The sequence below is a fragment of the Chanodichthys erythropterus genome, chromosome 3 (assembly GCF_024489055.1).
Source record: "Chanodichthys erythropterus isolate Z2021 chromosome 3, ASM2448905v1, whole genome shotgun sequence".
NCBI lineage: Eukaryota > Metazoa > Chordata > Actinopteri > Cypriniformes > Xenocyprididae > Chanodichthys > Chanodichthys erythropterus.
The window spans coordinates 69,412,763-69,484,851 of NC_090223.1; the positions used below are offsets into that span (position 1 = coordinate 69,412,763).

Sequence of the window (72,089 nt, forward strand, 5' to 3'; positions counted from 1 at the left end):
CTGGTTTGATCCATGTCTCAGTCAGAGCCATGAGATGGAGATCTGAATAAGTAGCAATAGCTGTGATGAACTCTGCTTTGTTGACAGCAGACTGACAATTCCAGAGCCCAATCGAAATAGAAAACAATGTACTAGGTGACATGGGTAAAGAACGCAGGTTGTTATGGTTTGCGCTGGTTACAGCGTGTAGCATGCGATTTACGAGGGTTAGTAATAGTGGGAATTTGGAAGCACATATCTAGAACAAGTCAAAAGACAGACAAGAACACACGGTATAAAGAGGAAAGAAAGAAAAGAGCAATACTCAAGTGCCTTGTCGGTGTCGTTGCTCGGTGGAGTCGCACAGGTAGAGTCGCTGGTCTTTACACTCTTCGGTCTTCACACGAGGAGGGCTTCACATGAGGGCTGCCGCGTCCGCTGCCGCGGTACACTGTGCACTTATACCAGCTTATTACAACGTTAGTTCAGCAGACCACGCCTTACTGACTCAGAGCAAACGAAACCAAACGCGATTTGCCACGTGACCTCAGTAAACAAGCAGTAAAGCAACTATACAGCACTAAAATCAACTAGAAACGACAGCAAAACACTTACAGTATGCAGATCCTCTTGTAGCTTCAATGATTCTCTCTAATGAATGCTAAATAACAACTGTTTATATACTAAGCTGGCTTTGACCACGCCTTACTGACTCAGAGCAAACGAAACCAAACGCGATTTGCCACGTGACCTCAGTAAACAAGCAGTAAAGCAACTATACAGCACTAAAATCAACTAGAAACGACAGCAAAACACTTACAGTATGCAGATCCTCTTGTAGCTTCAATGATTCTCTCTAATGAATGCTAAATAACAACTGTTTATATACTAAGCTGGCTTTGACCACGCCTTACTGACTCAGAGCAAACGAAACCAAACGCGATTTGCCACGTGACCTCAGTAAACAAGCAGTAAAGCAACTATACAGCACTAAAATCAACTAGAAACGACAGCAAAACACTTACAGTATGCAGATCCTCTTGTAGCTTCAATGATTCTCTCTGGTTAGTAAAGATAAGCCTCTATTGCAGGCCTATTTGAACCACAGTGAGTGGGTGATTTTAAAGTCAAATTTCATAAAAGAAATAAAGACATAATGATTGTTTTCAGAGACTGATTTGAGTAGGTGTAACAGTTTAGCCAAAGTGAAAATTAAGGGGAAAATAAACTCAAACTCCAAAAACAAAGGCACAATGTGAAACACATTTGTATTCATCTTCTGTGAATGGACTGCCCACACATTTTAAGTAGAACCACTGCCTATAGTAATCACAGGTGATCTGTATAAGAGTAACAATAAAAACTGTTTTAAAGAAATGGTACATTCATTATTACTTTATGTATGCTACACAAACCGAAAAATGCTCCGCCATAGCTACCCAAAGAACATCTTCAGAGTCAAATGTTTCTGCCTCTCCTTCAGTGTCTTTTACTGTTTCTGCATCTCCTCCAGTGCCTTTCAATGTTTCTGCATCTTTTCCAGTGTCTTTTACTCTTTTTGCCTCTCCACAAAAGTGGCTCAGTTCACTTAGGTCATCTATAAGGTAACAGTACAACACTAGTGAAAGTGATGCACACCAAAAAGCACATCAATAGCATTCATGAGTTTAAAGCCATACCAAATTGGCGTAGCAACATTAAAGCAATCTCCATTCCGAACTGTGTTACGTCTTGTGGCTCACTGGAGAAGTCAATTGTAGAAATTTGCAGAATGTGTTCTGCAAACTGAAGTAGTAACAAGACACATTAACTGTAAAGGACCTTCTGGCCTACAAAAACTGGTGCTTGATTTGCCACCCTCTGTCTCCTTTCCCGTTTCTTTTTTTATATTTTTTTTAGAATGTTGTCCATTTTCTTCTTCAGAGAAATGGCATTTGATATAGCGTCCTCTGCTAACACAGATTCCACAGTGATGTTGACCTTTTCAGAAACAACATTGAAGATTGAAACTAGATTAAAAAGTTTGTTGAGACAAACTTTAAGTTGGCTTGAAAAAGCCTAGCCTGAAAGTTTAAAGTAGTTTATAAAGTTTAAAGTTTGAAAGTTTTCAGTTTGAAAGTTTCAGTTTTAGTTTAGTAGTTTTGATAGATAGATAGTCAGGGAAAGGTGGTTGCTAGGATTTTACTATGCGGTTGCTAAGGTACTTAGGATGGTTGCTAGGCTGTTGCTATGTGGTTGCTAGGGTACTCGGGGTGGTTGCTAAGGTGTTGCTATATGGTTGCTAGGGTACTCGGGTGGTTGCTAGGGTGTTGCTATATGGTTGCTAGGGTACACAGAGTAGTTGCTAAGGTGTTGCTATGCGGTTGCTAGGGTACTCTGGGTGGTTGCTAGGGAGTTGCTATGGTAACCTGGGTGGTTGCTAAGGTGTTGCTAGGCAGTTGCTAGGGTGTTCTGGGTGGTTTTTAGGTGGTTGCTATGGTAACCTGGGTGGTTGCTATGATGTTACTAGGTGGTTGGTAGTTGTCACAGATGGTTACTATGGAGTTTTTATAGTTATTAGCATGTTTTTAGCCCACTTTAGCACTTAGCTAATCACTATTAGCATGCAGTTATTCACTGCTAGCATGTGTAGCATTTTGGAAGTCCAGATTGCTAGCATGAGTCAAAAGAGCCAACAGCCATGTCTCTACGATGTTCTGATGCAGAGATATGGATTTTGCAAAACGGTTGCTAGGGTACTCTGTTTGGTTGCTAGGGAGTGGCTTGGCAGCTACCAATGATGATATTCCAAAGGCTGCTTGACAATATAAACCAACCTCCATGTCTGTACGATGTCCTGATGCAGAGATATAGATTTTGCAAAACGGTTGCTAGGGTACTCTGTTTGGTTGCTAGGGAGTTGGTTGCTAAGAAGTGATAGATAGATAGATTTAGTTTGATAGATAGATAGATAGATAGATAGATAGATAGATAGATAGATGAGAAGTGATAGATAGATAGATTGATAGATTTAGTTTGATAGATAGATAGATGAGAAGTGATAGATAGATATATATATAGATGAGAAGTGATAGATTTAGTTTGATAGATAGATAGATAGATAGATTTAGTTTAATAGATAGATAGATAGATAGATAAATGAGTTTGAATGAGTTTCAATGGATTAGAAATAGTACATAGAATGGCACTTGAGTCTAATTGAGTTTTTGAGTCTAATAGGCTTCCGTAGTTTAAATTTGAATTTTGACAGTTGGAATTTGAAAGTCTTGGCTCATTTGAACATTCCGTCAATGAAAGTCAATGGGATTTTTCCGAGCTTTAATAGTCATTTTTAGGAAAACCGTAAGTCGGATCACTTAGAAAAGATATAGCACACTTGGTCAGAACAGTCTTAAGGTTTGAGCCGAATTTAGTAGTTCTAGCTTTAAAGCTCTAGGACGAGTTAGTGTTAGAAATTTTAGTCTCAGAAGAAGAATAATAACTAGATAAAAAAGTTTGAGGACAAACTTTAAGTTGGCTTGAAAAAGCATAGCCAGAAAGTTTGAAGAAGTTTTAAAAGTTTGAAGTTTGAAAGTTTAAGTTTTATTAGATAGATAGATAGATAGATAGATTGGTAATTGTCACAGATGGATACTATGGAGTTTTTATAGAGTTATTAGCATGTTCTTAGCCCACTCTAGCACTTAGCTAATCACTATTAGCATGTAGCTATTCACTGCTAGCATTTTGAAGTCCAGATTGCTAGCATGAGTCAAAAGAGCCAACCGCCATGTCTCTACGATGTACTGATGCAGAGATATAGATTTTGCAAAACGGTTGCTAGAGTACTCTGTTTGGTTGCTAGGGAGTGGCTTGGCAGCTACCAGTGATGATACTCCAAAGGCTGCTTGACAATATAAACCAACCCCCATGTCTGGAAGATGTTCTGATGCAGAGATACAGATTTTGCAAAATGGTTACTAGGGTACTGTTTGGTTGCTAGGGAGTGACTTGGCAGCTACCAGTGATGATACTCCAAAGGCTGCTTGACAATATAAACCAATCCCCATGTCTGTACGATGTTCTGATGCAGAGATATAGATTTTGCAAATTGGTTGCTAGGGCACTCTGTTTGGTTGCTATGGTGTTGCTATGCAGTTGCTAGGGTACTCGGGGTGGTTGCTAAGGTGTTGCTATGCGGTTGCTAGGGTGTTGCTATGCGGTTGCTATGGTACTCGGGGTGGTTGCTAAGGTGTTGCTATGCGGTTGCTATGGTACTCGGGTGGTTGCTAGGGTGTTGCTATGCGGTTGCTAGGGTACTCGGGGTGGTTGCTAAGGTGTTGCTAGGGTACTCGGGGTGGTTTCTAAGGTGTTGCTATGCGGTTGCTAGGGTACTCGGGGTGGTTGCTAGGGTACTCGGGTGGTTGCTAGGGTGTTGCTATGCGGTTGTTAGGGTACTCGGGGTGGTTGTTAGGGTGTTGCTAGGGTACTCGGGGTGGTTGCTAAGGTGTTGCTAGGGTACTCGGGGTGGTTGTTAAGGTGTTGCTATGCTGTTGCTAGGGTACTCGGGGTGGTTGCTAGTGTGTTGCTATGCGGTTGCTAGGGTACTCGGGGTGGTTGCTAGGGTGTTGCTATGCGGTTGCTAGGGTACTCGGGGTGGTTGCCATGGTGTTGCTATGTGGTTGCTATTGTATCCAGGCTGGTTGCTAGGATGATGCCAGGGTGATTTGTGTGGTTGCTATGCAGTTGCCATGGTGTTCTGGGTGGTTGCTAGGTTGGTTTGGGTGGTTGCTATGAGAGTTGATAGTAGATAGATAGATAGATAGAGAGATAGATGAGAAGTGATAGATGAGAAGAGAGATAGATGAGAAGTGATAGATGAGAAGAGAGATAGATGAGAAGTGATAGATGAGAAGAAAGATAGATGAGAAGGGATAGATAGATAGATAGATAGATAGATAGATTAGAAAGAGAAATAGATAGATAGATAGATAGATAGATAGATAGATTTAGTTTGATAGATAGATAGATAGATAGATTAGAAAGAGAAATAGATAGATAGATAGATAGAGAGATAGATAGATAGATAGATGAGAAGTGATAGATGAGAAGAGAGATAGATGAGAAGTGATAGATGAGAAGAGAGATAGATGAGAAGTGATAGATAGATAGATGAAAAGTGATAGATGAGAAGAAAGATAGATTGATAGATAGATGAGAAGGGATAGATAGATAGATAGATAGATAGATTTAGTTTGATAGATAGATAGAGATAGATAGATTAAAAAGAGAAATAGATAGATAGATAGATTTAGTTTGATAGATAGATAGATAGATAGATAGATAGATAGATAGATAGATAGATAGATAGATAGATAGATGGATAGATTAGAAAGAGAAATAGATAGATAGATAGACAGATTAGAAAGAGAAATAGATAGATAGATAGATAGATAGATAGATAGATAGATAGATTAGAAAGAGAAATAGATAGATAGATAGATAGATAGATTAGAAAGAGAAATAGATAGATAGATAGATAGATAGATAGATAGATAGATAGATAGATAGATTAGAAAGAGAAATAGATAGATAGATAGATAGATAGATAGATAGATAGATAGATAGATAAAGACATATTAGATAGAATGGAAATTTGAATGAGTCTCAATGGATTAGAAATAGTACATAGAATGGCACCTAATAGAGTCTGATGGGCCTCTCCAACTGTCAAAATTTGAATTTTGACAGTTGGAGTTTGAATAGTCTTGGCTCATTTGAACATTCCGTCAATGAAAGTCAATGGGATTTTTCCAAGTTTTAGTCAGCTTTTTTAGGAAAACCGTAAGTCTGATCAGTCTGAAAAGATATAGCACACTAAGTCAGAATAGTCTGAAGGTCTAGTCCGAGTTTGGTGGTTGTAGCTTGAACAGTCTAGGAGGAGATGCATTTAGAAATTTAGTCTAAGAATAATAATAATAATAATAAGCTTAAGTAGTAGATCAGTAAGTTGGCTTTTTCAAGCCAACTTAACTAGATAAAAAAGTTTGAGGACAAACTTTAAGTTGGCTTGAAAAAGCATAGCCAGAAAGTTTGAAGAAGTTTTAAAAGTTTGAAGTTTGAAAGTTTAAGTTTTATTAGATAGATAGATAGATAGATTGGTAATTGTCACAGATGGATACTATGGAGTTTTTATAGAGTTATTAGCATGTTCTTAGCCCACTCTAGCACTTAGCTAATCACTATTAGCATGTAGCTATTCACTGCTAGCATTTTGAAGTCCAGATTGCTAGCATGAGTCAAAAGAGCCAACCGCCATGTCTCTACGATGTACTGATGCAGAGATATAGATTTTGCAAAACGGTTGCTAGGGTACTCTGTTTGGTTGCTAGGGAGTGGCTTGGCAGCTACCAGTGATGATACTCCAAAGGCTGCTTGACAATATAAACCAACCCCCATGTCTGGAAGATGTTCTGATGCAGAGATACAGATTTTGCAAAATGGTTACTAGGGTACTGTTTGGTTGCTAGGGAGTGACTTGGCAGCTACCAGTGATGATACTCCAAAGGCTGCTTGACAATATAAACCAATCCCCATGTCTGTACGATGTTCTGATGCAGAGATATAGATTTTGCAAATTGGTTGCTAGGGCACTCTGTTTGGTTGCTATGGTGTTGCTATGCAGTTGCTAGGGTACTCGGGGTGGTTGCTAAGGTGTTGCTATGCGGTTGCTAGGGTGTTGCTATGCGGTTGCTATGGTACTCAGGGTGGTTGCTAAGGTGTTGCTATGCGGTTGCTATGGTACTCGGGTGGTTGCTAGGGTGTTGCTATGCGGTTGCTAGGGTACTCGGGGTGGTTGCTAAGGTGTTGCTAGGGTACTCGGGGTGGTTTCTAAGGTGTTGCTATGCGGTTGCTAGGGTACTCGGGGTGGTTGCTAGGGTACTCGGGTGGTTGCTAGGGTGTTGCTATGCGGTTGTTAGGGTACTCGGGGTGGTTGTTAGGGTGTTGCTAGGGTACTCGGGGTGGTTGCTAAGGTGTTGCTAGGGTACTCAGGGTGGTTGCTAAGGTGTTGCTATGCTGTTGCTAGGGTACTCGGGGTGGTTGCTAGGGTGTTGCTATGCGGTTGCTAGGGTACTCGGGTGGTTGCTAGGGTGTTGCTATGCGGTTGCTAGGGTACTCGGGGTGGTTGCCATGGTGTTGCTATGTGGTTGCTATTGTATCCAGGCTGGTTGCTAGGATGATGCCAGGGTGATTTGTGTGGTTGCTATGCAGTTGCCATGGTGTTCTGGGTGGTTGCTATGAGAGTTGATAGTAGATAGATAGATAGATAGAGAGATAGATGAGAAGTGATAGATGAGAAGAGAGATAGATGAGAAGTGATAGATGAGAAGAAAGATAGATGAGAAGGGATAGATAGATAGATAGATAGATTAGAAAGAGAAATAGATAGATAGATAGATAGATAGATAGATAGATAGATAGATAGATAGATAGATAGATTTAGTTTGATAGATAGATAGATAGATAGATAGATTAGAAAGAGAAATAGATAGATAGATAGATAGATAGATAGATAGATAGATAGATAGATTTAGTTTGATAGATAGATAGATAGATAGATAGAGAGATAGATAGATAGATGAGAAGTGATAGATGAGAAGTGATAGATGAGAAGAGAGATAGATGAGAAGTGATAGATGAGAATAGAGATAGATGAGAAGTGATAGATAGATAGATGAAAAGTGATAGATGAGAAGAAAGATAGATTGATAGATAGATGAGAAGGGATAGATAGATAGATAGATAGATAGATTTAGTTTGATAGATAGATAGAGATAGATAGATTAAAAAGAGAAATAGATAGATAGATAGATTTAGTTTGATAGATAGATAGATAGATAGATAGATGGATAGATTAGAAAGAGAAATAGATAGATAGATAGACAGATTAGAAAGAGAAATAGATAGATAGATAGATAGATAGATAGATTAGAAAGAGAAATAGATAGATAGATAGATAGATTAGAAAGAGAAATAGATAGATAGATAGATAGATAGATAGATAGATAGATAGATAGATAGATTAGAAAGAGAAATAGATAGATAGATAGATAGATAGATAGATAGATAGATAGATGAGAAGTGATAGATGAGAAGAGAGATAGATGAGAAGTGATAGATGAGAAGAGAGATAGATGAGAAGTGATAGATGAGAAGATAGATGAGAAGGGATAGATGAGAAGAAAGATAGATTGATAGATAGATGAGAAGGGATAGATAGATAGATAGATAGATTAGAAAGTTAAATAGATAGATAGATAGATAGATAGATAGATTAGAAAGAGAAATAGATAGATAAATAGATAGATAGATAGATAGATAGATTTAGTTTGATAGATAGATAGATAGATAGATAGATTAGAAAGAGAAATAGATAGATAGATAGATAGAGAGATAGATAGATAGATGAGAAGTGATAGATGAGAAGTGACAGATGAGAAGAGAGATAGATGAGAAGTGATAGATAGATAGATGAAAAGTGATAGATGAGAAGAAAGATAGATTGATAGATAGATGAGAAGGGATAGATAGATAGATAGATAGATAGATTTAGTTTGATAGATAGATAGAGATAGATAGATTAAAAAGAGAAATAGATAGATAGATAGATTTAGTTTGATAGATAGATAGATAGATAGATAGATGGATAGATTAGAAAGAGAAATAGATAGATAGATAGACAGATTAGAAAGAGAAATAGATAGATAGATAGATAGATAGATAGATTAGAAAGAGAAATAGATAGATAGATAGATAGATTAGAAAGAGAAATAGATAGATAGATAGATAGATAGATAGATTAGAAAGAGAAATAGATAGATAGATAGATAGATAGATAGATAGATAGATAGATAGATAGATAGATAGATGAGAAGTGATAGATGAGAAGAGAGATAGATGAGAAGTGATAGATGAGAAGAGAGATAGATGAGAAGTGATAGATGAGAAGATAGATGAGAAGGGATAGATGAGAAGAAAGATAGATTGATAGATAGATGAGAAGGGATAGATAGATAGATAGATAGATTAGAAAGAGAAATAGATAGATAGATAGATAGATAGATAGATTAGAAAGAGAAATAGATAGATAAATAGATAGATAGATAGATAGATAGATTTAGTTTGATAGATAGATAGATAGATAGATTAGAAAGAGAAATAGATAGATAGATAGATAGAGAGATAGATAGATAGATGAGAAGTGATAGATGAGAAGTGACAGATGAGAAGAGAGATAGATGAGAAGTGATAGATAGATAGATGAAAAGTGATAGATGAGAAGAAAGATAGATTGATAGATAGATGAGAAGGGATAGATAGATAGATAGATTTAGTTTGATAGATAGATAGATAGAGATAGATAGATTAAAAAGAGAAATAGATAGATAGATAGATTTAGTTTGATAGATAGATAGATAGATAGATAGATGGATAGATTAGAAAGAGAAATAGATAGATAGATAGACAGATTAGAAAGAGAAATAGATAGATAGATAGATAGATTAGAAAGAGAAATAGATAGATAGATAGATTAGAAAGAGAAATAGATAGATAGATAGATAGATAGATAGATAGATAGATTAGAAAGAGAAATAGATAGATAGATAGATAGATAGATAGATAGATAGATAGATAGAGAGATAGAGAGATAGATAGATGAGAAGTGATAGATGAGAAGAGAGATAGATGAGAAGTGATAGATAGATAGATGAAAAGTGATAGATGAGAAGAAAGATAGATTGATAGATAGATGAGAAGGGATAGATAGATAGATAGATAGATAGATAGATTTAGTTTGATAGATAGAGATAGAGAGATTAAAAAGAGAAATAGATAGATAGATAGATTTAGTTTGATAGATAGATAGATAGATAGATAGATAGATTAGAAAGAGAAATAGATAGATAGATAGACAGATTAGAAAGAGAAATAGATAGATAGATAGATTAGAAAGAGAAATAGATAGATAGATAGATAGATTAGAAAGAGAAATAGATAGATAGATAGATAGATAGATTAGAAAGAGAAATAGATAGATAGATAGATAGATAGAGAGATAGATAGATAGATGAGAAGTGATAGATGAGAAGAGAGATAGATGAGAAGTGATAGATAGATAGATGAGAAGGGATAGATAGATAGATAGATAGATTTAGTTTGATAGATAGATAGAGATAGATAGATTAAAAAGAGAAATAGATAGATAGATAGATTTAGTTTGATAGATAGATAGATAGATAGATAGATAGATAGATAGATGGATAGATTAGAAAGAGAAATAGATAGATAGATAGACAGATTAGAAAGAGAAATAGATAGATAGATAGATTAGAAAGAGAAATAGATAGATAGATAGATAGATAGATAGATAGATAGATAGATAGATAGATTAGAAAGAGAAATAGATAGATAGATAGATAGATAGATAGATAGATAGATAGATAGATAGATAGATAGATTAGAAAGAGAAATAGATAGATAGATAGATAGATAGAGAGATAGATAGATGAGAAGTGATAGATGAGAAGAGAGATAGATGAGAAGTGATAGATGAGAAGAGAGATAGATGAGAAGTGATAGATAGATAGATGAAAAGTGATAGATGAGAAGAAAGATAGATTGATAGATAGATGAGAAGGGATAGATAGATAGATAGATAGATAGATTTAGTTTGATAGATAGATAGAGATAGATAGATTAAAAAGAGAAATAGATAGATAGATAGATTTAGTTTGATAGATAGATAGATAGATAGATAGATAGATAGATAGATAGATAGATAGATAGATAGATAGATGGATAGATTAGAAAGAGAAATAGATAGATAGATAGACAGATTAGAAAGAGAAATAGATAGATAGATAGACAGATTAGAAAGAGAAATAGATAGATAGATAGATTAGAAAGAGAAATAGATAGATAGATAGATAGATTAGAAAGAGAAATAGATAGATAGATAGATAGATAGATAGATAGATAGATAGATAGATAGATAGATAGATAGATAGATAGATAGATAAAGACATATTAGATAGAATGGAAATTTGAATGAGTCTCAATGGATTAGAAATAGTACATAGAATGGCATCTAATAGAGTCTGATGGGCCTCTCCAACTGTCAAAATTTGAATTTTGACAGTTGGAGTTTGAATAGTCTTGGCTCATTTGAACATTCCGTCAATGAAAGTCAATGGGATTTTTCCAAGTTTTAGTCAGCTTTTTTAGGAAAACCGTAAGTCTGATCAGTCTGAAAAGATATAGCACACTAAGTCAGAACAGTCTGAAGGTCTAGTCCGAGTTTGGTGGTTGTAGCTTGAACAGTCTAGGAGGAGATGCATTTAGAAATTTAGTCTAAGAAGAATAATAATAAGCTTAAGACGTAGATCAGTAAGTTGGCTTTTTCAAGCCAACTTAATAATAAGTTTAATAAGCATTTCAGTAAGTTGGCTTTTTCAAGCCAACTTAATTATTAACTTCTAAATGATACTACATGATATTTATATGAAACAATGTAAATTATAGCATACCTCATACTTCTCTGGCACCTCACAAGGATATCGGGCCTCCATGCTAAACATTAAAGGTGGCCTAGAATTGAAAATTGAATTTACCTCAGCATAGTTAAGTAATTAGAGTTCTGTACATGGAAAGACATACAGTGCGTCTCAAACACCATTGTTTCCTTCTTCTTATGTAAATTTGATTTGTGCAAAAGACCACTGAAGAACAGGCGAATCTCAACATTACACCGACTGTGATTAAAATCTGGATGTGCACAGCCGAATCAACAGACTTTATGCAGGTAAGCAAGCAAGCAGGAGCCATTGTGTTGGTGGCCAAACACACACAATTGCTAGTGTCATTAGGGGCACTGCAATGCTCTCTGGTATAGGAGCATGCACTGGGCTGAGTTCAAGGACTGGAGCTAACTCAGGGACTGGAGAAGACACTGGAATGGATTCAGGGGCTGGTAAAGGCTTTAACCAGAAGTGGTGGTGGCCTCAAAATAGAGAACTGCGTTTTATAAACCTAAAACTGTCAAACATCTGTCGTAAATTCATTAAAGGGGCTATATGTACGATTTATAATTTAATAAAAAGCATAAAAATACCCCAATATGTTAGCAGATATTTAGGAAACATGCTACGTTCACCTACTTGTTTCTCAGAAAATCGATGCTACAGCCAGATATTCTACTTTGAAATGTGTGTTCCATGTCAGAATGTCTGTTTTTGTTTTGGTCTGTGTGAAACCGCGTGCTGCAGTTTATCCAATAGTTTTTCGACATAACATGGAAACCAGCAAACAAACTGGGTCAGAGAATCGCAGATTCTACTTGACCTAAAACCTCTGGATCCATCTAATAATCTTTATGAACAACAGCATTTTAAAACACAGATGAATCAACTTATCAGCTTACAGTGTTTAAGTCTCCTCGGCTTTCATTGTCAATTGCACTCCCTCTTGATGCGTATCCTTGGCCACCCGCGTCTCTGAACGAGGGGGCGGGGCAAACAATATTTTGAATTTGGACTGCAGTACCTATTTCAACCACTGGGTGTCATTCCTACATAGAGCCCCTTTAAACTACTCTGAATTAATAGTTACAAGAAAACCAGGAATATTACCCATTGTAAGATTGTAGCAGTTTCTCTTGATGTAATGTTTCATTGTAAAGGGTGGAGAAGCATCACATTTTATATTAAGGGTGTGATCTTTGTAATTACACACCTTCAATAGAAACTGAAAAAAACATTTGCAAGCAGTTTCAAATTGTCATCATAGATAATAGAGGCATGCTTTCCTGCAAGATTATCCTCATAAAAGATAATTTTCCTGCTCGGTGAAGGGCTCAATATCAGACTTGGTACAATCAATTTTGTCTTGCACAGTTTCACCAAGCCCAATCACATGAAGCTCATCGATGTTGAAAGGAAAACTGGGTGAACCACTCACTCTGGAAAAACTGTAAACAAACTTTTTAGCATTTGCTGTATCAACATTGAAATAAATGTCACTTTTTTTTGTTGTTGTTGTTTAATTCCTAAACAATAAAAGAACATACCACAAACATAAAGGTGGCACGTAATCTTCATCTGAGCAGTCTTCGACATCATTCTCATTCCCATATTTTGACAGCTGAATTATTTCACTATCCCAATCTATACTGAATGGACAGGACTGACTATCTGGGTAAACCTAAATAACTACCTGATAAATATACAGTATCTGTATATTTATTGTCTTGGATGTGTCTTTGGGGTCATTATCATGTTTGAATACTGGCCTGCGGCCCATTCTCCGAAGAGAGGGGATCATGCTCTGCTCATTCATGGATCCCTCATTGAACTGTAGCTCTCCAGTGCCGATAGCACTCATGCAGCCCCAGACCATGACACTCCCACCACAATGCTTGACTGTAGGCAAGACACACTTGTCTTTGTACTCCTCACCTGGTTGCCGCCGCACACGCTTGACACCATCTGAACCAAATAATCTTGGTCTCATCAGACCACAGGACATGCTTGTCTTCAGCAAACTGCTTTCTTGTGCATCATCTTTAGAAGAGGCTTCCTTCTGGGACGACAGCCATGCAGACCGATTTGATGCAGCGTTTGGTCTGAGCACTGACAGGCTGACCCCCCATCCCTTCAACCTGTGCAGCAATGCTGGCAGCACTCATACGTCTATTTCCCAAACACAACCTCTGGATATGACGCTGAGTACATGCACTCAACTTCTTTGGTCGACCATGGCGAGGCCTGTTCTGAGAGGAACCTGTCCTGTTAAACCGCTGTATGGTGTTGGTCACCGTGCTGCAGCTCAGTTTCAGGGTCTTGGCAGTCTTCTTATAGCCTACGCCATCTTTATGTAGAGCAACAATTCTTTTTTTAGATCCTCAGAGGGTTGTAAGAAAAAATTATGAGGACGTTGAAGATCTCGATGAAGAAGTTTATTGCAGCGTAGCAGTGACAAGGTACATGTAGCACCTTGTGTTCATCGGAGTCGGAATTAACCCAGAACATCCAAATCTCAAACCTTTTATCCTGTTTACAGTTTGCCACTCCTGATGTAAATGTAGTTTCTCATGTTTTACCAGCTGTGGTCTCTATGTTAATGAAGTTGTGACACCTCATTGTCTGACATGGTTCTCTGTGTCCCACACCCATTCTCATTCTACAATTGATTACCATTTGCTCAGGATTTGATCAACCAAATAGTACATAAACAATACACCAGTTGACTTTCTTCTTCTCTATGATAATTAAGCCATTTTGGGGATAAGCTCATTCTAAAATATACTTTGGACTGGAATCTGGGTCGAGGCAGACTACAATTTCTTATAGTCCCCCTTTGATGCTCTTGGCCCACAAGAAGCATCACAAACACTCAATTTTCACAGATTACACCTCCCGTTCTCTATTGGGAAGACAGCCTCACGTGTGACGTTGTTTACATTGATCGCTTGTTTACAATACCTTTTATCAAGTAAAATGATCAAGTTAAGTGAAATTTATCAAGTTGTGTGAAAGATACAAGAATGATGATTCAACCTGTACAAGCATTATACAATCAAGCAGTGTTGGGGAGTAGTTAACTACATGTAGCGGCGCTACTAGTTTAACTACATTATTCAGTAGCTTGTATGTAGTTCAGCTACTTTTAAAACAGTGTAGCTTTTCCTGTAGTTAACTACATTTTCCAGCAAGTATCGGTGTAGCGCGACCAAAAGGTAAAAGCTACTTTCCGTTTTGCGTTCTGACGAGCTCGTCTTCAGATCACAAACTAACATTGTGCATTACCGCCATCTATTGTTATATCATGCATCTTGCGGCTTTATCAGTTCATCGGCAGTTCATCGAGAAGAGATCGCTTGATGGTTATGTAAGGACAAAGCATCCGTCAACTGAACAGAAAACAAAATTGCAACATAGCTTAGTGCGCTTATCACACGGCAAAGACTTATCTAATAAAATCGGTTGCTCTGATATAAGAATGTTCAGGCGAGAAGCACATGATTCTCATCTCAAAGCTTTATCACTGCATGTGCTGTGAGTTTAACCTGCATTTTTCTGTGTATCCAATTTAAGTTCCGGTTCGGTTTACGTGCAGGTCCGGTTCCAGAATCAAATCATTGAGGGTGCCTCTGAAATCAGTGAGGGTGTTATAATAAAGTGCAGATGTAATGTGTAAACAACGGCTCCACCATAATAAGAATCAATGTATAGTGAGACATTTAAGATTAAGTAATTAATAACAAATAACTGGAATAGAATTTCAAAAATATTGATACAAAAATTCTAATGTTTTTCTAGTCTGCATTTACATTGCTTATTCTTATTATTGCATATTTTTGTCTCGTGTTATGGTAGCAATTTTGAGCATGAATCCTGCATTTATATGTAGAAATCACTTCTGAAACTGCAGAGTGCAATTGGTGGTCGGTCCTCTCGTAGCATGAAAAACAAAATTTATATTAAAATTCTGAATGTATGCTATTATATATAAAGCATGCAAAGAGAGTCAGTGTGAGATATAAGCTACATTTGAGTATTGTATCTTTTGATATAGTTTACAAAATAAAACAGTACGCTTTGAAATCATAATTGTAGTCCGTTGCTTTGTTTTAAACTCCAAACATCTTACTTAAACATTCTTCATGAACAGTTATCCAGTTATTTGTAATAAGCTGTCATTTAAAGAAAAAAATCAAAGTAGTTTTAAAGTAGCTAGCTACTTTTTGATAGTAACTTGTAGTGTAGCTACTTTTTCAAAAGGGTAGCTTGACAGTAGTTTAACTACTTTAATTTATGAGTAGCTTGTAGCTTGTCAAACTACAGTTTCAGAGTAGCTTCCCCAACACTGCAATCAAGATAACTTTATAGTAGTTTTTTGTTATTCTGTATGACCGTGAACAATTTCCTAAGACAACAAAAGGGAGGGGGCGTCCTTACCTTTTTGTGTCGTGGAACTGTAATGTTTGGCAGTATAATGGTGACATCGACGTTTTTTCCATGGGAAGAGTCCAATACACGATTTCCATAGTAAATATTTGTCCAAAAGCATGCAAACTGGTATAAAAATAGATATAACTTCTATTGTTTATATCCTGTAAGCGCTATTCACGGGTGCGCTGTCATGTTTATTCGACGAACTGTCCACATCTAGCGCTTTATTCAATGACATATAACTTTATTTAGTAGAGTGTCTGTAAATGAATGAGAACAGCCCAGAAGATGTCCGATGAAAACTGGACACATATACATGTACAAAAGTGGACAGGCGCTTTTAGTGACGTCTGATTATGCACAGGCAAACGTAAGTGGGAAAAAAGTAAAAAGACAGCAATGGCCAAACTATTGTGTTGTCATGTAACGTTAGCCTATGCAATAACGATTACGCCAATGTGTTGATTTGCATAATCTCACGTGTAATACATTGTTGTTTAGTGTGCGGAACAATTTGCTTCCAGGAAAAATAGCGCGCGCCCCCCCCCGCTGGCGTGACGCAAATATAAGGGAGACACACCTGCTGCCCACTAGCACTCACATTCGTCAGCCATGGATCAGCGTTGTGCACAGAAGTTGTTTTCTCCTGTTTCTGCATTGGAAGAATTTATGCGAAGCAGTGATGAAGAAAATGTGGATTATTCGGAGGAGAGTGCTGTATCCAAGCGTCTTGATTGCAGTCTTGGTCATTAGCTGCTGGTGTAAATGTTCAATAAGGGTAACAAGAGAGTGGGTATGATGGGAAATTGCTTTGTGTAAATTATCCTTTGCTTTTGAATAGAAAAATTGTAAACTGATGTTAATCTGCCATCAGGGCAACAACAAGTTGGGTATGGCTATATGTTGCTGTATGTAAATGATCCTTGGAATATGAATATAAAATATATGATTGTGTAAATGTGCCATCAGGGCAACAACAGGGTAGTATGGCTGTATATTTCTGTATGTAAATGATCCATGGATTGCATTTTTCTAAACTTTTAAGAGTAAAAAAAATATATCAGATATAGTATATAAATTTTGCTTTGTCATATTGGAATGATAAAATGTATGGAAATGATCAAATAGACTTCTTATACTTCACAGTTAAAGGTGGTTACCAAGTGTCCCTTTGGCATCTCCAAGTGGCCTTTTTGGAAAGGTGCCTAGACATGCACTGAAATAAATTATTGTAAAAAATTCATTTTTCATTTCAAATTTTAAACATATATTGCTTATGTTTCCAGGCCCCTATGTGTCTGCCTTTTGCATTTTTCATTTCCATAAACAATTATATATATCAATTGTGTTTGAGCTTTTTTATCTCTCTATTAGTAATTGCTAGAGTAATTCTGAATCTTTTATAGTAAACTATCAAGTGTCAGCTTTCAAATGATACCTTGTTTTTGTGTGTAGTCTGGAGGACTTGTTAGCAGCAACCATTTTATTTTGGGTATGTAATTTTTCACTACCTGGCCAAAAGTGGGGGTTACTGGTAAGGGGTTAAAGGTTAAATCCCAAATGAAACCAGAATAGGCAATAGCTAAGTCTCCGACGTGCATTTGTTTTGACAAAATCGTGTCTTTTTGTTTTTTTCTTCAAAACTTTGTTGGGCTTTCATAATCTTTCCTTAGCATCAGTAATAATAACAAATTGTTTAGTTTTTTTTTTCAAAAATCAATAGACAATATAATGTGTGCGTGTGTGTGTGCACGCTTTTTCATTGTGTCCATTTTCTCAGTGTGTGCGTTCAGCATTCAATAATACATTTTATGCATCCAACTATGCATATATTTGTCTCATTCTAGTGTCATGTGCAGTGAGTCTGTCATTGTGCATTTCTTGTGGGTATTTTCTTTTGCCCACTTGTTTTCCATCTAGGTGGAAGGACGTCTGTCCATAGTCTCTGAAGCTGTTTGATCTTCTTTTGTTTCTCTTCTCATTGTCTGTTCTTTTCCACCTGGACTATAAGTCCTTCTAAAAGAAGCAGTCACTGTTGTTGTTCAAGTCTGTGTCACTCCATCAGTTTCATTCATCCCATGGTGGTTCTCAGGGTTTCTAGAACTTTTAGGCCTGGGGTTCTGGATCTTGCAGGTCTGGAAATCTCAAGGTTTCTGGATCATGGATCATTGTTCTTTTTTTGAGAATGTCCCATGGCTCCACTGGATCAACTCGCCTTCTCGTTCCTCAAACGACCAGATCATCTTTCTCCCAGATGTTACCCATTCCAGACAATCATCCCAATGCATATATCTGAAACAAGAATCAAAATGAAGAGGTTGCCCCCCTTCCCCCACAAGAATCTTTTCACATTCAAAAACATTTTCTTGAGAAAATCACCTGTATCCACTGGCCTTCTCATCCTTCAAATTACCAGATGATCTGTCTCCAGGAGTTTACACATTTCAGACAAAAACATCTTGATGCTTATATCTGAAACAATATTCAGAAAAGGTTGCCCCCCTTTCCGCCACAAGAATCTTTCCACATTTACACATCAAAGTCACAGACATTTCATCTCAAAACATCAAACATCAGTAATGTCTTAAATTCATTTTAAGATGAATGCCATTAAAACATTCCTTATTACATTAATTATTTCTTATTACATTTACATATCAATGCCAATAAAACATTTTTCATAAATTATAAAGAATCACCCCCTTTTGATAGTAACCATTCTTTTGAAAATGTACTACTATCATAAACAATTCTAATTAACATCAGCATCTGCTTGTGACTGAGTTACAGTCATGTCGTTCATGCAGTGATGTGTCTGGCAAAGTGTGAATGTCTTCTTCTTTATTTCCTTTCAACAGTGCCAACTGGATTTCTAAATTGTCTATTTGCTTAAGCAGATCGTGATAGCCCACCTTTCTTTTATGTGAAAAGTGACACTCTCTTGCCTTGTGTCCTGTCTTTCCACATGCAAAACAAACAACTTCCTGATCTTTCCTTCTTTTCTGCAAACAATGCCTTGCAATGTGACCATCCCTTCCACATGCATGACAGACAAATCTTTTAAGAGATCTCTCATTGTCTTGACAATGTCTAACGATGTGACCAGCTTTTCCACATTTAAAACAACCTCCTGATCTTCCCTTCTTTTCTCCAAACAATGCCTTACAATGTGACCATCTCTTTCACATGCATAGCAAAGAATAACACCTTCTGAATTTACTCTTGCAAATCTCCTTGGTCTATGATGCAAACCATCAGATAATCTAGAACATTCTCTTTTGCCAAAGGCAGCAACTGGATGTCTAGATTTGGCATCTTTTATTTGATTATTTGCATTCGCATTATTGTTGTAAAACTGTGTCATTTTAGCAATAATGTCATTATACTCAGAGAATGGTGTCACAAACATTGACACAGCAGAACGAGTGAGTGGGTCACATTTGTTAATCAAGGCAGACTTGAAACTTGACATCATTCTTAGTGATATCAGAATTGCCACTGAAAGTTTTAAACACCTCCAATAATTGTTCTGAAAACTGCTGGGTGCTCTCCTTTCCTCATGTGCATCTCAGATATTTTATCCCAATTAACTGACAACACACCTAAAACTTCAAGCAGTGCCTGTTTCCTATCTGACTTAATTGCAGTTCTGTCCTTTACTTTCCGAGTTAAGGCTCCAGACAAAGTGTCAGGCAGGCACATTGTTAACAACACACATGCATCACCGTCTGTAAATTAGTAAATCTCTGCATATTCCTCCAAGTTTTTCAGAAAATCTAATGGATCTTGTTTAGCAGGATAAAATTTCCCAATATTCTTGATCAGAGTTTCTAGTTCAGTTGGATTAAATCCTCTGACTATGGTAATGGTAATTTGCTGTTCCCTTCCTTCAATAGCATGCATAGTTGTTGTAGTATGAACTGGTGCCATAGGAAATCTAAATGTACAGTCAGAGTCTTGACTACTGAATGACTGAGAATCTCTTTCCCAACCCTCAGAGCCATGTTCCTGCAAATTTGGCATTCCTGGAACTGGGTTACACAACGTGACACCTAACAATGTCTTACTGGTGTTTTTTTAGCTATGCCATTCTTGATCATAAACTCACAAGCTGTCTTCGTTTCCTCCAAACTGCTGGCCAATTTTTCCACAGATGATTTAAGCATGTCTTTGTTAGTTTTAAGAAATGCAATCTCATTCTGCATTCTGATCTTTTCTTCTTTCCATATTGTTTTACTAGCTAGGTAATTATTTGTAGAAATTACCCCTTCAGCGTAAGTTTATCAAATTTAAAACAATGCCTCAGTACGTTGGGAAAAACTACACAGCTTCGGGTTATTGTTTTAAATTTCCCAGAATCACTTTGCGTTAGGGATGGGCGATATAATCGCTTGCGATAAATACCGTTGAAAATTCTCCTCACGATAAAAATTTGTCTCCTCGCGATAATTACGATAAGTCTAGTTGTTGACGTATTTCGTGACCGATTCACTGTTCACGTGTGGAGTTAAAACAAGCATGACGAAAGACGTGAGGCTGAGGAGCAGCTTGTTATTAAGCGAAGAGTTCCCTTCACAATTTGGAACTGGTTTGGTTATAGAAAATCAGATGTGGAGCAAACTACGGTAATCACTATAAACAAATGTTCAATGAATGAGCCGTATGTCATTCACGCCATCATCACCCGGGTTTTGATAGCACGCGAGTGCAGGTGAGACCTGAACATCTCACGTTGCTACTGTTTAAACTAAACTCATTTAAACCTTGCCAGTTGCCACTTTAAACATTCAACTGTAAGACGCAAAAGAGAACTTGCACGCGCTGTGAGGAGAATAATTGTGTACTCATCCAAAGCGCGTACACGGAGAGCTGCGTCAGATATATTTTGTAAACTATCTGAAGACATAGTTGGGATTGTTACTTTTTGATAAAGTTAGGGCTGTTACGGTCGGCATGACAATCGCGCCACCGCGTTCGTGTGACATTATATATATATATATATATATATATATATATATATATATATATGATCACACTGCATTGGGTCAATTCAGTTCAGTTACTTTAGAATCTTAACAGAATTATAAAAACTCTACACTCAGTTTCAGTTACGTTAGAAACTTACCACTTTGTTTCAACTACTTTAGAAACAATTCTAATACAATTCTGTCACCACACTGCGTTGGGTTGATTCAATTACTTTAGAATCTTAACAGAATTATAAGAGACTAACACCAAGTTTCACTTACTTTAGAAACTTTAAACTTAAGCACTTTGTTTCCGTTCTCCGAAGAGAAACAATTCTCTTCTGTCCTTAAAATTTCCTTTCTAGATTTTTTTTTAAATGAGGGGTTCCCTGACAAAAACCAGCATAAAAAACAGAAAACAGTTTTTCTTACCTTTCCCCACTTTATTGGAAATCCCTCCTGGCTGGCTTGCCAATGTAAGAAAAAAATGATGAGGACGTTGAAGAAGTTTATTCCAGTGTAGCAGTGACAAAGTACACATAGCACTTTGGGTTCATCAGAGTCGGAATGAACACAGAACATCCAAATCTCAAACCTTTTATCCTGTTTACAGTTTGCCACTCTTGAAATGTAAATGTAGTTTCTCATGTTTTACCAGCTGTGGTCTGTATGTTAATAAAGTTGTTACACCTCATTGACACCCCCATTCTCATTCTACAATTGATAAATGGTACATAAACAATATACCAGTTGCCTTTCTTCTTCTCTATGATAATTAAGCTATTTTGGGGATAAGCTCATTCTAAAATATACTTTGGAGTGGAATCTGGGTCGAGGCAGACTACAATTTCTTATAGGGTTCTTTGCCATGAGGTGCCATGTTGAACTTCCAGTGACCAGTATGAGAGAGTAAGAGTGATTACACCAAATTTAACACACCTGCTTCCCATTCACACCTGAGACCTTGTAACACTAACAAGTCACATGACATCGGGGAGAGAAAATGGCTAATTGAGCCCAATTTGGACATTTTCACTTAGGGGTTTACTCACTTTTGTTATTTTGAGGGAACAGCTGTTCAGCTGTCTGTGTATAATTGTTTTCCCCTGTCTTTCTGTCTTGTGTTCCTGTTTTGTCCCGTGAGAGATCCGCCGCAACATGCCAAGGAATCCCTGTGGCATCATCAGGATTTTTAACCAATCAACATACATGACATCAGTGACTCTGTTTTCTATCCTTGTGGACAAACCAACCTGGTTTTCATTATTTTGCCTTGGACTTCTTCACAGGACAGCACTGTTCCTCAATGTGCTCCCAGATTCGAAATGCCTCACCGGTGAGGCTGAACCATAACACACACACACACACAGGGAAATATGAGACTGGTGAAACTGTAACAGAGAAATGTGAGAATATGTGAAATAAAATCAATGAATCAAATAAAGGGGAGACATTGGATCCAAAATGCAAAAGTCACACACCATGTCTCTCTCTTGAACACACACACACACAAACAAGCACGCGCAACAGAGTAAGGTCAAAGGATGGAATTCTTCACTAGTAACCTCCAGGCCTATTGCAGCACCTGTTTATAAAATCAAGAAGCCAATCACAGCATCTGTTGACACACACACACACAAGTAAATACTAGACTGGTGAGCCTGTAACAGAGAAATATGAGAATATGTGAAATAAAATCAATGAATAAAATAAAGGGGAGACATTGGGTCCAAAATTTAAAAGTCACATACTATGTCTCTCTCTCTTGAACACTCACGCACACACACACACGCACACACAGAGAGTAAGATCAAAGGATTGAATTCTTCCCTAGTAACCTTCAGGCGTATTGCAGCACTTGTTTATGAAAACAAAAAGCCAATCACAGCATTTGTTTATGAAAACAAAAACTTGGGGTATAAATATTGCCACTTTGAGCCCAGTACACAGTTCATTCTCCACAATTGCTAAGAGATATACTGCTCAGGAGACCCTGGCTTATTTACTACATAACAGTGATGAAAAAGGGAACAGAGCCAGATGAGCAAGTCTCTGAAGAGGAAGATTTTACAGAGGCTGACCAAAACTTCACTGAGGATTCAGAGGAGAGAGAAGGCCCTGAAACTTACCTCTCCAAGAACGGGGAAATACTGTGGTCTTCAACTCCTCACACAAGGACACAAAGGAGAGCACAGGCAGAGGAGGTCAGAAGAAATGCGCCTGGACCAACAAGGTATGCCTGTGTAAGGGCTGAAGATATCAAATCTACTTTTGAACTTTTTTTCAAAGCTCCATGCATCAAATTTTTTTTTGCAGTACAGTTATTTTCTGCCTCCTTTTATGTTATTTGTCTTCTCCTCCTAATCTAAGAGCTATAGGTTTGGAGGAAAGGATTAATTAAGGGTGAAGGGTGAAAGTATATATGGGCGAGGTTTAGAGACTGATGTCACGTTCAACTGACCAGAGACGTTGCGTTTTCCTTTGGAGGCAGTCCTTGCGGGTAGATCTTACGTTACCGTTTCCGGGAATCATGGCGAGGAGGTGGGGTGCAGCTACCTGTTAAGCCTGTCGCTAGCGGGCGTTGTCGTCAGCCGGTGAATGCTCTTACTCAAGTTTGGGGACTGGATTGGAGTTTGTACTATATTCCAAAAACGTCTGCTTGGTGGTGTATAAAAAGGGAAAAAAAAAGGCTGACAACGTCGATGACCCGAATCACTCTTAGATACCACCCGTGCTGCCGACTTGGTCAGTGTTGCTTTAATCACAGATATACATTTTTTTCTTTCATCTCTCTCCCTCTGTCACTCTCACATACGTATACACCACATTATTATTTTTATTTATTTTTTTCCCTCTGATGTTTGCATATTTGTTTTGTTTGTTGTTTTGCAAAGTTGATTTATATTGAATAGTAAGTCAGTGTTTTTTTTTATATTTAAAATTATCTTCTTCTTTTGAAGTGTCCAACTTACACTATATTTCATTAAAAGACAAAGTTGCATTAAATTTATTGCTTTTCCGTTTTTCTTTATTATATAAATTTATGTAACGGATGGTTATTTTATTTTTTTCTCTCTATTTATCCGAGGTGATTATATTATTATTATTATTTGTGGCAAGTGCATACTTGTCTGGCGCCCGAACTAAACTGATTGTTTACTCATATATTTATATATGTTTTTTTTTCCCGAGGTGTTGGGGACTAAGAATCAACTTAGGACTGTGAGCAGTTTGTTATATGTGCTAATGTGGCCTCGTGGTTAGTACTTAGCGTTACCATACTGAGGACCCGGGTTCGATTCCCTCCTGCCGGACATTTTTTTTTTTTATTATTGTTGTTGGGAACCACCGTTACAGATTCTTGAGATGAGAAATTTAGAGGGGCAACGAGTGTTTGGTGAAGACTGGTCTAATATTGAATGTAATAAAATTCAAGCATTTATTGGACTTCTAATTCTTGCTGGGGTTTTAAAATCTCACCACAAATCTGCATCCAGTTTATGGGACAGTGAGTTGGGGAGGGCAATTTTCCGTACAACCATGCCACTGAAAAAATTCAAACAACTGACTAGGATGACAACTGACAAGACTACCTCTCATGTACAGACCAGATACCAACATTACAGTTGATGAGAGCTTGGTGGGATTCAGGGGCCGGTGTCCTTTAAAGCAGTACATGCCAAAAAAACCTGCCAAATATGGCATTAAAATATGGGCAGCCTGTGATGCAAACTCGAGCTACTGTTTGAACATGCAGGTATACACAGGAAAACCTCCAGGGATGCCACACGAAAGAAACCTGGGAAGGAGAATAGTCCTGGAAGTGATGGATGGCTATCAAGGGCATATTGTCACTTGTGACAACTTTTACTTCATATGCTCTTGGCATAGAGCTCCTAAACAAGAAAATGAGAATGATAGGAACAATCCGAAGGAACAAGCCAGAGCTGCCAACTGCTCTGACCATTCAAAGAGGCCGGGCTAAGTTCTCATCTATGTTCGCCTTCACAGAAACACACGCCATCGTGTCGTACTGCCCCAGAAAAAATAAAAACGTTCTTCTCATGAGCACTGTGCAAGAAGATGCAGCAGTGAGCGAAAGAGAAGACAGGAAACCTGAAATGATCTTGCCATACAACAGGACCAAAGGGGGAGTGGACAATCTTGATAAGGTATTTGCTACTTTGCTACTAATTATTTATTGAAATACATATATATATTCTAAAAAAATGATGATGATAATAATAATATTACTAATATATGTAATATATATATATATGACATCCAGTGATAGTTCAATTCACTTTACATGCCATAGCTTAGAATAAAAAAAAGTATTTTATGCATTTATTTATGTGTATATATATATATATATATATATATATATATATATATATATATATATATATATATTATTGTTATATATATTTATATATACATATTTATATAAATATATATTTTATATTTATATATAAATAAATAATTGCTCAAAATACTTTTTTTTTATTCTAAGCTAAATGCCATGTAAAGAGAATTGAACTAACACTGGACGTCAGCAGTAATACTAAATGTTTGTGTATGCTTTTTTGTGATATTCCAGAAAATCCGGAGAAAGACAGCTCGCTGGCCCATGGCAATCTTCTACAATATGTTGGAGACAGGGGGACAACTACATGAGGAGGCACTTTTTGCAGGACCTGGGAAGAGCGCTCGTCAAGTCAAGTCAAATTTATTTATATAGCGCTTTTACAATTGGTAATTGTTTCAAAGCAGCTTTACATATTAGAAGCACAGAAAAAAGGGAAGTGGTTAAAAATATGCTGTAAAAACAAGCGTGGTAATATGTAACATATACAAGATGGTGCTACATTAACTTCCGGGGTGGAAAAAAGCTTGTGTTAGACATAAGTATATACAGCTGTGACAAAAAAGTAACTCACTTCACACTGTACTTATATTGTACTTATATTTCGCAAATATATACATTGCAACTAATACAACTTCACCTTATCATAAACTTTCAAAAAAGAAAGAAAGAAACAGCCCCCTATCAATTCAAACACTCAAGTTCTTCCAAATCCAAGTCTATGTCCTCAAATTGTCTTGAACATCTACACTCTCTTTCTCATTAGTACAAGGAGTACAAAGCACACTGTCCTTCTCACTGTGGACATCACACTGCAAAGATTTACTAAGTCCAGATTCACTGCTGCTTAAAGCACAAACACTAGCTGAAGTAGTACAAGGCACACTGTCCTTCTCAATGTGAACATCAGATTGCACAGCTTTAGAATGACCACATTCACTGCTGCTTAAAGCACAAACACTGGCAGTAGAAGTACAAGGCATACTGTCCTTCTCAATTTCAAAATTAGAGTGCACATGTTTGTGGAAACCAGGCACACTACTGCTTCTGGCCTCATACATGGACTTTACAAACTGTACATTTATCATGACTTGGCCACACATATCAATCTGCAGTTTTTCATGGCCAAGTACTTTTGAAACCAATTCCTAATAGGTTGCAGAATTCGTCATGGTCCATGTGAATTTTCTTGTTTTGTGCTCCTATTTCAACTGTGATGTGTCCACGTAACAGACATGTAACTTTGGAAGCAGAAAGCTCTGCAATTTTCACATCGAGTCATATTGGTTTCCAGATTCACAAACTCCAAAATACTGAATTCTGTGTCCACAATTTCTCCTACAATACTTTCTCATTCACCTTGTTCTACTTCTGCTGAACTACCACAGTCATCAACAATGGAAAAGGTAGTTTGCACAGTTGTGCTCAAACAAAATGTCTGTATGAACAAGCATACAGACACATCTGTAAGCTCATACCAGCTACCTATTTCCAATGAACGGTCACCCCACACTGTTAAGAAGATTTTTTTAGCATGGTCTGCGACGGTATTTGTTGTCTGTGTCAGCCTCTGCCGGCTCCTACTGACAGTTTGCTTCTGAGAAAGTAACTGCAACACCTTCACCTTCACAGACACCTTAAAATAAGATGTAAAATAAAATGTCATATACTTATATCTCTTCAAAAACAAAACAACATACAACTGCAATATTTATTATTATTATTTTCATTATTATAATTATTTATAAATACTCATAACTGTAAAAAATTATTATATTTATTATTTATATATATTATTTACTTTCCCTAACACATTCAAACAGGCTTGGGTAACCCCACTGCTTAAGAAACCCACATTAAACATGTCTCTTGTAGACAGCTACAGACCTGTTTCTCTCCTACCATTCATAGGAAAAACACTTGAACGAGTTGTTTTCAACCAGGTGTCATCTTTCCTCTCACGGAGCAACCAATTGGATGTCAATCAATCTGGTTTCAAGAGTGGCCACTCGACTGAGACTGCACTGCTGTCGGTCACTGAATCCCTGCGGATTGCAAAGGCTGATTCCAAATCATCAGTTCTCATTCTGCTCGATCTATCAGCTGCCTTTGACACGGTGAATCATCAGATCCTCCTGTCCACCCTCTCATCACTGGGCATCACAGGTACTCCACTTCTCTGGTTTGAATCCTATCTCACAGGAAGGTCTTTCAGGGTTGCCTGGAGAGGGGAGGTATCCAAAGCTCATCAGCTGACCACGGGTGTTCCTCAGGGTTCAGTTCTTGGACCCCTCCTCTTCTCCATTTACACTACATCACTTGGTCCCATCATTCAGGCACATGGTTTCTCCTACCATTGACACACAACTCTTCCTTTCATTCCAACCAGATGATCCCACAGTAGCTGCACGAATCTCAAGCTGTCTGGCGGACATCTCGGCATGGATGAAAGAACATCATCTACAGCTCAACCTGGCTAAGACTGAGCTTCTCGTCTTCCCTGCCAATCCGACTCTAAATCACGATTTCAGCATCCAGCTAGGCACATCCTCAATTACCCCATCAAATTCGTCCAGAAATCTTGGAGTAATCATTGATGATCAACTGACCATCAAAGATCACATTGCAATGACAGCTCGGTCATGCAGATTTGCACTATACAACATCAGGAAAATCAGGCCCTTTCTAACAGAACATGCAACACAACTTCTGGTCCAGGCTCTGGTCATTTCTAGGCTTGATTACTGCAATGCACTTCTGGCTGGACTGCCATCATGCACAATCAAGCCTCTACAAATGATTCAGAACGCAGCAGCACGTCTCATCTTCAATGAGCCCAAAAGAGCCCACGTCACGCCTCTCTTCATCTCTCTTCACTGGCTACCACTTGCTGCTCGCATCAAATTCAAGGTGTTGACGCTTGCTTACAGATCTACCACAGCCTCAGCACCCTCCTACTTCCACTCACTCTTACGAGTCTACACTCCAACCAGAAACCTGCGCTCATTAAAGGAGCGAAGGTTTGTGGTACCATCACAGAGAGGCACAAAATCACTCTCCAGAACATTCTCATTCACTGTCCCTTGCTGGTGGAAAGATCTTCCTGCCTTCATCCGGAATGCAGAATCCCTGGCAATATTCAAAGACAGCTGAAAACCCATCTCTTTCGTGAGCACTTAACCTCATCTTAAAAAAAAAACAAAAAACTTCTTATTCCTATCCTTTCACTTCCTCTAATCCCTCTCTATTGTAGCTTAGGATAATCTGAGCACTGCCTATAACTTGTATTATGAGCACTTCTTGTCTATTTGCCTCGTCATGACGACTCGCTTGTTGTATTTCCTCACTTGTAAGTCGCTTTGGATAAAAGCGTCTGCCAAATGAATAAATGTAAATGTAATGTTATGTATTATTATTTATTTTCTGTACTATTCAAATATATACAACATAACGCCTACACTCACCTAAAGGATTATTAGGAACACCTGTTCAATTTCTCATTAATGCAATTTCCTAATCAACCAATCACATGGCAGTTGCTTCAATGCATTTAGGGGTGTGGTCCTGGTCAAGACAATCTCCTGAACTCCAAACTGAATGTCAGAATGGGAAAGAAAGGTGATTTAAGCAATTTTGAGCCTGGCATGGTTGTTGGTGCCAGACGGGCCGGTCTGAGTATTTCACAATCTGCTCAGTTACTGGGATTTTCACGCACAACCATTTTGTAGGGTTTACATAGAATGGTGTGAAAAGGGAAAAACATCCAGTATGCGGCAGTCCTGTGGGCGAAAATGCCTTGTTGATGCTAGAGGTCAGAGGAGAATGGGCCGACTGATTTAAGCTGATAGAAGAGCAACTTTGACTGAAATAACCACTCGTTACAACCAAGGTATGCAGCAAAGCATTTGTGAAGCCACAACACGCACAACCTTGAGGCGGATGGGCTACAACAGCAGAAGACCCCACCGGGTACCACTCATCTCCACTACAAAGAGGAAAAAGAGGCTACAATTTGCACAAGCTCACCAAAATTGGACAGTTGAAGACTGGAAAAATGTTGCCTGGTCTGATGAGTCTCGATTTCTGTTGAGACATTCAGATGGTAGAGTCAGAATTTGGCGGAAAACAATGAGAACATGGATCCATCATGCCTTGTTACCACTGTGCAGGCTGGTGGTGGTGGTGTAATGGTGTGGGGGATGTTTTCTTGGCACACTTTAGGCCCCTTAGTGCCAATTGGGCATCGTTTAAATGCCACAGCCTACCTGAGCATTGTTTCTGACCATGTCCATCCCTTTATGACCACCATGTACCCATCCTCTGATGGCTACTTCCAGCAGGATAATGCACCATGTCACAAAGCTCGAATCATTTCAAATTGGTTTCTTGAGCATGACAATGAGTTCACTGTACTAAAATGGCCCCCACAGTCAACATATCTCAACCCAATAGAGCATCTTTGGGATGTGGTGGAACGGGAGCTTCGTGCCCTGTATGTGCATCCCACAAATCTCCATCAACTGCAAGTACTATCCTATCAGTATGGGCCAACATTTCTAAAGAATGCTTTCAGCACCTTGTTAAATCAATGCCACATAGAATAAAGGCAGTTCTGAAGGCGAAAGGGGATCAAACACAGTATTAGTATGGTGTTCCTAATCATCCTTTAGGTGTGTGTGTGTGTGTATATATATATATATATATATATATATATATATATATATATATATATATATATATATATATATATATAAATTGTCCATTGTTAAAGGTTCATGAAACCCCCGTTTTCCCCTGGTCGTTCACACCTCAAAGCTCAAAATCTCTGTGAAAATGGGCGTGTAAAGCTCTGGAAAAGTGGGAGAAGGGGGAAGAGGGGAGATGCAACCAATGGAGCACAGACATACAACAAACCCATTATACAGAATAATGAATATTAAAATATGAGCACAGAGAAAATGACAACAAACTCCCAAGCACAAGGGCAAAAGAATATTTAAAAGGGCTAATAATAGGCTACATTGATTATGTTTACGAGCACTGCAGTCTCATGATAAACAACACTTAGTTTAACACAGAAAGAATAAAGACAATTCATTTTGTCAATTTTTATTTGAATTTTCTATCTAAACCAGGCTTCTCTCCAGTGTGAATTCTCATGTGGTCTTTAAGGTGGTTTTCACGTGTGAAACTCTTTCCACACTGTTGGCAGGTGAAGGGCTTCTCTCCAGTGTGAACTGTCATGTGGTTTTCAAGTCTTCCTTTTCTACTGAAACTCTTTCCACACTGTTGGCAGATGTAAAGCTTTTCTCCAGTATGAATTCTCATGTGGACTGTAAGGCTTCTTTTGTGACTGAAACTCTTTCCACACTCTTGACAGATGTAAAGCTTTTCTCCAGTATGAATTCTCATGTGGACTTTAAGGCTTTCTTCACGTGTGAAACTCTATCCACATTGTTGGCAGGTGAAAGGTTTCTCTCCAGTGTGAATTCTCATATGGCCTTATAAGGCTTATTTTATGACTGAAATTCTGTCCACACTGTTGGCAGGTGAAGGGCTTCTCTCCAGTGTGAACTCTCATGTGGTTTTCAAGTTTTCCTTTTCTATTGAAACTCTTTCCACACTGTTGGCAGGTGTAAGGCTTTTCTCCAGTGTGAATTCTCATGTGGCCTTCAAGGCTTTCTTTACGTGTGAAACTCTTTCCACACTGTTGGCAGGTGTAAGGCTTTTCTCCAGTGTGAATTATCATGTTGACTTTAAGGTTTCTTTTAGGTCTGAAACTCTTTCCACACTGTTGGCAAGTGAAAGGCTTCTCTCCAGAACTCTTAGTTCCAGTCTTTTGAGCTCTTTTTTCTGTGTTGCTCTTTCCCCAGTCATGAAATGATGTTTATAATAATGTTCTTCCTCTTCTTGCCTTTCATTAAGTTCATGACTCGCCTCTTTCAGTGCCATTAGGTCTAGGGCAAAAGTAGACATAAAACAATTTAGACATTTAAAAGCTTCAAAACCAACAACATGTTTGTATCCTGTGGATCAGGGATGGGCAGCTTTGGTACTGGAGGACCACTCTTTTGCAGAGTTAAGTTTCATCCCTAATCAAATGCACCTGCCTATAATTTTCAAGCATTCCTGAAGACTTAAGGCTGATTTTTACTTTTGCGTCAAGATGACGAATTCTGTGAAGGATGCAGTATATGGAGTATTCTTAGCCAGAATTAAATGAGACGTCTTTTTTAGGACACACAGGCAGGAAAGAAAACAGGAAGTATATCGTTGCTATGCCAACATGTTCACAGCAGCCTTGTTGCGCTCTCAGACAATGAATGAAAATTAATAATAAATTTGTATGTAATTTGACAAGAAAATGTATTTGTTTTATTTTGGGTTATGCTTGAGCTGGCTAATGTACAACAGATATCTGTTACAGAGACAAAGGAGGAGGATATTAGGCAGAACAAAGTTTAAAACAAAAACAAGCTTGAAACTACTTGCCTTTAAATGGGTGATGAACTGAGAAATCAAATTTTCCTTTTGACACATAAGAGGTCATCATACTAAAAGAATATTCTGTAAGTTTTAGAGTTGAAAACTTCCTTATTAGTCCAATAAAAGCTTTAATTGACACCAGACCCAGAAAAAGACGGGATTTACAAAGTGGGGATCTATGAGGTCAAAGGGCAGCAAGCACCGCCTCTGCAGAAGAAGATCAACGCCTACTTAATCCCTGCCTGTTTAGCCCCGCCCACAGAATCGCGCATGACATGCAATAGAATAGGTAGCCTAAGTATTTAACTGTGTTAAATCTAATGCTTATAGAGTAAAGTGTTATCTGTTGTTCGTTATAGCCTAATTCTTTTGCATTTTAATCTGTTTAAAAATTTCAGTCAGAGTTGTTTTTGTTTTATTAAAAAAAAAAGAGTTCTTAAACCTGTTAAATTATGACAAAAATGGTTTTGCAACTTATTTTAATATCGCGATAATACCGTGATAAAAGCTTCATCAATTAATCGCAACATGAAAATTTGATACCGTCACATGCCTAGTGTCAGTAACTCAAACCAGTGACTAAACTTCACCTTGCGTTGTTTCTCTTAGTAGGATAAAAATAATCAGTTATTTAACAGTGACTGAATTATATAAAGAAAGCTCAAAGAAAGTCCCCTTTGCAATCGTTGGAGCAGCACGCTGAAACTGTCAATTAAACAGCGTGAGTTTATCAGTGACTGACGTGCAAAACTCCCGTTTTATTCAGTGAATCTCTTATATCGCGTTTGCACTGTTAATGAAGATGAAAGCATTTGTTTGTGTAGAGAAATTTAGTTGCAATGATGAGATCACAGCTTTCAATCGCTCAACATGTCTATGATTGACTACAATGTTCATCTCTGCAACCTCTGGAGGATGCAGCCTTCGAAATGAGACAGCTATTGTTTAGCCTTGTATCCGGCCTTGTCTCCCGTGTTTTTGACCCTGGACTGTTTCCGTGTTTATGATTGTTTGCTGCCTGTGATTGGATTATTTTTCTCGTTTCTGTTTGCTGGTGTTTGACCCTCTGCCTATATGACTACGCTCATCCTATTAATAAAGTCTGCATGTGGATCTCCAACTCTGTTGTCGCGTCCCATACATTACACATACAAGGAACAAAAGAAAACAACGGGAAAAACACTAATAAAGCAGACAGCGGCAGTTATCGTACAAAACGTAATGTACATAATACACTCGAGTCATCTTATGATTATCGTGTTTATATTGTTTCACATGTACATGTTGAGAAAAAACTATAATATCCACATGCTCGGGTGAGAAAATTAGCTGCACTGACAGACGTTGCAGAAACACAAATATAACAATAATACATAACGCTGTGCTAAGCTAAGTTTCTAACAGCAGCACTTTGTATTTTCTGTTCGTAAATATATCTCCCTCTGTGAAACTTAAAGGAAGCATATGTCTCAAAATCATTTTGCTATTAGATAAGTTATCTTATCGGCTCACTCAGGTTACAGCTGCGCTTACCTGTTGTGAATGCAGTGATGAACAGCTTTCTTTCCTCATTTGACGGGTGTTTAGATTTCATGTGTTTTCTCATTATGGTGGTGATATTATTATAACTCAGTTTCATTAATTCATTTGATTAAAAGTAATTCCATTGTGTAAGATCATTTTCATCTAAGTAATTCCAAACTTCGCGAGGCAGGCAACAACATTTTGCGACAATCAAATAAAATAAACCTATTAAACATGCTCCACAGCACCACCCGGTGCATTTAGTTATAACTGCAAGTCATGAAAACTCGGAGTGTTTGGTATGGTAATGGATATGACAATGTAGATATATTTGGTCTTGGTGGAATAGATCTGCTACGCTGCTGCTGCTTTATTGCTGCTGCTGCAGAGCAAGTATGGGACTTGCTACTGCCAATACATACATGACCCGCTGCTGTGAGCAAGTAAGACATGCTGCTGCTGTACAATATAGCGTACATGAATAACCCCCCAACAGAGCAGGTTACATGATATTGGACAATACAAGCCCAAAGATGTCAGAGATCCCCCATCAATGCAGAAGGCAAGATAATGATTCACCCTCACCCCCCAGCAGATCTACCGCCAAAACAAATGTACTGCTGCTGCTTCGAAGAGCCATAGGAACCGTGTGTAAGCTATCTATGTGTGCCTGGCTCATTTTTGCCACAACAAATATTCTGGGCCGTAAGGCTTGGCTCTAGTTGCCTATTAGACTATGTGTGCCTGGGCTATCACGCCGAATGGCTTAGCTCTAGTGGCCTATGTAAATGTGTGTCTGAGCCAAAAGGCTCAAACATACCAATTAGAACACACATTATGTGTGGCTTTAACAAATGGTAAAACATTGCAGGCTAATAGAGATAAGAAACCCTCCTCAATCACCTGAGCAAATAATAGTATAATGATGTAGCATCATTTGATAATGTCATTGTAACCCTATATACTCCTAAAAGTAATCTCATTCAGATGAAAGGAAAATTAATTAGCATGACTTCAACATGCATCAGCTGACCCAGCCCGAAACATGTAGGTACATAAAACATCAGCCCTGAAGAGTTGTTGAAGTTGAGCAATACTATGAAACATTTATATTTACACATCATAATATCAATGAGATTAACAGAACTCAATATTTTTAATTAATATTCTATCTTGTCTGAGTTGCATGCTAATGCATTTCTATTACATCTTTGTCCCATATGCAATGGTTATGGCAGTGGATGCAATTTGACAGTGAATCCCATAACATAATTTCTCAGCGTGCAACTGACTGTCAGCCCTCACAGATTTACAAATTAAAACGTATGGCCGCATTCACTTTTCTCAGTAGCGAACTCAAAGTTCCGCTACGTCAATGGCTGACCACCACACTGCAAAGTGCCTCCTATTTACGCTCCTGTTAATGGATACCTCTGCATTTTAAGCAGAGAGAGAGAGAGATTTCTAACGGACATGCAGCACTGCTTAGATTAACAAAGCTTGTCCATAATTCGGCCACACTGCCTGCCGTTGCAACACACCGCATATAGAAAACACCTGAAGTTATCCAGAGCGCAACAGGAATTATACTATACAGATTATAACACAAAATTACACATTAAGCATCAACTGAGGCGCTCTTGCTTCGTTTGAAAAACACATGGAACTGCCTTGGCACACTCTAAGGTAAGCAGAAATGATAAATATCATTCTACGTGAAATCCATTAATTAAATGACTTACCGACCTTGCAAAATCGCTGTTCGTCCTGTAGTATGAAAAGTAAATGCACAATAAAATCTGAATACAGCTGCTCACGTACTTAGTATGTTCATAAGATGAAAACATTGTTTGCATTTTAATCATGATATATTCACATTGCATGATCACTCATTAGCCGACAAACTCATCTCACTCAATAGCAAACAGGTTACTTTAGCCCTGCATGCAACATCTGCTGCGTTCTTTTATGTTGTTGATATCCACTCCATTGCTATCTGAATTTGTTATTCATACTGCTGCTGCTGTACAAAATACTTGCTGTAGCTTCGTTAGAATGTGATACAAGCAAAACACGCTTCCATTTAAAGTTCAGCAAGCTTGTCTCTGTATCATTATAAAACATGCATATGCACTAGCTGCTAAAATGCTTAGTAAATCTCTCTAAGCATTAAACAGACTGTTGATATGACAGACTACGCAAATGCAGTGGTAGTATAAGAACCCATGTACTTATCTTAAGGCTGGTTCACACTGTGTGATTTTGGCCACGATTTGGTCGTCTGAGACAAATTTTGCAAATACTAAAAGATTCCTATAATCCTAGCCTAAAATCTGTAGTCTTTGATCGCTAGTTTGACAAGTTCACCGTCAGCCGGTTAAAGGATAAGTTCACTTTTAAATAAACTTTTGCAAATAATTTACTCACCCCCATGTCATCCAAGATGTCCATGTCTTTCTTTCTTCAGTCGAAAAGAAATTAAGGTTTTTGATGTAAACATTCCAGGATTTTTCTCCTTATCATTCATTTCAATGGGCGCCCAACGGTTGAAGGTCCAAATGGCAGCTTCATTGCAGCTTCAAAGGGCTTTAAACGACACCAGACGATGAAAAAGGATCTTATCTAGCGAAACGATTGGTCATTTTTTTTTTAATTAAAAAGTTTAAGTTTTATAAGCACAAATGCTAGCCTTGCTCTTTTCTCCGATGCGCGTAAAATCTGTCATCTTTGATTGCTAGTTTGACATGTTCACCTTCAGCCGGTTAATGACCGTTGCGATCAAATTTTACCTCAGACGAAGTTCTGGCAGTGTCAGAAGATTTTGCGCACAATCCTCCAGTGTGACTTCTCCTACGACAATCGCCAAATTGCCTTCGTTTTTCAAGACAAACGTCATCAAAATTAATGATAGAGATGTCGTTGTTAGCCACCATTTCTGTCCCGTGTGTAACGCAGCTCACTGTCATGTTTGATGATGTAAAACTCCGGACAAGTTTTCATGAGGCTGTCGTGCAGTCTGACATTAATGACAGATGAGATCCAACAGTGTGACATGAGGATCATGTTCGTACAGTCTGTTACATGCCAGCCCGTTTTAGTCTAGGGGTAATGACATGGCAGTAACAAAATTTTGGAGAGAGAGAGCACAGGAACCTCTTGTCTCCCACCCCAGCAACACACATCCAAAAAAACCAATGATTCTTAAAGGATATTTATTAAATCAAATGTAAAAGATAAAAGGAAGAACATAAGCTTCAGGAGGGGGCAAAGGCCAACATAACAAACAAAACATTCCTAACTCAAGTTTAATCATAACTTACCTATACAGAACCAAAAAAAAATAAATAAATAACAAATGAACTTGCCTATCTTCCTGACTACAAATAACCAGGAGAAAAGCAATTTCAAACAAAAAAAGGCACCCACCTCCCTACAGATTTACTTAAAATAAATCTTACATTCTAAAGAAAACAAAGCCTATAAGTCTTCAACTACGTTCACAGCAGCACCAATGGTTTACAATAATCACTGACCAAAAACACAGTGGCATTATCTGGGGCAAGAGAAAAGAAGTCCATGTGGCAAACAACCATCTGCATCCCTCTCCCTCTCAGCTTGTTGTGAGACAGGGCTGTCTTTATATGCTGGCTTTCTCTTGGGTGCAGCCAATCAGTGGCTCTGATGTGAATGGGCAGCCAATCAGCCACAGGTGTACCCAATTACCTCCCTCAGCAAGGTAGTTGTGGACATGTAGGAAAAACAAAAAAAGAAAACACAAAAACACACAAAACAATTAAATAAAATAAAGTCTCCAGACGTAACACTCCCACCGTTAAATTTTACAACCCCTAGATTGTAAAAAACAAGCAACACACAAAACTCTAATAGTAATGCAACAAGCCTATTGCTTCTCAACTCAGTTTGTTTTAACCAAACCCCTTAAATCTCTGCATCTGCAGTCCTGGAAAGTGCATCCGCCACCACATTCTCTTTACCACGGATGTGCTTGAGGTTAAGGTTATACTCCTGGACAATTAAAGCCCAGCGCATCAAACGTTGATTGGAGTTGGACATACGGGAGAGAAAGATCAACGGGTTATGGTCAGTATACACATCGATAGGCATGGCGCTACTTCCCAAATAAACCTCGAAATGCTGGAGAGCCAGAAGCAAGGCAAGTGCCTCCTTCTCAATCGTGCTATAACGTTGTTGGCATTTTGAGAACTTCTTTGAGAAGTAGCAGATGGGGTGATCGATACCACAGGAGTCCTCCTGCAGCAGGACTGCTCCAGCACCGGTAGCACTGGCATCTATTTGGAGTTTGAAAGGCAAATCAAAATTAGGTGCAGACAACACTGGGGCATGGCAAAGGAGATCTTTTGCGGCTTTAAAAGCATTATCACACTCGGTGCTCCACTTAAAACTCTTGGTAGTACTGAGGAGGTCAGTAAGAGATGACACGACAGTAGAAAAATTACAACAAAACCCCCGGTAATACCCACTCATACCCAAAAATCTGCGTAGTTCACGCTTGTTACGGGGTGTAGGAAACTCAAGTATGGCAGTAACCTTGGCCTCAACTGGCTTAACACAACCCTGGCCAACTTGTTTTCCCAGATAGGTTACCACAGCTTTACCTATCTCACATTTAGCAAGATTCAAGGTTAGAGAGGCAGCAGCCAGGCGGCTGAACACTAACTCCAAAGACTTTACGTGATCTTCCCAGGTTTTTGAATAAATTACTACATCATCTAGATAGGCATTGCAATTCGGCACTCCTGACAAGACCACCTGCATAAGGCGCTGGAAGGTGGCAGGTGCATTTCGCATTCCAAAAGCTAAGACCTGATATTGTAGAAAGTGTTCAGGAGTGACAAATGCAGATATCTCAGCTGCACGGGGAGTTAGGGGCACTTGCCAATAACCCTTTAACAGGTCTAATTTTGTGACATATCTGGCTGAGCCTACTCTGTCAACACAGTCCTCGAGCCGAGGCAAAGGAAATGAGTCAGGCTTTGTTATGGAGTTAACCTTACGGTAATCAGTACAGAAGCGATAGGAGCCGTCAGATTTAGGCACTAATAAACAGGGCGAACTCCATGGACTCCGACTATGCACCGCTAGTCCATGCTGCAACATGTACTCAACCTCAGATCCCATTATCTCACGCTTCCTAGGATTTACTCTATAAGGATGTTGCTTGACTGGCTGAGATTCACCTACATCAATGTCATGTTCTAACATGGTCGTTCTGCCAGGCACATCAGAAAAGAGTGAGGGGTAGTCATGAACCAACCTAATAATCTGGTCACTCTGTTCTCTTGTCAAATATACAAGAAAGCTCGGCAAGTCATTCAATATGACAGAGTTTTGAAGGCGTTTAGCTGCAATTTCTACACCCTTTTCAGCTGGTTCATCTTCTGGTATTACACTAGCAGTGACCACAGCAACAGGTGAAACAGAGGAGGAAGCAGGCTTCTCCCCACGTTTAATAAACCGCTTCAACATATTTATATGGCATAGGCGGGTCTTGCGTCTGCGGTCAGGAGTATGAATGACATAATTGGTGTCACTGAGCTTTTCTTTGACTTCATAGGGACCCGAAAATTTAGCTCGAAACACAGAACCTGGATCGGGTAAGTAGACAAGGACACGGTCACCCGGTTGAAAACTACGATTCACACTTCTTTTATCGTAATGGGTCTTCATTTTTGACTGAGCTGCAACCAAATGTTCTCTAGCAAGTTTGCTGGCCTTATGCAATCGTTCACGAATAGTGCTAACATAGTCAATTACTGTCACAGGCAGAGAGTCTTTAGCTAATAATTGCTCACTTAATAGCTTCAAAGGACCACGCACAGTGTGGCCGAAAACAAGATCAGCTGGACTAAACCCAAGACTCTCTTGCTCTGCTTCACGGGCAGCAAACATAAGGTAAGGAAGACCCTCAGCCCAATCTTTCCCATTGGCTATACAATAGGAGCGCAACATTGATTTAAGGGTTTGATGAAATCTTTCAAGCGCCCCCTGTGACTCAGGGTGGGAGGCGCTTGAAAGCTGATGTTTAACCCCTAACTCAACAAGAGCCTGTGTGAATGCCTTAGATGTAAAGTTTGACCCTTGGTCAGTTTGTACAACACGAGGTAGACCAAAGGTAGTGCAGAACTTCACTAATTCCTTAATGACGACTTTAGCTTTAATCGAGCGTAAAGGAATCGCCTCTGGGAAACGTGTTGCGGTACACATTATTGTTAGAATGTATTCGTGTCCTGACTTGGATTTGGGTACTGGTCCCACACAGTCAACAAGCAAGCGCTCAAAAGGCTCTTTCATAACCGGTATTGGCTGCAGAGGTGCGACTGGTATCTTTTTATTGGGCTTTCCCGCCAGTTGACATACAGGACAAGATCTACAAAAGTCAGATACATCAGATTTTAATCCGGGCCAATAAAAGTACCGTGAAACTCGACGAAAGGTTTTTGTGACACCCATGTGTCCTGATAACACATGTTCGTGAGCCAAGTGCAATACCTGCCCTCGGTAATCAGTTGGCAATACAATTTGGGGCGATTCTTGTGAATCCTCATGAGCCTCACGCCTCCACTTACGCATGAGTACCGCATCTTCCCAAAAGTAAGCTACCTTAGCATTAGACACTTGACACAGGGGAACAGCAGCTTCTATGCAATGTACCAATGAGGGGTCTGATTTCTGTGCAGCAGCCAATTGCTCCTTACCAATCTTTAAAGGAAATGTAACTGCACTCTCACAGTTAGGGCAATGTTCTGACTCTACTGGTATCTCATCTTCCACTAACTCATCAGGTACCGCCAAAAATGATTCAGAGAGATCTACCATGTCTCTGAATTTAGACGATTGAGCACGGGTCACAACACATGCAGGAAAAGCTGCAGGAAATTGACGTGCTAAGTCGGGTTTCTCACTCATGGTAGGTTTACGCACCACAATTGGACAGGGAAAAACTTCGCCCCCTGCAAGGTCATTTCCCAAGATAACGCCCACCCCCTCGACAGGTAACTGAGAACGTACACCAAGTTTTACAGTACCTGTAACGAGTTCCGATTTCAAGTACACATTATGAAGAGGAACATTTATACACTGCATTCCAATTCCACGTATAAGCACATCTGTACCAGAGTAAGTTTCAATAGACCGGGGCAATAACTCCTCTAAAATAAATGACTGAACTGACCCAGTGTCTCTCAAAATGGTGACAGGTTTACACTCAGAATCAATTGAGTGAGACACTGAGCCAGTCAGGAGGAAAGGCTGGTAGGAAGGAGCGGTTGTATGATTCTCATTAGACACGGGGTGTACGAGTGCAACACTTTTAGATTTGGAAGCAGAATTCTTTTGCTTCCATGCTTTACAGTCAGAAATTAAATGACTGGTATCAAAACAATAAAAGCAAGCTCGCTTATCACCGGAGGCATTTTTACGACGGACACTCAAATGTGCCTCACCTTTGCCATTGCGTGAGAAAACACGGGTCGCTTCCCTATCAGATACTTCGCAAACGGCAGGGGATACATTAACACGACGTGCAGGGGGAAACACATTCCGATGAGTCAACACAAACTCATCGGCCAGAACGGCGGCGTCGGAAAGGTTCGCAACTTTCTGCTCATTTAAATGGACAACAACATTTTCCGGAATACAACTTTTAAAGTCCTCCAGCAAGATAAGCTCTTGAAGCTGATCAAGAGACATAATCTTGCTGGAGAGACACCACCTCTCAAAAAGGGTTTTCTTCTCCCTCGCGAATTCAACAAATGTCTGTCTGGCTGTTTTCACATGTGATCTAAATTTTTGTCGGTATGCCTCAGGCACCAACTCGAACGCTCGTAGAACGGCAGATTTTACTACATCATAGTCAAGAGACTGTTCTATTGGTAAGGCGGAGCAAACCTCTTGCGCTTTACCAGAAAGACTGCACTGCAACAAAAGAGCCCACACATCTTTTGGCCACCGTAATTTCATAGCCACCCGTTCAAAGGCAACAAAGTACGAATCCACTTCTGCCTCTCTAAATGGGGGTACGAGTTTAAGATACTTGCCAACATCAAAATCAGGCTCAGAAGTTGCATTATCAATACTTTGAGGCAAAATAGCAACAGGTGAAACGACGGAAGACAAAGCAGCACTTTGAGGTACAACAGCGGCAGGTGAAGTAGCAGGAGATATCATAGAAGGTAATCTTGAGCGAGGCATAGGAACCGGTTTTTGATTTAATTCCTGAGCACGCAAGTCTAACTGACGCATCCTAATATCCCTATCCGCTTGTGCCTCTATAGCACGAAGCCTGATCTTTTGACCCTCACACTCCTGTTTTTTTATAAGAAGGTCCAACTCCTTCAACTTGACAGCTAACATAGACTCACCCAGAGACTCAGTCGCCAGACCAGGAAGAACCCCACCTGCCACAGCTTCTGCTGCAAGCCCAGGTTGTCCCTCAGCACTGATGGCAGAGTAATCTGGCAAAATTCCATCCTCAATCAGCTTTTCTCGCAAGTGATCTTTAATAACTTGTTTGGTAGACTGCCTAGGAACCTCAACATTAAAGAAGTCTGCAATTACCAACAAATCTGCCTTCCTGCAACGCTCAAAAACTTCTATGGTAGGAGAAAGGGTAAATGAAATCAAATCAAATTCCATAATTCTCAGTACCACAGGAGCTTTCTCCCTTACCAGAAAGAAAACAGCCAAACAGAACAAAAGAAAATGAGCAGATACTTACAATTACGCCACGGTAAACTTTCACTTGAAAGGACGAGCCCCCACTTGTTACATGCCAGCCCGTTTTAGTCTAGGGGTAATGACATGGCAGTAACAAAATTTTGGAGAGAGAGAGCACAGGAACCTCTTGTCTCCCACCCCAGCAACACACATCCAAAACCAATGATTCTTAAAGGAGATTTATTAAATCAAATGTAAAAGATAAAAGGAAGAACATAAGCTTCAGGAGGGGGCAAAGGCCAACATAACAAACAAAACATTCCTAACTCAAGTTTAATCATAACTTACCTATACATAACCAAAAAAAAAAAAAAAAATAACAAATGAACTTGCCTATCTTCCTGACTACAAATAACCAGGAGAAAAGCAATTTCAAACAAAAAAAGGCACCCACCTCCCTACAGATTTACTTAAAATAAATCTTACATTCTAAAGAAAACAAAGCCTATAAGTCTTCAACTACGTTCACAGCAGCACCAATGGTTTACAATAATCACGGACCAAAAACACAGTGGCATTATCTGGGGCAAGAGAAAAGAAGTCCATGTGGCAAACAACCATCTGCATCCCTCTCCCTCTCAGCTTGTTGTGAGACAGGGCTGTCTTTATATGCTGGCTTTCTCTTGGGTGCAGCCAATCAGTGGCTCTGATGTGAATGGGCAGCCAATCAGCCACAGGTGTACCCAATTACCTCCCTCAGCAAGGTAGTTGTGGACATGTAGGAAAAACAAAAAAAGAAAACACAAAAACACACAAAACAATTAAATAAAATAAAGTCTCCAGACGTAACAAGTAACCATCGTAAAGGACTATTATAAATCGCACAGTGTGAACCCGGCTTTAGATGAATTCTGAAGCATGCTGCGCTACTAAGCAATACTTACTCATGTATTTAAATATTAAGCACACAAGCTCATTGGCTACTAATACAGCAGGAACCAATCATCTGTGACCTATAGATAATGATGCGATAATTAGCAGGTTGTGTTAAAGGACCTATTAGTCTGTGCCATCTAGAGTTTCATGCCAGAACTTTGTATTTTTATTTCTTAGGATTTATCATGGATTCACTGCATTACGGCCAGCAGATCAACATAGTAAAATTCGTATAGTCTTTTTATTTTTTCGAATATAAATTACAGATCGGATATTCAAATATTGGACTATTTGTGCACACCCCTAGCATACTGCGCAGCGTCTCGGGTGAAGGTGCGACACAGAAATATAAATCAGCCTTTACCGTTACATTTTAGGGTTGGGTTAATTTTTTACATGTGTGTTTGATCAGGGATGGACTCTGCAGAATAGTGTCCCTTCAGGACCAGAGTTGCCCGTCTATAGATCTTATACACCAGTGGTTTTCAAACCTTGTCCAAAGGGACTCACCACTGCACATTTTGTATGTCTGCTGTATTTTTCACATCTGGTTAAGATCATCAGTTTGTTAGAGGAGAGCTGACATTGATGGAGGAATTTACAAACTACAATTTCTGTTCCCATTCAGTCGGTCACGTTCGACGTACGTCGGACAGACCGACGAATAGGAATCTCGCTAGAGAGGCCAATCTACTTCGAGTGTAACTAAACGAGCCAATGCACATTGGCATGCAATCATATGCATCAGCTGCTTGCCTCGCAGCGCGGGTATATAATGAGCAGCAGGTGCGTTGCATCTTCAGCTTTTCGCTTCGGAGCCAAACCTTCTCAACACTGAAGAAGATAGCTACTGAAACCACGAGTGTGAACGAGTCTGCTCTTCGAGACGTCTCTTGGTTGCGGTGCAGGCGGACAGCGCAGCAGCGGGGCCGATTTCTCCTTTGTTTTTCTTTGCCTTTTTTATTTGAGCAAAAGCTGTAATCAGCGTGAAGGCCGTTCTCACGGCTGGTGAAACGGTGCGCCTAGAGCGCTAAAAAGCTGTTATTACAGCTGGTAAGAGAGCGCCTTCAAGGAGAGTGCACACGACAGGCTGCACATTTCCCTGTCTGTGCTGCAGCGGCTTTTCCCCTGCGTGCTTCAGCACCTAAAAGAGTCAGTCCTTGAAAGAGCTTACACGAGTAGTTCGCGACTTTTTAAAGATGTCGTTCTACTTGTGTGTTTCTGGATGCGGTCGTTACCTGGCGCCTCGGGATGGTCACCAGCGCTGTATAGCGTGCTTGGGCTTGAGGCACGCTGAGGCGGCGTCTGTGGACGAGTCATGTACCCATTGTGGGAAGATGACCGTCGCGGAGCTGCGGTCGAGACTCCACTTTCTGCAAAGGGGTCCCGGTCCCGACGCCTCGTTCCAATCCTCCTCAGAGGGTTGCTTCGGGCGGCGGGGCTGGTGACTTGAGGATCACGGTGAGCGCGTTTCCTTCGGGGAACCAAGCCCCTAGGAACCCTCACCCCTCTTGCGCTCCGCAGCCAGTAGAGCTGCCGGGGGAACGCGGTGGACCACCCCAGAGGTGTGTACCATCCGTATCCTTCGGAGCTCCCCAAGACGACCGGATGTCGATCGCTGCATCGGAGGGTGAGCCTGACGCTTCTGGGGATGACGATTCGGCGCAGCTGCCTCCCTCGGGAGTGACGACTGTGCCCGATTCAGACCCGGAAATGATGGCTATGCTTTCCCGGGCCGCCAACAGGGTCGGGCTCGTGTGGAACCCTCCACCGTGTCCCGAGCCCTCGAGGTTGGATGATTGGTATCTCGGGGTGGCAAGGGCTGGTTCTCAGCCCCCCACCCCAGTGCCTTTCTTCCCGGAGGTGCATGAAGAGCTCACTGGCACGTGGACGGCACCTTTTACTGCCCGAAGCCGTGTCGGTGGGTCCTCCTCCCTCACCACCCTTGATGGTGGAGCGGCTAAGGGTTATACGCGCATACCCCCTGTGGAACGGGCCGTTGCTATGCAACTGTGCCCTAACTCCACCTGGCGGGGGAGCCGTCTCTCCCTTCCCGGGCCTGTAAGTACTCGTCGGATCTTACCGGCAAGGCTTATCAGGCCTGTGGGGAAGCCGCTTCCGCCTTACACGCTATGGCGTTGTTGCAGGTCCATCAGGCCAAGGCACTGAAGGACCTGCACGAGGGTGGTCACGATCCGCAAGTTCTACAAGAACTTCGTGCCGCGACGGACCTCGCGCTCCGAGCGACGAAGGTTACGGCGCGGTCAGTGGGTCGTGCGATGTCCACCATGGTGGTCCAGGAACGCCATCTCTGGCTGTGTCTTGCGGTCATGAGGGATACCGACAAAGTCAGGTTTCTTAATTCCCCCGTGTCCCAGACCGGCCTCTTCGGCGACGCGGTCGAGAACTTTGCCCAACAGTTCTCGGCTGTACAAAAGCAGTCAGAGGCGATTAGTCACATCCTGCCGAGGCGGTCAGCTGCTGCACCTCCACCGCCGGCGGCACCTCAGACTGCCTGCGCCGAGGGCGCCCCCCTGCAGCCGCCCCCGCTCCGACGCCCCAGCAGCAGCAGCCTCCATCCAAGCGGCATCGTGGAGCGTCCAGCCACCCCCTAAGAAGAAGGGTGGCAAGGCCAAGTCCAAGCAGCCCTAGGACGGGCGACCCGGAGATGGACGGGACTGCTCTTCAGGAGGTGGTGACCGCACCGCTCCTTCCCCCGGAGGAGGGCCGGGTGGAGAATCTTTTGTTTCCCCTTTTTGTTCCGCTGCTGGCTCAACGGTCAGCGGTACCCAAATTTTCAATAAAAGAGCAGTTTCCTCTATCTCCGGGTCCGAAGAGGGCTCGGAGAGCAGTGGGAGGGCTAGAACCTCACCACTCTCATCCACCTCTTCTGTCGCCAGCGGACAGCAGCGAGCAGCAGGTAGGCAAAACCTCAACTGCTCCCTCTGTCCACCCGTGGAAGCAGGTAAGTGTTGCACAGCACACTGTGACCCCGCTTCGGGCCGCCTCACACAGAGAGCCTCCCGGGCCGCGTCCCTGCGTTCCACCTCGCTGCCCCGCGGCGGGTACGCCGGTGGTCCCCTTGGTGCCGCTTGCGCGGTCTCTGGGAGCCTGGCTAGCGCTCCCCAGTCCGTCTCGCTGGCTCCTTCGGACCATCAGGCTCGGCTATGCGATTCAGTTCGCCCGGCGCCCCCCAAGTTCAGGGGCATCCTCTTCACTACAGTGAAAGATGCCGATGCCCCTGTTCTGCGTGCGGAGATCGCAGTCCTACTGGCGAAGGACGCGATAGAGCCGGTCCCTCCAGCCGATTTGAGGTCGGGGTTCTACAGCCCCTACTTCATTGTACCCAAGAAAAGCGGCGGGTTACGACCGATCTTGGACCTGCGAGTTTTGAATCGGAGCCTTCACAAGCTACCGTTCAAAATGCTCACGCAGAAACGCATTTTCGAGTGCATCCGTCCCCGAGATTGGTTTGCAGCGATCGACCTGAAGGACGCGTACTTCCATGTTTCGATTCTTCCGCGACACAGGCCATTCCTGAGATTCGCGTTCGAAGGTCGAGCATATCAGTACAGAGTCCTACCCTTCGGGCTGGCCCTGTCTCCCCGCGTCTTCACGAAAGTCGTGGAGGGAGCCCTTGTTCCCATGAGAGAACAGGGTGTTCGCATTCTCAACTATCTAGACGACTGGCTTATCCTAGCACAGTCTCGGGATCAGTTGTGCGAACACAGGGATTTGGTGCTCAGTCACCTCAGCCAGTTGGGGCTTCGGGTCAACTGGGAAAAGAGCAAACTCGCCCCAGTGCAGAGGATCTCTTTTCTCGGTATGGAGTTGGATTCGGTCGAACAGATAGCACGCCTCACAGAGGAACGTGCTCGGTCGGTGTTGAACTGCCTGAATACGTTCAATGGCAGGACAGCGGTCCCACTGAAGTTCTTTCAGAGGCTCCTGGGGCATATGGCGGCTGCAGCGGCTGTAACACCGCTCGGTCTGCTTCATATGAGACCGCTTCAGCACTGGCTTCACGGCCGAGTCCCGAGATGGGTGTGGCAACGCGGCACGTTCCGGGTGCCAATCACTCAGGAGTGCCGCCGAACCTTCAGTCCGTGGTCGGACCCTTTGTTTCTTCGGGCAGGAGTGCCCCTAGAACAAGTGTCCCGGCATGCTGTGGTTTTCACAGATGCTTCTACCACCGGCTGGGGTGCCACGTACAACGGGCATGCAGTCTCAGGGGTTTGGACGGGACCCCATCTGCATTGGCACATCAATTGCCTCGAGTTGCTGGCAGTACGCCTTGCTCTGAGCCGCCTCAAAGGCCTGCTTCAGGGCAAGCATGTACTGGTCCGTACGGACAACACTGCGACCGTTGCGTACATCAACCGTCAAGGTGGTCTACGCTCCCGTCGCATGTCGCAACTCGCCCGCCATCTCCTCCTGTGGAGTCGGAAGCATCTGAGGTCGCTTCGCGCCATTCATGTCCCCCGTGTGGCCGACGAGCTATCACGAGCTGCGCTGCCCGGAGAGTGGCGACTCCACCCCCAGGTGGTTCAGCTGATCTGGAGAGAGTTCGGAGAGACTCAGGTAGACCTGTTTGCCTCACCAGAAACCTCCCACTGCCAGTTGTTTTACTCTCTGACCGAGGGAACACTCGGGACAGATGCACTGGCTCACAGCTGGCCCCGGGGCCTGCGCAAATATGCGTTCCCCCCAGTGAGCCTACTTGCACAGACCCTGTGCAAAGTCAGGGAGGACGAGGAGCAGGTCTTGTTAGTTGCGCCTTACTGGCCCAACCGGACCTGGTTCCCAGAACTCTCACTCCTCGCGACAGCCCCTCCCTGGCCCATCCCTCTGAGGAAGGACCTCCTCTCTCAGAGATGGGGCACTCTTTGGCACCCGCGTCCAGACCTCTGGAAACTCCATGTCTGGTCCCTGGACGGGACGCGGAGGTTCTAGGTGACTTACCCTCTGAGGTACTTAACACCATCACTTCGGCACGTGCACTGTCTACGAGACGTGCTTACGCCTCGAAGTGGAACCTGTTCGTCGAGAGGTGTTCTTCTCGTCGAGAAGACCCCCGAAGATGCTCGATCGGAGTCGTGCTTTCCTTCTTGCAGCAAGGGTTGGAGCGTAGGCTGTCCCCCTCCACCCTCAAAGTCCATACTGCTGCCATATCCGCTTACCACGACCACATAGATGGCAAATCTGTTGGTCAGCACGACCTGGTCATCAGGTTCCTTAGGGGGGCGAGACGGTTAAATCCTCCTCGTCCCCCTCCATACCCTCTTGGGACCTTACTCTGGTGCTCAGAGCACTCCAGATTGCTCCCTTTGAGCCTTTGCTGTCAGTAGACTTAAAGATTCTCTCTATGAAGACTTTGCTGCTGGTGGCATTGGCCTCCATCAAGAGGGTAGGGGACCTGCAGTCATTTTCGGTCGACGAATCGTGCCTAGAGTTCGGGCCGGGTGACAGCCACGTGGTACTGAGACCCCGGCCTGGCTACGTGCCCAAGGTTCCTACCACTCCCTTCAGGGACCAGGTAGTGAGCCTGCAAGCGCTGCCCTCGGAGGAGGCAGACCCAGCCCTGGCTTTGCTCTGTCCAGTTCGCGCCTTGCGACTGTACTTAGACAGAACTCGAAGCTTCAGGACCTCAGACCAGCTCTTTGTCTGTTACGGAGGCCAGCAGAAGGGAAAGGCTGTCTCCAAGCAGAGGATGGCCCACTGGATAGTGGATGCCATCGCCCTGGCTTACCAAGCTCAGGGCGTGCCCTGCCCGCTCAGGTTGCATGCCCACTCCACGAGAGGTGTGGCATCCTCCTGGGCGCTGGCTCGTGGCGCCTCGCTAACAGACATTTGTAGAGCTGCGGGCTGGGCGACACCTAACACGTTCGCTAGATACTATAGCCTTCGTGTCGAGCCGGTCTCCTCCCGTGTTCTCGCCTCAGGTCAGAGGCACGGAGAGGCCCCGGCTTAGTGTCGGCTTGCTGCGCTACATGCGCATTCTATTCTCCAGAGAGTCCCTACGGGCAGACCCTGTTGAGTCCTCCGGTTACCCTTCGGCAGCTGACGTGGCGGAGCGTCTGGCGCCAGGCCTATACTCCGTTGTATCCTTGAGAACCGGATTTAGGCTGGGTTCCATATGTGTGACCCTACGGGGATCCCATATGGCTTTTTCCACGGCTGCTCCTAAACGAAGCCTGTGTCTTTCCCTCTGGGAGAACCCATCTCTCATCGAGTGGAGTCACCCCAGTTCTTCCATATGTTGTACAACCTACAAGGTTAGTCCATATGTACTTATCCATATAACTCCTTCGGGGAAGGATATGGCTTCCGCAGCGTTCCTTATCGCATGTAAGGCTACGCTTTCCCAGCGTTATCCAATTGTCGCACGGAGTGGGTTTTGGGAACAACAGTGATCGACCCTCTCTGCGTGAGCCTGGTCCCACCGTCCTTAGGCAAAGGGGTTCAGGTGGCTCACGTCAGAGCGCTGGAAGAGGGCAGCTCCTGTGGCGCTTTGGTAGGGATTCCTATTCGTCGGTCTGTCCGACGTACGTCGAACGTGACCGACTGAATGGGAACGTCTCGGTTACATAGGTAACCCTCGTTCCCTGAAGGAGGGAACGGAGACGTACGTCCCGTCGCCACAGGCGTTGTCCTGCTGATGCTGCCGCCTGCTCGGTTCGGCTCCTCAGCGAAAACCTGAAGATGCAACGCACCTGCTGCTCATTATATACCCGCGCTGCGAGGCAAGCAGCTGATGCATATGATTGCATGCCAATGTGCATTGGCTCGTTTAGTTACACTCGAAGTAGATTGGCCTCTCTAGCGAGATTCCTATTCGTCGGTCTGTCCGACGTACGTCTCCGTTCCCTCCTTCAGGGAACGAGGGTTACCTATGTAACCGAGACGTTCATCACCAGACCTGATATAAACCTAAACATACTCAAATTATTTAAATTAATTGAAAAGTGTTTTACTATTCAATAAGTGATAGAAGATATTTGTTGTTGTAATGTCATACATAGCACACACAATAGTATTAGCCATTCTGTACTCCGGCACGGTTAGCGATCCAGATACAGAGCCATCACACTAGTGATATTAGACGGAAAGAATGAGTGCTTATGAGATGTGTTTTCTCAGCACAAAACTGGTTATACTGTAACTATGGTTAACTTCACAGACTTCAGTGAATGAATACCAGTACAAACATGTGCATCAAACAGACGGAGCACAGTTGAATAGAAATGAAACACTAGACATCCTGTTCCTGGAGATCTAAGTACATTCAGAGTTCAGACCCAACCCTGATCAATCACACCTGAAGCAGTGAACTAAGATCTTCAGGGGCAGGTGTGTTCGATCAGGGTTGTATCTGAACTCTGCATGTATGTAGATCTCCAGGAACAGGATTGGGCATTCCTGCTCTAGGTTCATCAGCTCATTATTAGAGACTCATGATCGGTAATTAATTTCTCAAAACAAAATCTACAAGTGTCCTGTTGAGGTACTCCGCTCAAGTTCAGATTTTTAGGCCCTTCCCTTGCTAACTTCCCTCCATCTTAAGGACTCAGAAGTACATCATTGTTTACACTGAACCAACACTGGCAGAATCTGTCTAGCTACTTTAAACGTACCTCTCTGAGCTCTTGATCCCAGGTCATTAAATGTGCATTAAAAAAAATACTTAAATACAAGCAAGTACATTTGTAGTACATTATTTTGGTGCTAAATAAAAGTGTCAAAGTTGTACACTATACATACACTATTTCAAAGTATATTTGTACTTCAGTAGTACTTCACTGCACTTGGAAAAGTATACTAAATACCAGTACTACTTAAATTGATTTTTAGTGCATTGAAATAAAGTATACTACCTCAAAAATATACATGAGAGTTTTATTAGTGTATTTGTTAAAAGTGTGCTTTGAATGCTTTAAACATTAGTTCAATCTTAGTAGACTTTTATGTAGTAATCCTAAGTTTAAATGAAGTTCATTTTATTACAAATATATTATTAATGTATTAGACATAAGTACATTTTCCCAGCTGTGGTAAATAAGTACACTTAATATAATTGCACTAATTAGCACTAACACTTAAATAGTTTATTAGTGCATTGAAATAAAGTATACTACCACAAAAATATACAGAGGAGTTTTATTAGTGTAATTCTAAGAAGTATTCTTTCAATGCTTTAAAATTAGTTATATCTTAGTAGACTTTTATTTAGTAAACCTAAGTTTAAATGAAATTCATTTCATTACAAATATATTTCTAATGTTCTGGTTAAGAGTACATTTTCCCAACTGTGGTACTTAAGTACACTCAATATAAATGCACTAATTCTCACTAACATTTAAATAGTTTATTAGTGCATTGAAATAAAGTATACTACTGCAAAAATATACAGAAAAGTTGTATTAGTATGCTTTCAATGCTTTAAAATTAGTTCAATTTTAGTAGACTTTTACAAAGTAATTCTAAGTTTAAATGACAATCACAAATATATTACTAATGTTCTAGTCATAAGTACATTTTCCCACCTGTGGTACTTAAGTACACTTAATATAAATGCACTAGAACACTTCAAATGATTTTAAGTGTAGTCAGATAAAGTATAACAAATAGTGTTTTATAAGTGCAATACTTAAAAGTGTGCTATGAATGCTTTATATAAAATTCTACTGGATTTTATATATACTGTCACTAAGTTCAATTTTAATGGATTTTCATGAAAAATACAGTACAAAATGAATTAATTACAAGTAAACAGGTGAAAAAGACGTAGGCCTATTATTAAATGTATTAAAAAATATACTTGAAATGCAAGTTGTTAATAATACATTTTTATTCCCAATATGCTTATTAAAAGTGCATTAAAAATATTTTGAATTGCATTTTAATATATTTCTAAACAGTATACTAGAAGTATTTTGTTAATAGATATATGCTAGTTACAGTTTTATCATATTCTGAAAACAAGCATATTTTTAATACATTTCTAAACAGTTTACTAGAAGTACATTGGTAATAAATATATGCTTTGATACGTTTTTTAAAAAATTGCTGAACACAAGTATACTTTTAGTGAAATTAGTGTATTTACAGAAAGCCTAGTTATGTTACTCTTATTTAAAGTATTTTTATATGTACTTTAAGAAAATAGCAAAAGGATTCAGCTTTAAGTGGGTTTAAATGTACTTAATAACCATGTGTAGGCCTACTGCAATATATCCTATTTTAAATATTTATATATTTAGAATTTTAAAATTTTCAAAATAAAGATATTTTGAAAAACATTAACATTTACAGTGTACCAACTTAATGTATTATAAACATTTGTCAACTATTATTGAGCACTGCCATAAGCATATTTATCTTTGCCATAAGCATATTTTAAACGGTTATACTACTTTAAAGGCTGTTGTCCGTTACATGTTAATTGTAATAGTATACTACTGGAATTTCCACAAGGATTTCAACATCATATTATTTGAAATGCACCATAAATCCATTTTCCAATGATACTTAAAAGTTTGCTATATATTTACTTGTGTTTAAATTTAATCAACATGTGTAACACACGTGAGGAAACCTGATTGGTTTCAAGGTCGCTGAACAGCTCTGATTGGTTCTTATGATAATGAGCTGCAGGCTCTCACCTGAGAGAAGCTGTTTAACAGATATGCTGTGCATACGAAGCCTATGTGCCTTGAATGTTAATAGTAGACTAATTTAAACTGCTAAATGATATATATATATTAGAGCGATCGTGTCACTTTAGAACACTTGGAAGAGACCATGCGATTCATATGCATTACTGTTTTTTCGATGCCTTTTTGAAACGTTTTGATGAATCATCTTTCATCGGAGGGATATAAATCTCTGAGATTTCACTAAAATATCTCAGTTTTTCTTTCGTGTGGCTTTTGGAACCCCGTTATTTTGTGACTCCAGGTAAGATTTGTATTTGATTAACTTTACTTTTCTATGCTAGTCGTATTTTTGATACAAAGTGTAACAGTGCGTCTTTTTCAATGCAGCTACATTCAGTTTGACCAATCAGACGCGATCAGATGAAGACGCTGCACGCAGAAGTTACAGGTAAGTTTTAAGTTGCTGTTTGCGTAAAGAAAATGTATGCTGTTTGCATAAATTAAAAAATAAACTGAAATCTGAATGCAGAGACAAGCGAAGAGTGTTTTAATGTCGTATCACCTCTGTTATAAAGATTTTTTATTTTTGTAACTCAGTTTTCTTTATTGCTTCAAATATCAATATCAATGACTTTGTGATTGAACTCTGCTCACTGTAAATAGGGTTGTTGGGCTTCTTCTAATCTTATGTTTAGTGTGAGTGCTGCATAGTGACGACAGACAAGAGAATAAAATGGACACTCGTATGTCAAGCTTGATGACGATATGAAATTCTAATGAATATCAATGCAAATTATAAAACACTGTATATTCAATCATGGATGCAAAACTGTTATTCATTTGTTAATTTTATACAAATTCCTTTTTTCCCTTTCACAGATCCTGTGATAAAGCAGCCTTCAAATAGTAGTGTCTGAATTACAAGACCTCAGTTGCAGAAAATGCCAGTTGTGCTCAAAGAAGTGACCCTCCACTTGAAGATGTGACATTTAAACTCTTTTGTTTCTTTGTTTGGTTCAGGCATTTGCATGCTTACATTTGTTAAAAAAAAATACACTTCACTTCTGTACTTTGTTTTTCAGTGACTTTTTCAGAAAATTGCATTGTAATTCTTATTCACTGATGTAAAATTCTGAAATGTTTTATTTATTTTAAAGTATTTTAGTCAAAAGATTAAATGCTGCTGTACTTTTTAACGTACTGTAAGAATATTTACATATTGTGTACACCATTACAGTGCATTAATTTTTTTAGATTTCAAAGTGTGTGTGTGTGTGTGTATACAGATAAAAACAGCTTTATAGTGTTATGCTAATGCATTTGTAATGACCTGAAATTGTATTGGAAATGTTCATAAAGCACATTAAAACAATACTTCAGATCGAACTGTAATAGCAGAAGTTTTAAAAGTACATTGTAAATGTATTTAAAGAAATACACTTAAATTGCACTAAATGTACTTAAAATGGGTCCATTTTAATTTAATATATTGCAAATAGCTTAAAACATGAACTTAAGTACATCTTGAAATACGCTGCTTGTACTTCAAGTTGTTTCAAAATAATACATTTAATATGCACTTAGTATAGTATAATTTTTAATATATTAAGTGTGTCCACAAAGCACAATTTAAATATATTTAGTGCCATAAAATACACTTTTTAAGTACACTTCCATAAAAATTGTGTGTATGATAGATGGTGTAATGAATGCGGACTCATAGTAAGAGCCATTTGCAGCTTTTATTAAGGTGAGAGTGGTCGTACAGGCAGGGTCAATCAGGAGCGAACAGGAACAGCAAGGAACAGGCAGAATCGTGGTCAAGGAACAGGCAGATATCACTCACAGGTCAGTATACAAAGCAAGGGTCAGGACAGGCAGCAACGGGTCAATAAACAGGAAACAGTCAGGATCAGTAACAATAAACAGGCAGACAATAAACACAGGGAAATGTCACACAGGGTAAACAAGACCTCACTGTGAGGTGGTGTGAGTGAAAGTCCTTTATAGTCCTGTTAATGTACTGCAGCTGGGTGTGGTGATTAGTGATAGTGATTGGTGGAGTGAGTGCAGGTGATTGGCAGAGAGGATTATGGGTAATGTAGTCCGGGAACTGACAGGAACAGACGGTGATCATAACAGATGGGTTCAAATGTACTACAAGATGTTACTAAGTACATTTTTTTAAATACAGATAGTATATTAAAAGCACATTTTAGTTCAAATTTATGGTGTCTCAAAATAGCAAAGTTGAGTACACTTAGATGTTCTTAAGATTATATAAAGAAGTACTAAAAAGAAGAGCTTTTAGTACATTAAATACAAAATAAGTGCATGGAAATAGAGCACTTTAAGTACATTATGGAAGTGTATTAAGTGTACTAAAAAAAGTGTATTTTACTGCACTTTTTTTTGATCTGGGATTGCTTGGAATATGCAATGGAGCTGATTTGCACTTATAGTAAGTTAGTTATTGGCAGATCTGAGGGACCTATAGGAGCTGAGTTCAAGTAAATAAGATCAGAGATATAAGATGATGCTTGTCCATTAAGATCTTTAAAAACAGCAACATCTTTAAATTGAATTCTGAAAAAGACAACAAGCTAAAACTGGAGTGATATGATCATGTTAACAGTCTAGCTGCTGCATTCTGGACCATCTGCAAATGTGCCAATGAGGATTGAGAAAGGCCAAGGTACTGCGAATTACAATAGTCCGGCCGTGATGTGATAAATGCATGAATAACATGAATAATCTGGAAAGGAAAGTGATGATTTAAGTCTGGAAATGATTCTCAGTTGATAGAAGCTGTTTTTAACTACTGAGCTAATTTGTTTTTCAAGACAAAGCTCAGAATCAAAGATAACACCTACATTTTTTGCATTTTTTGATTGTCTAAGTAATTGGCTATAGAATTTCTGTTTTTGGAGGGTCCAAAAATAATCACCTTAGTTGTCATATATACATAGTTATATAAGTAGTTACTGAAGTACACAGAAACATACACAGGACAAATCCAAACATTATCCTGAATGTGTGTGAAAACAACGTGAATGTACTGAAATGTGTCTGTGCAGAAATACAACATGTGATCAGTGCGTCGAGAGAGAGAGAGAGAAAGAGAGAGAGAGCGCTCATACATGATTTGTTTGAATATAATGGACTAAAATAATGGACAAAATATCTTAATAGAACATGATCTTTACTTAATGTTGCATAATTTTGACTCATACAGTGTATTGTTGGCTATTATACAAATATACCCGTGTGACTTATGACTGGTTTTGTGGTCCGGGATCACATTTAATGGAAACACTGAATTTTAAAGTGATGTTGTCTTACGGTGTGGAACGGCATGAAGGTAAGTAATAAATGACAGAATTTTGATTTTTCTGTGAACAAACCCTTTAATTACAAGTAACCAGCCCTAAACCAAACCCTAACTCTTGCTCTACAGTAAGTCCACTTGAATGAAACGACTGAGTGAATTCAGAGTCTGCGTTCCAGTTCGTTTTTTAAATGCCCTTCCCTCGCTAATTTCACAGATTTTGTGCTGCTATTTAACAATCATTTGAAACTAGAAATTCATTCAGCATCTGCAAACCTTAATTAAACCATTTCACGATCAATTAGACAGGAATTTATACCTGAATGATATTATGCTGGAATGAATGAACTCTGTAATATTATCTGTAAGATTATACTTCTGTATATTCTCTATATCTGTAGAGCTGGACATATTAATGATGATCAAATGACTGAGTTCAGTTGTGAGAATAAAACCAACCTGTTTGTTCCTCAGTTTCTTCATGTTTCACACTGAATGTTTCTTCAATCTTCATATCTTCAGTCTCATCTTTATTAAACTCAATCTTCATTTCTTCAGTCTCCTCTTTAATAAACTGTAAGTAGAGAATAATTAAACAGAGTTAAAAGTCTTCAATGACCTAATGTTGGAATAAAAAAAAACCACTCAAAACTAACACTGCAAATTAATAAACTTCATATTTAGATAATTATGATCTACATTTGGTATTTAACGAGTTATAGATTATATTTAAATGATTACACTTTGATGAAAACATGATTAGTTAGTTTGTTAGTGTTTGTTGTTCTCATTCATGTTCGAACAGCACAAGTCGTGATTCAGTGAATCATTTATCAAAGTGTTTGATTCAATTGACTGAGTTGAAAAGTTCAGTTTCTCCATCATTACTCTCCAGAGACTGAACTCGTGTTCATGATAAACTGATTTATGATTTATATATAGAGAGAAATGAGACGCAGGTTTACTGTTTCTCATCAGTGGATGAGTTTTACTCACGCCAAAATCCTTCATTACAGTTAGATAAAGAATCACAAGGTTACATTAAATAGTAAATAAACTCATTAAACATCGCTGGTAAAACTATTAAAACTACAAAACTGTTTCCGTCGATTAAAACAGCTTAAATCATTAAAACAAACCTTTATTCAGCAGAATCACAGCAGATGCAGGAGTGCGGTGCAGTCTTATGACGTCATGTCGCTACTCCAAAATAAAAGTCATGCATTGTCTTCAATCACAGAAGTGTACAGAAATCCAACTATTTTACAAGATAATTTTTATATATATATATATTAGATATATATAATCTTATATTATATATTTTTGTTACATTTTTACAAAAAATCTTCTGATTTAACCTTGAGATTTGAAGTATTAGATAGCTTAGATATTTGCAACACTATTTACAATGAAACTAATAATCAGTAAAAATCAATCTGTAGTTATTAATAGAATAACGAGACACAAACCGTCATGTTTGGCCCCATTTATTTATAATCACAGTGCACACATACAAACTTTTAGTCCAAAAGTGCGCACATTTGTAGAAATACACGTTTACCTCAGATTTCATTAAAGAGAATATAAGCCGGGCCTTACGCAGGGTTTCATAATTACCCTGGTCAGAAAATGTTGTTAGTTTGGGGGGTACCCCCCGTATGGTCCCCTAGAAAATTTAGATTTCCCTGGTGTACATATGTGCCTTTTTAAGACGTTTTAAATGGGTGGTTCAGTGTTTTTTTCTAGGCTTGTTTCTGGGGCAGTTTAACATGTCTTAATGCTTCGTTTTTTTTTTGTTTTTTTTTGAAAATGCTGTATTTTTCATATATTTTACCTTTATTCTGCATTCCCTACATTCGTTCACTATTTACCCACAATCCTCTCTGATTTTGAATGTACATTCAATGTACACTCGTTAAAGCTGCGTTAATTTGTCAAGTGTAAAGTATAATTTTTTATTAATTAGAACAACTTTGTAAAGATATTTTTAAGCGAAATGATACACGTTTATATCATAAAATATATACTTATTATCATATGATAATTTGGTCGATTTTTCTCATATGTTAGTGAACTGTTGTACAGTGTATTTAACCTACGTCTTAGAATGTGATGTATTGACGAATTTTTATTTGCTTTATGAACGGATGAGGATGAGGATGTTAGGCAGCTAATTTTAAAAAGAACTCGGTTCGGTCATCCGTTTTCTGGGCGGAGATATGCTGCCCAGCAAGGATGGGAGTGAGTTTTAGGAATATATATATATATTTGTTGAGGTTTTATTAATGTACATTTATTAATGTGTTAAATCATTACATGTACTACAGAACAGTTCTGAAGGAGATGGGCCTGCTGGGTGTGGTATCCCCCTCTAGGGGGATAACTATTTTATACAGATTTGCTGTACACCTTTGTGGAATCTAATTTTTTTTAAATAATTCATTAATTATACATTTGTAAATGTGAAGAGACACCAAAAAAAAAAAAGTTTTATCCCTGAATTCGATACACATAAGGTATCAGAAAACATTTTTACAGATCTCAAGCTAGCACAGACCGGACCAAACATAACATTATGCACATTTAATCCACAATCCATCTCTGTATAGTGCCAAGATCATGTGCTTGTTTGATTTAAACATTTCACCATCTGTGAGAATTTCATCATTTTCAGATTGAGCTCTATTAAGAGTATCCCAGACATCTTATTCCTTGCCAGCTTTGCAGCAAAGGAAGCAAGGGAATGTATTGGAATGAAATAATTTTGTCATTTTCTTGTTTATTAAGGCATATCTTGATGGGTTTTTATCATTTTCAGCTCTTTGAGGCAGTACTGGTCCAGCATCCATTCAGAGCTAATGTTTTTAATGCATTGCTCAAAAAACATGACCATAGTTTGTTGTTTCTGCCAGAATATGGACTACTGCTTGTTTGTTGTTCCTGTGATTTGATGATCTTGCTGTATGTCATTCAACTCTGCCTGTATAATAATTGACACAATTATGACAGAAATAACAATGACAACAATTATTTTTTGGAAAGTAAATAAAAACACTACCAAAATGTATATTTATATATTTTTTACATTCTTCCCAGTAAGTATTGTATTGTATAAAGTATTGTTACAGGGTATTACATAAGTAGACAGTAGCCTACTCTTTCAGTGTTTCACCTGAGACAAAAATACCCCTCCCCGTACCATTAGTCAAGGTATTATCATGGTAAACGTAACCTTGCAGTCTCGTGATACAGAGAATCACATTTGTTGACACTATAACGTTATACTACGGGCTTGTACGGTTTTAGGCTTATATACATTTTTATTTCTGAGCTCAGTCCTTATGTAAATCAAACAGTCACTTCTTATTGCCTGTCTGATTTCACAGCGAACTTTTGTTACTCAGCTAAGGTTACTGACACTTTCAGGACAACCAAATACCATGCAAAAGTACACTTACAGCGTTGGGTGCTGATCCACTTTGTTGTGTTCGTGATTTAAATATTGTCGGTGTAGCCTCATCCTTTAGGCGTGTTCCTGTGCAGGTATAGTCCTCCGGTGTGAAATGCTCGGAGCAAACACGCCACTTCTTCAGAGTCATCAACGGTGTTTTTGGATTCTTGTTCAAAGCAGCTAACCAAGCTCTCCGCTGTATGTGGTGAGCTGGAATTCTGTGAAACATGACGGCACTATATACCTTCTCCTTCTTATCACAACCCTTTACGATGCAAGTTATAACCATGATTGTCCACAAACTATCTTCCTACAACCTGATACTTGGTCAACTCTGCTCAAACTATTACTACTGGTGCAGGTCACGTTGGTTCTACTGACGGAGATGAGAGGGAGCGGGGGCCGGTGAGAGGACTTTTCACGAGTGAAGATATTACTGCGCCAAGTCAAAGTGCTCCCGAGCACTTGCTATGGTATTCCGCCATACAATATAGTTATCCATTTTACACGCTTAGAAAAGCGCAACGTTTTGTTTTGTGTCACCGTCCTAGGTCGAGTTACACTACTCGAGTAACTGTATTTAAATAGGGAAAACGTGGAGGTGTTTGGTAGCTTCTCTGCTTGGCCCCTATTGAATGAACTGGGCTAAGCTAAGTGCTAACAAAGTTTCGCGATTTAGTGCACGCACTGAGACGAGAGAGGTATGTATCAGCTCGTCTTAGTTAAGGAAATAACATAATTTAATATGAAAAAACTCATGTATTTTTATTGTAAAATTAATGACAGATTTAAAAAAAAATCTAAATATATATTAACGTTTTAATCAAAATAAATTAACATCATATCAAAACAATGAAAACAGCAGATTTTTGAACATAACTGCACATATATCCCAACAACAAGCAATAAGCCTTTTCTCTCAAATAACAGCTCAACACGTTTTTGGCAGTTCAGCCATACATCTTGCTCTCAGTTTGTTTTTAAGGCTGTGGGCATTATGTCTGTATAATATCCCTTATCTCCATAGCCATGTTAGAGCTATCACTAGACCTTGCTCAGTCTGACTCACCTTCTTCACTGGGACAGGGAGGGGTGCAGTTATGGGGAGACTGGGGTACTGCTGACTCATCTGTTGTTAAGTCTGCTAAAAGGGGTATGGACAAAGATTTAATATGAATATCTTGCTAAATGTTTCCCTGCACTGATTAAATGTTGATGAAATGTAGGTTAACACTAACCTGCAGCTAGCTAGCTTATTTCACTATGGACAACCTCTTCCACTCTGAGGCGTATTTTTTTAAGATTTCCACCTGAATTTGACATACCAAAGTTTAAATGTTCACCCTTCACACATACAGTGAGAGAAATGTAAAATATTGGTGTCATTGTACAGAAAACCCCTCAAAATAACAAAATCAGATTGTAATACTTCAGAAATAACATTGTATGCATTTAAAATACTGTAATAAGCACTTAATTTTTTTTTTTTTTTTTTCAAAATCCTGTCTTCGAAAATCTGTAATTCAGGTTCTGTTTGCTCTAGGAACCTGCTGTTTTCTTTAATTCCACTGTGTGACAATTTGTACCAGAACATTTTTTTTTAATCTATCATCTTCTAAACAGAAGTTATTGAAATGTAACTGAAGGGAGGCAAAATTATATTTTAGTGTATACAAGTGTCCTTTGGATTGTCCTTTGCAAAAACATATAGCACTTTATTTTATTATTTATTGATTTTCATCATTTTCATCTTTGTCTCTAAGATGCAAGATTTTGTTTAGCATTTTACACATGTTTTTCTTCTTTCAGGTGACACAAGACAATATAACATAAAATAAAATGTATGTGATCTTTAACAATGTATAACATGATCTACATCCTCCACATTTTTATCATTCTGTGCATCACTATAATATTTTGTCCCTTCCTCAGGCCTGTCTTGGAGATGTGAGGCTGAGGACCATCTGTGCCGGTCGTCCATGATCTCATGCAGCATCTGAAACAAAAAATAAAAGTTGTTAGTTGTTTACATTATAAAATATATATATTTCACGATTTAACTTTAGACGTCATCATGACAAACAGGACATTTGGACAGCATTTCTCATGAAAAAGTGGATAAGTATTCATACACAGCACAGATCATAATCAGAGAGCATGTTTTTAAATAGAGTTGTTTTCTAAATAAAGTTTGAGGACGCTTGGTGGTGAAGCTCTGCTTCATCATGGTGTTTTCGGCAGCAGAAAGCGGAAAGAGGCAAGACCATACCATCTACAATGCCTTATCGCAGAAGAGGCTGTTGCTCATCCCTCGTGTTGCCTTTGCCACGAGCCTGCTGTTATTAGGTTGGTTTTCAATAATATTAAACTTGAATTACCCAGGGTCGGTTTGCTGAGAATTAATGCTCAGTGGCGAGCTTTATAAGCTAAGATGCATGTCTTGTGGAATGATAGAAAACTTGGATACCCAGATGAAAACCACATTAATGAGAAAAGTAAATGAAGGATCATTGTGCTGTGAGGTGATAGTGCTAAACACTGAGCTACTGTGCCGTAAAATCAAATCAAAGTACATTTGCAATAGCTTAAATTATTCACCTGAAATAATGTATTATATTAGAGTGTTTTTTTTATTTTCTCTCTAGGTGCAGAGAGTGTCTTCCTGAGGGTTGGTTCTGGTGGGACTGTGATGTATTGCATCACAAAAAACAGCCTCTCCACAACAGGGAAAGTGTGATTCATGGGGTTTTTGAAGCCATTCCTCCAACCTCATGCATCATTAAATATTGGATATTGCACCCATGAGCAAGGTACGTTCACATGAAAGTCCTAATTTTGATGTTCATGCGTGTCAGCAGCCAGTTACAGATCATCTAAATTAGTGGTTTTCTTTCTTTTTTCCAGCTTGCATTTTGCCAACTGTGTCTCACTTGAGTAGCCACATACTAGAGGGGCTGACTGTAACTTGACCCTTTGATGGATGTTCTGAAACTTTCAGTGTAAAAACATCCTTTTCATCTCATATTTCCAGATATCACAGAAGCTGGAATGTCACTCAGATAGCACCGGTTCATCTATGTGAAGTTGTAGAGTAATCTTATGCAGGTGAGGGAGCACAAGAATGAAGTGCAAGATGCCTACACAGTATGAAAAACAGTTAAAAGCGTCAATACAGAAATAAATGTACATATTTGTAGTAATTAAATCCCCTCAGTCTGTTGACAGCAATGAAATGAGCTTTAAGTGTCAATTTACAGCAGATCTGAAGACATCAGCATAATAAATGAGGTGAAAACAGGAACTATTGACATGAAATAAAGAGTGTGAGATGATCTGCTGATGATCTGAATGTCTTGTTGAATGATTGTTGATAGTCTGAGGATCATCTCACTTTATTCTGAGTGTTTGCTGTTAGAAACTGATTATTGGAGTCATGATATGTGAGAAAATCCTATAAACTGCTCTATTGAAAGACAATACTGTTATTTCTCACAATATGACATTAATAATGCAAAAACCAACACACACTCACCATCATCAACCACTAAAGATGAATAACTACAGCAATATGATATGAATTGAAAGTTTGATTTTCTAATAATAAGTACATTGATTGCAGGAGTGAAATTAGATCAGAAGAGACAATGATCACAAAACCTTTCGAAATAAAGAGCAGCACAAAGTAGAGTTAATAATACAGAATCATCTCATATTTAAGATATCAAAGCAGTGATCTGTATTAAATCCAGTATAATCACCAGTATAGGCTACATGTAGATTAGAGAGGAAGAATTAAAGTGTGAACTCAATGTAAATGAAATACACTAAAATGAGTTTTCAGAAATGTAAGAGTCTGAGGAGTGAAATGTTTCCTCAGATGAATTGCATTAAGTGAAGATTATAGAGTTTTTTAGCTTAAGCTGATTTAAGTTTTATCTGCTTTGTATTGTCGTGACCAATAAAAAGTGTTTTTATTGTTATGACCGTCTCCTGTGAGACTTTACTTAAACTGAGCTTCAGAAAAGAAGCACAAGAGAGTCTTCTCCATCATTCATGAAGATCTTCAGAACTTTATGATTGAAGTCGATCTGACTATTCTGACGCTACCTGAATAATCACAGGGTTAAAGCTGAATGATAAAAAGACTGACAATATATGTGACATTTGTGTGTGTTTTGTAATATTTATGTTGTATAATCTGCAGATTAATATGAGCTTTGTTCATTTTGAACTTTGACATCCCACATTTAAACTCCTCAGGATTGTTTTTGGTGTTTCATATCAGGCTCACCTGTAGAGCATGTGTTGGGACTAACCCAGCATCCAAAGATGAATTAATAAACACTTGAAAACTGGGACCAATTTCAGAGAAAGAAACTCTTGAGGGAACAACATCAAGTGAGGCGGAAGTTATTTTCATCCGGTTAACCAGATCACCCAGATCCTTTAAAGAAACATGCTGAAAACGATAAAAGCATACCGGAGTAGCCAGTGAATTCAGAGTCAGATCTGGGAACTGTGAAGTGAAGGAAGAACAAATATCATGTTGTCAGAAAAAAAAAAAAAAAAAAACTTATTTTAGTTTTTTTTCAAAACTAAAAACAATAAACTGAACTAGATAAAAAAGTTTGAGGACAAACTTTAAGTTGGCTTGAAAAAGCATAGCCAGAAAGTTTGAGAAGTTTTAAAAGTTTGAAGTTTGAAAGTTTAAGTTTTATTAGATAGATAGATAGTCACAGATGGATACTATGGAGTTTTTATAGAGTTATTAGCATGTTCTTAGCCCACTTTAGCACTTAGCTAATCACTATTAGCATTCACTGCTAGCATGTTGGAAGTCCAGATTGCTAGCATGAGTCAAAAAGCCAACCCCCATGTCTCTACGATGTACTGATGCAGAGATATAGATTTTGCAAAACGGTTGCTAGGGTACTCTGTTTGGTTGCTAGGGAGTGGCTTGGCAGCTACCAGTGATGATACTCCAAAGGCTGCTTGACAATATAAACCAACCCCCATGTCTGTACGATGTTCTGATGCAGAGATATAGATTTTGCAAAACGGTTGCTAGGGTACTCTGTTTGGTTGCTAGGGAGTGGCTTGCCAGCTACCAATGATGATACTCCAAAGGCTGCTTGACAATATAAACCAACCCCCATGTCTGGACGATGTTCTGATGCAGAGATACAGATTTTGCAAAACGGTTACTAGGGTACTGTTTGGTTGCTAGGAATTGACTTGCCAGCTACCAATGATGATACTCCAAAGGCTGCTTGACAATATAAACCAACCCCCATGTCTGGACGATGTTCTGATGCAGAGATACAGATTTTGCAAAACGGTTACTAGGGTACTGTTTGGTTGCTAGGAATTGACTTGCCAGCTACCAATGATGATACTCCAAAGGCTGCTTGACAATATAAACCAACCCCCATGTCTGTACGATGTTCTGATGCAGAGATATAGATTTTGCAAAATGGTTGCTAGGGTACTCTGTTTGGTTACTACGGTGTTGCTATGCGGTTGCTAGGGTACTCTGTTTGGTTGCTAGGGAGTGGCTTGCCAGCTACCAATGATGATACTCCAAAGGCTGCTTGACAATATAAACCAACCCCCATGTCTGGACGATGTTCTGATGCAGAGATACAGATTTTGCAAAACGGTTACTAGGGTACTGTTTGGTTGCTAGGAATTGACTTGCCAGCTACCAATGATGATACTCCAAAGGCTGCTTGACAATATAAACCAACCCCCATGTCTGGACGATGTTCTGATGCAGAGATACAGATTTTGCAAAACGGTTACTAGTGTACTGTTTGGTTGCTAGGAATTGACTTGCCAGCTACCAATGATGATACTCCAAAGGCTGCTTGACAATATAAACCAACCCCCATGTCTGTACGATGTTCTGATGCAGAGATATAGATTTTGCAAATTGGTTGCTAGGGCACTCTGTTTGGTTGCTATGGTGTTGCTATGCAGTTGCAAGGGTACTCGGGGTGGTTGCTAAGGTGTTGCTATGCGGTTGCTAGGGTGTTGCTATGCGGTTGCTAGGGTACTCGGGGTGGTTGCTAGGGTGTTGCTATGCGGTTGCTATGGTACTCGGGGTGGTTGCTAAGATGTTGCTATGCAGTTGCTATGGTACTCGGGTGGTTGCTAGGGTGTTGCTATGCGGTTGCTAGGGTACTCGGGGTGGTTGCTAAGGTGTTGCTAGGGTACTCGGGGTGGTTGCTAAGGTGTTGCTATGCGGTTGCTAGGGTACTCGGGGTGGTTGCTAGGGTACTCTGGTGGTTGCTAGGGTGTTGCTATGCGGTTGTTAGGGTACTCGGGGTGGTTGTTAGGGTGTTGCTAGGGTACTCGGGGTGGTTGCTAAGGTGTTGCTAGGGTACTCGGGTGGTTGCTAAGGTGTTGCTATGCTGTTGCTAGGGTACTCGGGGTGGTTGCTAGGGTGTTGCTATGCGGTTGCTAGGGTACTCGGGGTGGTTGCTAGGGTGTTGCTATGCGGTTGCTAGGGTACTCGGGGTGGTTGCCATGGTGTTGCTATGTGGTTGCTATTGTATCCAGGCTGGTTGCTAGGATGATGCCAGGGTGATTTGTGTGGTTGCTATGCAGTTGCCATGGTGTTCTGGGTGGTTGCTAGGTTGGTTTGGGTGGTTGCTATGAGAGTTGATCATAGATAGATAGATAGGTAGATAGATAGATAGAGAGATAGATAGAGAGATAGATGAGAAGTGATAGATGAGAAGAGAGATAGATGAGAAGTGATAGATGAGAAGAAAGATAGATAGATAGATAGATAGATTAGAAAGAGAAATAGATAGATAGATAGATAGATAGATAGATAGATTTAGTTTGATAGATAGATAGATAGATAGATAGATATAGATTAGAAAGAGAAATAGATAGATATATAGATAGATAGATAGATAGAGAGAGAGATAGATGAGAAGTGATAGATGAGAAGAGAGATAGATGAGAAGTGATAGATGAGAAGAGAGATAGATGAGAAGAGAGATAGATGAGAAGTGATAGATGAGAAGAAAGATAGATTGATAGATAGATGAGAAGGGATAGATAGATAGATAGATAGATAGATTTAGTTTGATAGATAGATAGAGATAGATAGATTAAAAAGAGAAATAGATAGATAGATAGATAGATTTAGTTTGATGATAGATAGATAGATAGATGGATAGATGGATAGATTAGAAAGAGAAATAGATAGATAGATAGACAGATTAGAAAGAGAAATAGATAGATAGATAGATAGATTAGAAAGAGAAATAGATAGATAGATTAGAAAGAGAAATAGATAGATAGATAGATAGATAGATAGATAGATAGATAGATAGATAGATAGATAGATAAAGACATATTAGATAGAATGGAAATTTGAATGAGTCTCAATGGATTAGAAATAGTACATAGAATGGCATCTAATAGAGTCTGATGGGCCTCTCCAACTGTCAAAATTTGAATTTTGACAGTTGGAGTTTGAATAGTCTTGGCTCATTTGAACATTCCGTCAATGAAAGTCAATGGGATTTTTCCAAGTTTTAGTCAGCTTTTTTAGGAAAACCGTAAGTCTGATCAGTCTGAAAAGATATAGCACACTAAGTCAGAATAGTCTGAAGGTCTAGTCCGAGTTTGGTGGTTGTAGCTTGAACAGTCTAGGAGGAGATGCATTTAGAAATTTAGTCTAAGAAGAATAATAATAAGCTTAAGTAGTAGATCAGTAAGTTGGCTTTTTCAAGCCAACTTAATTATTGATTTAATTGTGGTAAATAAAATCTTAGGCCTATGATGATGTGTAGCAATTACATCAGAAAAATACCTTCATCTTGCTAATTTTGCAGCATGCTGAAACTTTAAAAATCTCAAAGGACACAGTTAAACGATCATGCTTCCGTCTTTACGACAGGCCTGTCTGAGAGAACGATATTATCACTGAGGGTGCAGAACATTATATCTATCACAACTGTCACAATGACTAGGCTAATCTCTATTGTTATGTTCCTGTTTGTTTGTACTCTTTCCCACTCTTGTGAGAATATGCCATGGTTTCTCAAAGCTTCTTCTAAGTATTGTTTCTGCAGCCACTGATACATGGTGGTGTATCTTTGCTGGTTTTGTTGGTTTCTTGGAATATATACTGTCATACTGTTGAAAAAAAAATGTTTTGAATGACTTTAAAATGAATTGACATGGCCTATAAACAAATATTTTAAACAATTCAAGTTTGTTCTGTCAAGTTACTTTTGAAACATTTGATAAAACTAAAATTTAAAATGAAAAGATAAAGGACAAAATATGTTTTAAGTTACATAGTAACAAAGTCTTAGTAGGGTATATTCAATAAAAAAACAAGAGTAACACAAACAATTTAGCTTGTATTGTTGTGTTACTTTCGTCCCAACTGACAAGGTCATCGACATCTTCTGTTGACAGTGAAATTATACTGAAGCCGTTCTACATTTGTACAAAATACCACCTGGTATTGACTGACCACCCTTGAGATTTATTGACCACAGCAAAAATATATCTCTGTCTAAAACATCCCTGCTCTCCCCTACAAAAAATATGCAAACGTCATAGGTCATATATTGTCAGTCGGTGAGTCTTCATTCAGCTTTAACCCTGTGATTATTCAGGTAGGGTCAGGATAGTCAGATCTACTTCAATCATAAAGTTCTCACCCGCCTCAGCTAAAGAACTTCAGGAATGATGGAGAAGACTCTCTTGAGCTTCTGTTCTGAGCCTCAGTTTAAGTAAAGCTCTCTGTCATTGGTTGTTGATACATCACATGATCATCCAGACGGGATGCTGACAGTGGCGGGAAGTTTAACTTTACAGAGAGTAGCTCATGATGGCAGCTATTATTAGTCCAGCTTGTGAAAGAAAAAGATAAAAGTTTTCAGAAATATGAACCAGAATGTGAGTCTGTGGAGTAAAAGGCTTCCTCAGATGCTGAACTCCATTAGTGTAGAAGATAAATGATCGAGGGACGCGTAACAGCATCTCCAATATTGCTGGATAAAGCTAATTTCACTCCTGCAATCAATGTACTTATTATTAGAAAACCAAACGTTCAGTCCATATATATATTATTTTGATGTTGTATTTAGCAGCAGTGGTTGATGAAGATGAGTGTCATTAGTGTTTGTGTTTTATCCATTTCATGTTGTGAAAAATAACAGTATTGTCTTTCAATAGTGCAGTTTATAGGACTCCAATAATGTGTTTCTATCAGCAAACACTCAGAATAAAGTAAGATGATCTGCTAATGGTCTGAATGTCTTGTTGAATGAGTGTTGATAGTCTGAGGATCATCAATATTAACAGAGAAACTGCTGAAAACACTCTTTATTTCATGTCAATAGTTCCTGTTTTCACCTCATTTATTATGCTGATGTCTTCAGATCTGCTGTAAATTGACACTTAAAGCTCATTTCATTGCTGTCAACAGACTGAGGGGATTTGATGGTGTTTATGTATGTTTATTTCTGTCTTCATGCCATAAATGTTTTTCTTACAGTTCTTTACTAATTTTCTAGATATTTACCATTACTTTAATGAAGAAACAGAATAAAGTTTAATTTATAACTTTTTGTTTCTAATTCTGCCTCATTTGCTTTACGATAGATGGATATAAATGATTAATGCAATTAGTTTAAGAGTGAAATACAAAAGGGGTTAATATAGCAACAAAACAAACAAAAAAAAGAAAAGAAAGAAAGAAAACAATTTGTCAGGCATATTTAGAACAAGAATCATTTTCTGACATTCAAACACTGTATTGAAGGATCACAGTACAGCCCAAAATACTCTTTAATTCTCATTTGAAATTTTTATACATTTAAAATATAATGAAGTTTAGTATGATCTCTTACTCTTTTATATACTTTATTAAGTACTGGTCAAAATAATTCAATTCACATTTATTTGTATAGCGCTTTTCACGATACATATAATTTCAAAGCAGCTTTACAGAAAATGGATGTCAACATTACAATTTAAAGAATGTAGTTAGCAAATAATATACTTTAGGTAATTACAATCACTGTTAGCAGTTTAACTAAAGGTAGAAGTAATGAGCTCCTGGAAAATGAATTACATCTTACCAATAATTAGGATATAGAGATTGTGCAATGTGAATGTTGATCCAGATGATTGCGTCTCCTGAAGTCCTCGCAGGAGCTGGCGCCGTCTCTTCACAGGTGATGGTCATCTGAGGTCTTCTTAAGAGGCTGGATCCAAACTGAAGCTCAAGTCCTCTCTAGTCACCTCAGGGCGGGTGTCCCGAGGTAAAACAGAAAAGCAAAAGGAGAACAATTAGCGTAGCTGCTGTTCATAACTTTAAGCAAAGGTAGTCATGTGCAATTGATCTGGTATGAGATGCATTATGTGAACGCTTGGCTAAAGAGATGCGTCTTTAATCTAGATTTAAACTGGGTGAGCGAGTCTGAGCCCCGAACATTATCAGGAAGGCTATTCCAGATTTTAGGAGCCAAATGTGAAAACGCTCTCCCTCCTTTAGTGGACTTAGATATCCTAGGTACAACCAGAAGTCCAGAGTTTTGTGATCTTAAAGAGCGTGAAGGATTGTAGAGCGATAGAAGATCGGTTAAGTACACAGGAGCTAAACCATTTAGAGCCTTATAGGTCAGTAGAGATACTTTATAATCGATACGGAACTTAATGGGTAACCAGTGTAGAGATGATAAAATTGGTGTTATATGATCATATTTTCTTGACCTGGTAAGAACTCTAGCAGCTGCATTTTGGCTGCATTGTAGCTTGTTTATTGAGGAAGCAGGACAACCAGCTAATAATGCATTACAGTAATCTAGTCGAGACGTCATGAAAGCATGAACTAACTTTTCTGCATCAGAAATAGATAACATATTCCGTATTTTAGCAATGTTTCTGAGGTGAAAGCAGGCTGTTTTTGTAACATATGAAATATGATTTTCAAAGGACAAGTTGCTGTCTAATATAACACCAGGTCTTTAACTGTCGAGGATGGAGTAACAGTACATCCTTCTATATGCAGATTGTAGTCTGAGAGATTCTGTGTACAGGTTTTTGGCCCAATAAGTAATACTTCAGTCTTATCTGAATTTAATAGAAGAAAATTACTAGTCATCCAATGTTTTACTTCTTTAACACACTCTGTCAGTTTGGATAATTTAGAGATTTCATCTGGTCGTGATGATATATATAACTGAGTATCATCGGCATAGCAGTGGAAACTAATCCCATGATTAATCCCCAAAATAAATGTTGTTTCATTATTACATAAATATATCTGTTACACTACATGATGATGGGACATTAAAACATTTGGTTTTCACAAAAGTAGTTTGAAACATTAAAATAGACACTTGGATTTAATGGGTTTTCTACTTAAATTCACTTTTGTACATTTAATTTGATGCAGACACCACAGTTTGATTTCTGGACTTTAACCCTATAAAAACAAACACAGTAACTGATATTTTCCTCCAACTAATCTGTAGTTCAGTAAGTGAAGCTCCGCCCACTACAGGTCACTACCAGTGAAGCTCCTCCCACATCAGTTCTCCAATAAAAACTGAAATATTCCCATCAGACGAGCACTGAAGCATCAGGAAGAGCTGAAACCAGTAAAGACTGAGTTTAATGAAGAGGACAGAGAGAACATGAGTGATCCAGAACCCTGCAGAATGAAACACACTGAAGATACTGAAGAACAAAGAGGTTGGTGTTTATTCTTCATTCATTCATGATGCTGAACAACATTCATGTTCTTTCACATTTAGATAAACTATCAAATACATACTGAACTTTGAATGACAACATTCATGTTAGAAAGATTCAAACACTTAGATATGCAGTTATGAAATTAAACAATGTTCTTTTCTAACAATATCAGTAAAGGGAGGTTTGAGAAACTTTCATATTGATTGTCAACATCAGATCAAACTAAATATTTATTTTACATTTTCACACCTGGTTCACAATTGTGTTACCAGAATTTGGCCATTTTCAATATAGTTTTCAACATTGTTCAACTTTTTTTTTTTTTTTTGAATGCAGTCATTCATTTGTGTAAAAATTGAGACAATGGATTGAGATTATTTTCTTGTCCTCCCATCATGCTGTAGAAAGAGCCCAGATGATGTCACTTCCTGGGCGTTTTTGAAAATCATGTCAGAAGTAACAGAAGTAATCATGTAGGACACTGATAATAACACATTTAAAGATGCAGTCAGTCTAAACTTTGAGCATGTGAACTTTCTATAGATGCTGAAACGATCCTGATATGATGTCACACTCTGTGAATCTCTTTTAAAAACATAAATAAATAATAATCATTCTAAATCTACTCCACTTTACTGCAAACTTCACTTGATCTTGTGTTTCTGGTGTCCCACATTCACATGTGTATGAATGGAAGGAGAAGTCTACTGTGAACGGTCCTTAATGATTACACAGTTTTTGGGAAAATAAATTAAATGTCAACTTAACCTAAAAGTTGATGTCAAAATACGGCTGTTAATATCACATTAGATAATTTGGAAACAGTTCTCTCTTATAACAGATGCATTTCCTGTAAAGCTGCTTAGAAACATTATGTATTTAATGTATTGTATTTAATATAAATAGATTTGATTACAAGTGAAAATTGTAGAATGTTATAAAAACTAAGACATAGATTTTAAAAGCAATTT

The 72,089-nt window shown here is 39.2% G+C and overlaps 2 protein-coding genes across 3 annotated transcripts; both read right to left on the minus strand.

Annotated features, from left to right (window-relative positions):
* Nucleotides 1-30,730: 30,730 nt before the first annotated feature.
* On the minus strand, nucleotides 30,731-35,841 carry LOC137007573 (gastrula zinc finger protein XlCGF8.2DB-like). Its single transcript, XM_067369115.1, has 2 exons — nucleotides 35,739-35,841; nucleotides 30,731-31,258 (listed from the first exon to the last, which is right to left on the minus strand). The coding sequence occupies exon 2, from the start codon at nucleotides 31,048-31,050 to the stop codon at nucleotides 30,733-30,735; it is 318 nt and encodes a 105-aa protein (XP_067225216.1). The 5' UTR covers nucleotides 31,051-31,258; nucleotides 35,739-35,841; the 3' UTR covers nucleotides 30,731-30,732.
* A 171-nt stretch (nucleotides 35,842-36,012) lies between these two features.
* On the minus strand, nucleotides 36,013-57,115 carry LOC137005821 (uncharacterized). 2 transcript variants are annotated; one of them, XM_067366474.1, is made up of 3 exons: nucleotides 57,068-57,115; nucleotides 56,388-56,502; nucleotides 36,013-42,759 (listed from the first exon to the last, which is right to left on the minus strand). In XM_067366474.1, exon 3 carries the CDS (start codon nucleotides 41,985-41,987, stop codon nucleotides 37,251-37,253), a length of 4,737 nt encoding a protein of 1,578 aa, XP_067222575.1. In that variant the 5' UTR covers nucleotides 41,988-42,759; nucleotides 56,388-56,502; nucleotides 57,068-57,115; the 3' UTR covers nucleotides 36,013-37,250. The 2 variants fall into 2 exon arrangements, with proteins under 2 accessions (XP_067222575.1, XP_067222576.1); XM_067366475.1 differs by having other exon boundaries at nucleotides 36,013-42,763.
* Between the last annotated feature and the right edge of the window lie 14,974 nt (nucleotides 57,116-72,089).

Coding starts and splice junctions, on each gene's coding strand:
- LOC137007573 (XM_067369115.1), bottom strand. CDS start 31,050: ATGATAATTCACACTGGAGAAAAGCCTTACACCTGCCAACAGTGTGGA.
- LOC137005821 (XM_067366474.1), bottom strand. CDS start 41,987: ATGGAATTTGATTTGATTTCATTTACCCTTTCTCCTACCATAGAAGTT.